This window comes from Papaver somniferum, chromosome 6, assembly GCF_003573695.1.
Source record: "Papaver somniferum cultivar HN1 chromosome 6, ASM357369v1, whole genome shotgun sequence".
NCBI lineage: Eukaryota > Viridiplantae > Streptophyta > Magnoliopsida > Ranunculales > Papaveraceae > Papaver > Papaver somniferum.
Window position 1 is genome coordinate 104,803,969 of NC_039363.1, and position 72,089 is coordinate 104,876,057.

Here is a 72,089-nt window from a genome sequence, read left to right on the forward strand (position 1 = left end):
ATTGACCAAATGCTAGAACGTGTGTCTGGACACAGTCACTACTGTTTTCTAGATGGCTTTTCCGGTTATAACCAAATTCACATTGCACCAGAAGATCAGGAAAAAACTACATTCACGTGTCCCTTTGGGACATTTGCTTATAGACGCATGCCCTTTGGGTTGTGTAATGCACCTGCTACTTTTCAGCGTGCATGATGAGCATTTTTTCTGACATGATAGATAGTTTTCTCGAGATCTTTATGGATGATTTCTCTGTGTTCGGTTCCTCGTTTGATAATGTTTAAGACATCTTACCCTTGTGCTGTCCAGATGTAAGAAAAGAACCTTGTTCTAAATTGGGAAAAGTGCCATTTTATGGTGAATTCAGGAATAGTTCTAGGACACATCATCTCGGAAAAAGGAATTGAAGTAGATAAAGCTAAAGTAGACCTCATCACATTACCAAACCCCGCTCTGTGAGGGAAATCGATCATTTTAGGTCATGCTGGTTTTTACCGGCGATTCATCAAAGATTTAGCAAAATCTCAACCTCTGTGTAGTCTCTCGCCAAAGATGTTACCTTCAATTTCGATGATGCTTGTGTGAAGCTGGGAGGAATTAAAAACCTTCTCACCACGCCGCTCCTATAGTCCGACCACCCATGGAACTACCGTTTGAACTCATGTGTGATGCCTCTGATTATGCTGTTGGTGCTGTTTTAGGACAGCGTGTTGATAGACTACCATACGTGATATACTATGCTAGCAAAACCCTTAATGATACTCAACTCAATTACAACTACCGAGAAGGAATTGCTTGGTCGTTTTCGCATTAGACAAGTTTAGATCTTATCTCATAGGATCTAAGATCATCATATACACTGACCATGCGGCTTTGAAGTATCTTCTTTCCAAGAAGGATGCTAAAGCTCGCCTTATTCGATGGATACTCTTATTACAGGAATTCGATCTCGAAATCCGTGATAAGAAAGGTTGTGAGAATGTGGTTGCTGATCATTTGTCTAGATTAACTTGAGTCTATTGATGAGTCCATGCTATCAGAGAATCATTCCCATGAATTGATGTCGTATCAGACCTTCCTTGGTTTGCTGACATTGTTAACTACCTCGCTACAGGTAGGATGCCCTCACGTTGGTCGAGACAAGACCGCTATAAGTTCTTGGCTGAAGTTAAACATTTCCTTTGGGATGACCCATATTTGTTTAAGTACTGCCCGGACCAAATCATTAGGAGATGTGTCCCCAACACTGAACAGAAAGATGTGATATCTTTCTGTCATGACCAAGCATGTGGAGGCCATTTCAGTGCCAAGAAAACCGCTGCAAAGATCTTGCAGTGTGGATTCTATTGGCCATCATTGTTCAAGGATTGCCATGATTATTGTGTTGCTTGTGAACGCTGTCAAAAGCTAGGAAGCATTTCGAGGAGAAACATGATGCCATTGAACCCCATTTTGATTGTGGAGATTTTTGATGTTTGGGGGATCGACTTCATGGGTCCATTCCCTATTTCTGACGGTAGATTGTACATCCTAGTCGCAGTTGATTACGTTTCTAAGTGGGTAGAAGCCATAGCAACCAGAACAAATGACCACAAGGTGGTACTTTCATTTCTAAAGGAAAACATATTTGCACGTTTTGGTACCCCTAGAGCTATCATCAGTGACGGCGGTTCACATTTTCGTAACAAGTACTTTGAGTCTTTAGTACGCAAGTATGGCATAACTCACAAGGTTGCTACTCCGTACCACCCTCAGACTAGTGGACAAGTAGAAGTTTCTAATAGGGAAATTAAGCACATTCTGGAGAAGACGGTCAACCCGTCAGGAAAGATTGGTCATTGATTGAATGATGCTTTGTGGGCCTATAGAACAGCTTATAAGACACCAATTGGCATGTCCCCCTATCGTCTAGTGTATGGAAAGCCGTGCCATCTACCTGTGGAATTAGAACATCGTGCCTACTGGGCAATCAAAGAGCTGAACTTCTCTCTGGACGAAGCTGGAATTCAAAGGAAACTTCAACTCAACGAGTTGGAAGAATTGAGAAATGAGGCTTATGATAGTGCCAAGTTATATAAGCAGAAGATGAAGATGTTTCATGATAAGCGTATTCTGCGCAAATCCTTCACTCCTGGTCAGAAAGTTTGCTGTATGACTCCCGATTACATCTTTTTCCGGGAAAACTGCGTTCCAGATGGAAGGGTCCGTACCTAGTACGCACAGTTTTTCCTCATGGAGCTGTAGAGCTGGAGATGTCTCCAACAAGAACGTTTTCAAAGTCAACGGGCAGAGATTAAAGCCATTCCTTGAACCATTCCCACCCGACATTGAAACAACCAACCTGGAGGACCCGGTCTATGTGGACTAAACTGGTCCACTCTTTCCCTAAATAACCAAAAAGTTTTCCAAATGTTTCCCTAAAAACCAAAATTTTTCTTTTTCCCATCAAAACCAAATGTCTCCCGACAAAACCAAATTTTTCCCAAAAAGTCCAATCCCATTAAAAACCAAATTTTCTTGTAGATAATGTGTTAGTTAAATTTCCTTTTGTATATATTTTGTGCTCATCCATTGTGACTCCTAATATGATGGATTTTTGCCTTGAATAACGGAGTTTTAATCGAGCTTTCGCCGTACAATCGGGTATTCTCTCTCCTTTTACTCTACTCAGCATGTTCCTCTTCATATATTGTTTTATAATTCTTTCCATATTTTGAAACATTGAGGACAATGTTTAGTTTAGGTTTGGGGGTATAGAGTAGATACCACGATAATATGCCATAATTGAAAACAAAACTCCATCTTTTTGAAAAAAACTTGAAAAATCAAAATAAAAAATTAAAAAAATTAAAAAATCATAAAAATGGAGCTCATTTACCTTGAAATGTTGACTCTTGTGCAAATATGTAATTATTAGGAGTCTTAGTCTAGATATTTAGGCACCCTGATTCTAGCACAATTCACATAGTGATAAGAAATTTGCACGCGCACGATCTACCAATACATGTATGGCCTCGATCTTCAAGGTGTTTGATAGGAAGTCACGATTGCCAATCACTTTAGAATACTGAACGAAACTTGACTAGCTTGTTCTTTGGTTGGTTGGGATAGAAGGTGGAGGTTACATTAAGAAAGACAACCATCGAATTTAACTGGGTGCATCAAAAAGGGCTACCTCTTGCAAAGTGTCATGTAATTTTTGTTTCCTTTTGTATGTATCAAAAGTGTTTCTTTTCAAAAAAAAAAAAAAAAAAAAAACGATGTATATATTCAGAAAAAAAAAAATATCAGAAAAATACAAAAAATCAAGTATTTATCAATTCCATCTCTCTTGTTCCAAAAATAAAAGAGAGTAGTCAATGTAAATAAGAGTCATGTAAATAGTCATTTTGTTGTTTCATTGTAATAAGCAAGGAGGGTGTATGCCATTGATGTACAACGCGAGTAATTGTGAAATACCTCCAACTCATTCACAATTCTCGTAAAGTCCGGACAGCTAGCTAGATTTCGACCTTGGTTCTTAGCCTGAGAAACTATCTCTTGGTGATTAGTAGTCATAACATCGATCTTTCTTTACACATGTGTAGATACACTTTACACTCTTATCACATGTCTTTTTGTTATCAGTGCTAGGATTGTGCCTTCGATAGCTAGATTGACATCTCCATTTTGCTGTGAGCTTAAACTGACTTGCACATGTCACATTTGATGGAATCTGAGCTTATATTTTGACCTAGAACTTTGTAGGTACGTTCTAAGCAAACCTTCACGAGACTTCAACTCGTCCACTAGGGACACTTAGTGGTTTAAAAGGCTTAGTGCATACGCTAAATGCATTCGAGAGACCAGCGACAGTGGTATAGGTAGGATTTCCTTAGTTTTGTTTTACTTGAGGACAAGTAAAATTCAGGTTTGGGGGTATTTGATGAGTGCCAAAATGATATTTATATATTTTTGTTGGCATTTAACTCATCTTTTGTGCATTAATTCTACATTTTATCCCATATTCTGTATTTTCATTGTTTTCAAGAATAAATATTTTTCTTACTTAATTTTGCATTTTTAGGTAATAAATAAAGTTGGATGATTGCGGAGCGGAAAAGAGCAGAAGTAGTGAAAAGCCGGGAGAATTACGCAAGGAAGCCGCGAAGAAGTGTGCACAAACCAAAAGGCTAGAATGGGCTTGAAGAAGAAGAATTGTCCTTAAAGAAGATATGGGCTTGGCATACCCAAGGCCCAAAACCCTTACTCAAACACATTTCCACTATCCAAGCCCGTCTCGGATTTCAGCCGTCAGATCGAAGCATCTCAGCATCCTACGGTCGCTCCATCATCGCACATCAAACTCCGAAGCCCCCGCTTTACATCGCAACGCCCATCTCCATCTTGGGTCGTCCGTTTTGCTACATCCCTTCATCCGACGGTCGCTCCACGCTTACCTCCGTATCGCCGTTGGATCCACCTACCATCTTCACATCCGACGGATCTCCTCGCTGCGCATCAACTTCAGATGATTCCGCTCAACACCTTAGCCATCAAACCCATCGACCAAAACAAACACCCACCTTCTTCTTCCCCAAAACTCACTTCCCCAAATTTCTCCTCTTCCCCCGACCATGGCAGACACTGCCATGTCTGCTCCGCCGTCTCCATCTCCACCACGACCACAAGGACACCACCACCATCACCTACCTCTTCCCTAGTCGTGTCTGTCTTGTTCTTAGCATTAATTTTTGATGCTACCAAGAAGACAAACATAGCTAGGGTTTCACAGTGGAGAGAAGAAGGAAATTGGAGCAGCGTTCGAGTAGAGGATTAGAGGAGGAGAAGTACAAGAATGGGTCGAGTCTATTTGCATCAGGGTGAGTTAATTTTATTATTTCTCGAAACCCTAATCCTGCTGATTTGGGGATTTTCCAATTAGGGTTTGTAGAAATCTAGGGTTTTGTAAAAACTATAAATTGATGTTATGGGTGTTGTAGAAATCATCTCTGGACTAGCCAGTAGACATTTTGAAGAAATTCTCTTTACAATTTCAAATTCAGTTCCTTTATCACAGTTGTTTCTTTTTGAATGTTGTGTGTGGTTGAATTATTTTGTATGATGAATGTGTGTGTGGTAACATGTTTAGCATGAGCTAAACTGCATTAGGCTGAGGCTCAGTGAAGCCTTGTGCACTGTCAAATGATAAGTTGCTAGGATAGTTAACTCCTTGCCCTGTTTTGCTTGAGCATTGGGAAGAGATTAATGCTCATAGTGCCTGTGATTGATTGTTCTGTCAAAAGACAGTCAATGCTAGGGGAAAACTAGGGAGCAAATTAGTTTTCCTCCCATTCTAGATGTATGCATAGGATTTTCAACTCAACCTACAAATATGCTGTTTGATTAGGACACAAGGTGGATCCTAAGCCTTAGCTTAGCCACAAATCCTTTGCAGTCACTTAAATTCAGTTCTATTTTGCTCCTTGTTCAGTTTATCTCCTTGCCTGTTTTGCCTGTTTTTCTTGCATTTTGAAGTTGTTGTGCACTGAAATCAGTGCACAAACTCCCCCTGCCCTTGGCTTACAGCCTTGGTTCCCTGCTATTGTTATTTTACATCCTATACCATTTAATCTTTGCTGTGCTGCCTTCTTGTGTTAATTGCTTTGCTTTGCTAACTGTTTTAGTGCTATTCACTGCCTTCATCCATCACTGCTCACTGCCATAGTGCCTTGTCTCCATTGCTAGCTTAGGAAAACTTCTTGTATGCTCCCACTCCCTGTGGACAAACCCCTACTCATCCCTATACTATAAAACTTGGCCTTGTATACTTGCAAGTTTTGTGTGCAACCCCATTTTCACACCAGCCACGCTAAACCGCGCCAAGGCATGCCATGCCACATGTGCCAATGGAATGCCAACCACCTTGCCGCGCCATACCATGCTGGCCTTCCCCATGCGGCTACCAAAACGAAGGCGTGCGACGATCAACGACCACCCTTCCACCCTAGATGCAAATCCTAGCCGTCCAAGGTCGCCAAACAATGCATGGTAAACTTTGGCCCAAAACCGTAGTTTTGGCCACGCCAAACCGCGCCAAGGCATTCCATGCCACATGTGCCAATGGCATGCCAACCACCTTGTCACGCCATACCATGCCATCCTTCCCTATGCGGTTACCAAAACGAAGTCCTGCATCAATCAACGACCACTTTTTCATCTAAGATGCAGATCTTAGCCGTCCAAGGTTACCAGCTAACATATGACAACCTTTGTCTCTAGTTTGGTCGCGCCTAAACAAAGCCAAAACCCTAACTTTTGGCCGCGCCTAAACTGGGCCATATTAAAGCCATACTGATCATACTTTCATGCCACTGGCTACAAAACGAAAGGTTGCAATAATCGACGGCTACCTTCCTCTTAAGATGCAAAATCTTGACCGTTGAAGGTCACCACCGAGCCGACAAGTCTCCCAAGCTCAACTTGCCAGACAACAACAATATGCTACATGTTTTCCACGAAAACACTCGAGACATCAACACATGTCACAAACTGGGGGATGCTCATTGGGTATTGGTTTGGAGGTTTACAACGTGCGGCGTACACTACGCTCATTTTAAGAAAGTGTCATAAGGATGAGACGGTTAGTAAATACACGGAGTAATGGTGAAACACTTTCTTTTATGGAACATCAATTCCAAGCGTTACCGGTTACCACCTCCTCCCATTTGCTCACCCGTTTTCCATTTCTTAATGAGACCAGAGTACGTTTCGCTCCGACTTGTATAAATAGGCATTACTTATTTCCACCGAACAACAAGTTCTGGTCAGAAGCATACAACACTCAGAAACGTTTGCTAGCTTTCCCATCTGTTAGCTTCCCACTTTCTAATACAAGTCAGAAAACAACTACTCTTCCAGAATCAACTATTATGGTCTCAACACTCTCTTCGCTTCACTCCCCAAAACCAACCTTTCTCCTCCTCTTTGTGACCGAAGCAAGTCTGGAACGGCCATTTCTTGGTTTAAGCCGGATTTGTACAGATTGATCTCTCGAATCTAAAGTACTTTCTTGGAGTACATTGTTTAGGGTTTAGACTCGTTTCTCACCCACACACCCGAAATTACCAAAATGAGCAGAAACGTTTTCACCCTCAAACACTAGTCTGGTGACATCTTTGGAGTTAATGATAATATCTATAATGGTTTATGTTTTTCCTTTTGCAAGTTTGCAATCACTTTTGGTGTTAATACTAACCTCTGTATTAGTTTATGTTTTGGTTTCTCATGTTATGGTGTTAAAGGCTTCTAAGGATGTTGCATTGAGTTCAATAAAGCTGAGCGATGTAACACTGATGTCAAACATATGAAACTTAAAGTGGTTTTCTCATTTGCTTCAGGACATCTCAATGCACCATCACATCTTCCCATGTAACATTTCATTGGTATGTAGAAATTAAGAACTCAATGTAAACATTTCAATCAGGTGTAGGCATTTTGTAGAAGATAATTCCCATAATGTAGTCATGCACTTGATCTGCAAGGCTACTAATTTATTCTATTTGAATTAGTTGTTTGTAACCAAATTAGTCATATACCTATACAGGACTCACCCAATCAGTTTAAGGTGTTACTTGCTGTTGTATCCAGAATGCTTGGAAATTGTAATTATATGTTTGTTGTTTCAATAATAGATACACAAAGCATAAACATTTTTGGAGTCTTGACATCCCCTTTTCATGAATGAATGAGGCGACTTGCTCCAAGATACATTCATTGGCATATTAGTTTATTGTTCAATTTCTGAAAAAAGGTTGCACAACTTGTTATGCAGTTCAGGAAATGGTTACATAACATGTTATGCAACTATTATTGTAGGTGCATGACGAGTTATGCAGCTTTTTTTTTGTGTGTGCATAACTTGTTATGCAGTCCAGAGAATGGTTGCATAACACGTTATGCAACTATTTTCTTGTTAGTGTTGAAACCAACAAAAAAAAGGGTGCATAACTTGTCATGCACCTACGATAATATCTGCATAGCAAGTTATGCAGTTTAGAAAATGGATGCATAAATCATTATGCAACCATATTTTTGTAAGCACTGAATTAAAAAAATTGATGCATAATCTTTTATGCATCGAAAGAAATAGATGCATAACATGTTATGTACAAATTAATAGATGCATGAACCAAAATATGGTTGCGCAACATTTTATGCATCTTTTGTTGTGTCTGCATAATGTGTTATGCATCGTTTTTCGTGACTTCATAATGGTTATGTACCGAATCCCTAAAAGAACAATCCCTCTGTTTTTTCACAAAAAACTTAAATTTGGTATTATTATTTGTACTCGTTGCATAGCTCTCTTTAAAAGCTTTCCAACGATATAAAATTTGTTAAATTACAAGGCGCGGTTTTTTAAATATGTTATATCCAAGTTCCCCGAAAAAATAATGTGCATAACCCGTCATGCGAATGCATAAACCATCATGCAGATATTTTTGATAATTTCAGATAATTATGAGTGTCACGGTATCTAAAATTAATTGTGGGCCTGATAATGAGAATATTTTTTTTTTGGGTTTGCGCTTAAGTTTCTCGTATATAATCTAGGGCGAATCATGACAGACTAAACACTGCCCGTACCTCGTTAATTAATCTAAACTTGACACAAACTGGGCCTGCAGTTGTCCAATTTTGTTTTGCTTGTAGGCAACGAAAGACCGAAAGCAATTTGAACGTAACCTCAAGTGGACAATAGTATAAATGGCGTGAAAGGAGTGCAATGATAAAGAAAATCAACCCACAGAGTAACTTTACCGGAAATGGAAGAGCACGTAGATTACAAGATATGAAACTCTACTCAAAGTAGGGTAATCTTAGAAGTGGGACCTACCTAATAGTCTGCTATAAACAATAGCTAGCCGGCCTACTCAACCTCTTCGTTATGACGCATAGAACAATAAGTAACTTTGCTTCGAGATGTTGTGTAAATCAAAGCAAGAATGTTCTATTTTTCATCGGACATTCCCTGAGAAATACTAGTGTTACAGGTCACAGTTGACGTGTGTTGGATTCCAAGGTTGGGCACAAAAAAGTATCAAAAAATAAGAGTATAAGAAATGGTTGCATTTGAGGATCATGAATATATAATACAACATGGATCAACAGAGGAAGGATAAATAGCGAGAGAAATGACAAAGGGTGGAATATTAACAAAGCATATCCACACCAGTCCACTAGTTCTGATTAAAGGCATTTTGGCCGAAAGTCTACTGAAAACTTCGCCACAATCATTTGCTCCTGTCGGCACCGCGATCGGTACAGAAGATAACAATGTTGCATTATTTTTATACGTAAAAGATAAAGTAAATAAAGGGATTTGTAATTTGCATGCCATGTCGTCTTACTTATATTATTATTTCGTTAATTATTTATGAGCTAGCAGCCCACCATTTTGGAAGTTGGAGTGTGTAATCAACTAAAATTGAATTGGAGTGTACTCCAGCAGAAATACAAAATTCTCATTTCAGATGCATAAATTTGCATGCCGAGAATTTCCCATAACAAGCAACGCCTAGCAGTCTTCGCTATTATCTCACTGACAACACTATCGTATCTCATTAACTGCAGGAATCAATCTATGGTTTAAAATCTCAAGAAGGCTTCACTCTATTGGTACCATTAATTAGTTGTATAACTACTCCTAATTTGGTAGTAGTAGTTGAGCAAGAATATATAACCATTTAGTGGGTAGTGGATACGCTGCACATGGAGTATATGGTTTGCTCTATGAGCTAAGGTTAGGAGAAGTACGTACCTGCCCACAGCAATATAATCGTGTATATACGTGCATCATATGCTGGATATAGTAGGTGCGTACATGACTCTTGGTCTTAATTGTCACTCTCATGTGTACTTGTTTGGAATACAAGTACAAACTCGGATACTGAATTTGCTGTGTTTTGGCCTAACTATTGCATTTCAAAGTCATATTGTATCATGACATCCTAATACTTTTTTCTTTTTCTTTTTGAACTATATGATATTTCATCAACTAACCAATTGATTAATATAAAGCTAAATTAACGAGGACTACTGGAACGCATGTAGCAATCCATGTATAGGAGTGACTTTAATCCTTATGTAAAGTTTTCGCATAAATTTTGAACTTACTACCAACTGAAACTTGCAAAACATATGCATGTGCCGATCACAATCCCAGATCTGCTTCTGGTACAGATGGTGTGATTTTGCAACCAGAAAATGTTGATGTGCTTAAGCGTACGTCTTACTTTGGAACGGTATGTGAATGTGAGAATAGAATATTGATTACATGACAAAGAGATGAGGTTCATACGGAAATAGACAAAAATTCAAGTTATTATATGTTCACATTTTTGGATATGATATCTTGATAAGATCTCTCCTTCTGTTGTGGTTCTGGCTCTCCATTAGCATTATGTAGACAAGAACCAGAATAATTGATTTCAGCTCCCGTGGAACTCTAAATGAATAGTAAAAGAAAAAAAATTGTTCAAGATAGATACGTGAACTTTTCAGCAAGAAAATCTGGACCAATACGGAATACCCTTACCTTGATGAGTACATATATCCGCAGTCAGGGGTTGTGGATGACTTGACGAAATGAAAAACTGTTGTCGCTTGTCATAGTGTTATAGCTGTAAAATGTAACATGCAAAAGCTTAGCGTTACTTTGTAAATGGAGTGTAATAGTAGACGCTTCTTTTGGAGCAAGGGCAACGGGTAAAGTAGAGTAGTGGTAGTGGGGTGAGTAGTACTTCCCACTACGGGATAAAGTAAAACAAAAATACACATTATGTGTTTTTTTTTTTTCTTTTTGAATCCGGGGCTTGAGAATTTTGGTTTTGAGACCGATTCCTACGAGCATATCGAACTAACCATTTTGCTAGGTTTACACCCAGCATCGGTCTAGCAAACCAGTAAATTAACCTGGTTAAGCATGGCATTAGTCTCTACTAAGCAGTGGAGTCTCGACCGCTCGGTTGACAGTAGACCAACAATGAAAACTACATCGTCCAATATATATTATCCGACGGCCATAATTCCATCAACCTGTAAATACCTAATTTTAATTTCATTTCAACTCATATTTATCACTCCAATTTTCATTCTTTCACTCTACGAATTCAATATGGCAGTTTGGGGTCGTAAGTTTACCTTAGCTGAAAATGAATACTTTTGCAAGAATTATGTTTTTGTTGCATTAGATGATATCAATGGTGCACAACAACAACAACTCACTTTTTGGGGAAACATATTTCAGAGATTTCAAGAAGAAACATTGAACCTCAATAACCGAGATGCAAATAAATTGTGCGGTCGCTTCCAACAAATCAATAAGGATGTAAACTTGTATGTTGCTGCGCTTATGCAAGGCAATCGAAGCCGCAAAAGTGGTGAAAACGAATTGATGTGGAGCGAATGTGTCAGACGGAATGACGCCACAAATACGGAAAAGATTTTCGATTTGAAAGTTGTTATCAAATCTTGAAAGTGATGCCCAAATATGAAGCATATAATTAAGTTAAATTTAATTCCAATTTAAGATATCATTATGTTAACTGATAAATTAAAAATAGTTATTAAATGTCAAAGTTACTTCTCATAATTCTGGTTTTCAAATTAATTTACGTTAACGAGCCTTTCATAACAAGATATAAACTAGACAATCATAATTTAAAATAAAGATTTTAAAAATAAAAATCAGGGACAATGTTCTTCATCTTGTTTATCTTCTTCATTTCACATACCTTCCAATCGACGCGCTCATAAACAAAATTTTCTTTGTTTTTGTGACTACTACTTTTATTAACTTTCACATTTGCTTTGCCTTGATTTTCTTTATCTTGAACTTTTTGTTTGCCTTTTCTTAGTTGTAGGTTTGATTTCGTGGATATCTAAAACTTGTGGATTTCTCTGTTTTTTACCTATATCTTTATAATTGTCATATATCTTGCTAACAACGGCTTCAAGTACTACTCCTGAAAGTTAAGTTGGGTTTCAAGCTCATTTTAGGGTCTTGTACTACGGTCACAAGACTTAGGCATAAGCCTCACCTAGGGCACATGCCTCTTTTTCAGCTTCTCGAACACGCTTCCGACTAGCAAATCGAGGTTTAATTCTACATGTTTATCCAAAAACTTGAATAATATCCCTGGAGCTCCACGCGCCCATCTGAGGGACCCATAAACAAGTATTTGACTTTCACAAGTCATATGTGGCCGGCCACACAAAGGTGAGCTCAACCTCAGATTTTTTCGTGTTCAACACACGATTTTCAAGGCATTCTTTGCACAACACATGACTCATACTAGTCATACTCATAAATCAGGGAATGTTCGTCTATCTTGACTCATGTCAGCTACAGAAAATGTCATACCTTGTCAAACACGTCATCGAAAAGTCTATTTCAATCATAAACAAATGGGGTGGCATGGGGTGGGATGAGGGTGGAGGTGGGGGGTCAATTAGGGTTTTGGTATGGCGGTCTACGGTACTTATGAGAAATATCAAAATATTTCCTCATCACATGAAAGAGAGCAAAGTCGGTCAAAGGAATCTAAGATAAGGACAATCTTGTTTATCCTTAGTTATTCTTGAAAATATGATTAGAGTGCTTCACACTACAAGCAAACCCTATTTTCACTGAATAGAGATCAGAGAATTCAGTTATAAATAGGTCCTCTATTTCTCCAATCTGAGCAACTTTCTCTCAACAACTTAGAGCAATTCTGCAAAACCTAGAATACTCTGACTCTCTCTCTCTCTCTCTCTTCAACTTCCCTACCTAAGGCCATCCTTACCTCCTCCTGTGACTGAAGCAGCCTTTGAACGACCATTGTGCATGGTTTCGAAGACTGTTCGTGCTTCACCTCCCGAAACTCATACTCAAAAACCCTAAAATACCACTTATACCATCTCACCATTTTAGGTCACTACAGTTAGGTTACCCAACCGTATAACATGATTACAACTAGTTTCCAAAATTTATCTAGACGCCCTCGATGAGAAATTCAGTTTTATTCAACTTCTATCCAGAATCGTACACAACACGTCACTCGTAGTGATTAGTGCATCGATTCATAGCCCATCTTGGAAATATATGAATCATATGTGATCTGGGGACATATTTGACTAGCTTTATTAGTCCTCTTTAACTTTGTTCTATATAATTATTACTCTTTGCGTTTCAGGAAAATTTAATACTTTTATTTTTTCGATTAGACCAATTCCTAGGCAAAAATGAAAAGACAAAAAAATATAACTTTTATTAAAACAGAGGTGGTGTTAATTTCAGATACAATGATACTTTTTTTTTAATAGAAAAATTTAGACCAAAAAGGGCCTAAGGTAGGTACATGAGATTGGGAAGACTGTTGCCACTAGTCATGCCAACATTGTTCTTACAAGAAAGAGCAATATTAAAAGTTTCCAAATTTCGAAGTCTATGGATAATTTTGAGATTAATTAAAATATAAGTAACTGGGTTGGTTTTGGTGGTATTGTCTTCTTCTTCATAGCTCATGATTTCATTTCAGGTGAAATATTCCTTTGACAACATTGTGGTACAACAACTTGAAACGGACCAGGATTTCCATGGATTCAGCATGTATTTCCACATTTGTGTGTTGCATTTGTTTGGCCCATCTGAAGGCTAAATATGCTCCTACTGTTGCTCCCCAAGCTCCAGAGTGGCCTAAATGTTCAAGTGTTCCAATGGGATTACCTGCAAAATCTATGATAGTTAGAGCAGGAAAAAAAAAGTTAGGCTCTCAGGATCTTGGAGGGTGCATATCTTGATGATAATGCCAAAATCCACTCTAGGATAATGGTTCAGAGTGTATGGAGTAATGTTGTTTTCTCCAGATGATTCATGTTCTTCAGAAGTTAGAGAGAAAGTTCATAATGTGGCTTGGAAGTTTATGCATTCTGTTATGGTTGCATAAGTGTTGCCTGATGCAGTTTGAGGTTTGTCTGGTATTTGGCTGGATATGTTTGAAAATCAGGTCACACCTGGCCTTCTAGATAAACCAGCATGGAGTAGCATATAGGTTGCAGTTTTTATTTCCATCTCCAGGCAGATACCAGGAGTTCAGCCAATCTATGAAGATAGTTGTGGTATCTCCAGGCAGATACCGGGAGTATGACCAATAATTTCCTGCCAAACAGAGGTGTCAGCAGGGCAATTTAGGAATATATATGTCATTGTTTCCTCCCCAATTTTGTATATTTGGCATAAAGGATCAATGTAGTGCAGAATGCTGGCTGTTTTAGCATTAGTGGACAGGATTTCATGAGCACATTTCCAAATGAATATCTTAATAACTTGAGCAACGTCCTTACATATTGCTCCCAAATTTCTTGTTGTAGTATCATTTCTGTAGAGATTATCCATCTTGCCCTTGTAGAGGGATTTGACAGAGAACTTTCCCGTGTCATTTAGATTCCATTGAATCTTGTCTTCCTCGCCTGGATGAGTATCCAGAGCAAGAATTGCCTGAGCAGTATGAGGGTTGAAGTAAGTTTCGATCAGGATATTATCCCAGTTTCCATTAGGTGGATGAATATTTGAAACCGTCTCAATGAAATGTGGACAGTTTGTAGATTTGATAAGTTTTGATGGGATACTTGGAATCCAAATATCATCCCAAATTTTGATCTTCTTCTCATTACCAATTCTCCAAACACAATGTTGTTGAATGTTGCTAATGCCTTCTAACATACAACGAGTCACCTGTTAGAAAAAAACAAACAATAAACCTTGACAATCATGCAAGAGACTGCAATCGACTTTAGCAGTGTCCAAACAACGTTGGGAGACGTAGGGTACACTTAATCTCCCTTGGCGCTGTGAGCTAGCTGCCACTGCATCATTACAAGAGTACTCTACTCGTGTACCATGTTTTAAAGCACGGAAAAGATGCTACGTCCATGTCTGTACGTGAGCCGGTAATTGTATGGCTTGGCTTAAGATTGGGATATTCAGAGATGTCGTTAACTGAAAGAAAACGGTACCGGTTATGCGCCACCCCAAACTTATCTCTAAAAACTTTTAACTTACTATTATTATTATTATTGTTCCTACTACTACTAACAACAGTACAACCACTATATACTCTATTCTCCCTCTTTCTCTTCAATTAGGTTTACTGGCAGCAGGTCTGATCGTGACGACACAAGGAATCTCCATTGGAATTGGTGGTGTGATCACCTTCATTTTTCTTACAATAACTTATAATAAAGAAAGACAAACACAATTGAGAGGTATGGAATATATTTAGATCTGAGTCTTAAATCTGGCGGGAAACCGATTATTAAGGATTAATTCTTGGTGCGACTGTTTTGGTTTTTCTTTTTTCATTTCACTGGAATTCAATCAATTACATATAGTTCTCTGAAAAGTAGTGATTTTTTTTTGTAGGACGGAGAAAGAATTTTTATTGATTTTGAAGAGAAGTTGGTGAAATTAGAGATAATTGTAATAGATCTTTGTTCAAGAAATTTTATTTTAGATAAGTGATTTTGAAGAGAAATTGGTCTCGGGATTATAAGAAAAAGAGAGGCAAGATTTAGACGATGTAGGACTTGGGGTTCGTCATTGAAATTCAGAGATTTTATGTAAAAGAGGAAACCTTTTGAAGAAGAGCTGTTCAATTAAGTCGATTTGTTCAGCAATTTTCTGCTGTTTTTACTACACAAAGGTAAATCTTTTCTAAATTTTCTTCCTTTTTCATTGTCTCAGTTTATGAATTTTTTTTAACTGATATTTTCTGGGTTTTCAATTTTTTAAATATTGAAGCTGATCATGTAAATTATGATTTAATTTAATACAGGGTTTAGTTAATCATTAGTTAATGTGAATGACATTCTTTTGCTCTTTTGATCCTTTCTTTTTTCCTGCCAGTTATTCAGGAAATAATGAAGTTTTAATGAAATGCCTTTTTTTCATCTTCAGTAATTGATATATCATAATTGGTATCATTCATTTATGAGACCACTAATTCTTATTTTAGATGTTTTTTATGAATTAGCTGATGGTTCATCTTAAATAGTGGTGTTTGAGAATTTTTTTTTTTTTAATCAATTGTGTCTTCTGAATCTTGGGACTGATTCCACTTTTTCATTGTTCATCAAGGAGATTGATTCATTGTTTTTTGCATGATGATTGACGAGAAGGAGGTTTTGTTAGTTGTTTATATGATAGTTTTTCTTTTTGCAGTAATGAAGATCATGTATAAGTGCTTTTTGGTAATGATTTGATGGAATTTCTGTATTTTGCAGATAATATGGCTACTTATGTCGACCCCCCAAACGGAACCGGCTCTCCGGGAAAGCATTATTACTCAATGTGGCAAACGGTGTTTGAGATTGATACAAAGTATGTACCTATTAAACCAATTGGGAGAGGAGCTTATGGTATAGTTTGTTCTTCAGTAAATAGGGAAACAAATGATAAAGTGGCAATTAAGAAGATCCAGAATGCCTTTGAAAATCGTATTGATGCCCTCAGAACATTACGGGAATTAAAGCTACTTCGGCATCTGCGACACGAAAATGTGATTGCTTTGAGAGATGTAATGATGCCTACCCATAGGAGAAGCTTCAAGGATGTTTATTTGGTGTATGAACTAATGGATACGGATTTGCATCAAATTGTCAAATCCTCTCAACCCCTGTCCAATGACCACTGCCAGTATTTCTTATTCCAGGTATGCACATTTTGTTATGAGGCTTTTGCTGGGTTCTTGTGAAAATCCTATGTGATGCAATTAGAGAAAACGTTATTCCCAGCCTTTTGCCTTTTTATTGTTGTCTTAGTTGCATTTACAGTTAAAAATCAGCAAAACTTCTGTACAAAAGAAAACACATTTTCCACATTTGGATGTCTAATTATTGCATAATGGAAAATGGGAGTCTTGTTAGTGTCCTTAAAATCTAATTGTGCAATCTTAAGGAATGTCTCGTAAACCTTTCTGCCATGGATGATCACGTTTCCTTCAATTTTATATATTCTTAATTTAGGACTTATCTTATATGAGGAGGTAGTACTAATGTCTGTTTGTGTTAAGAGCTTCTCAATGTTGCTAAAAAGTTTGGCTAATGGGTATGTAACACTGAACTTGGTAGAGCAGGGGAAAAAGTTAGTTTTTTGGGATATGATATTCCTTTCTGTAAATGATCGAATGGGGTTCTGTTAGTGGACATGATGACACTGAAAAAGACAAAATTTGTTGGAGTTTACCTTGTTCAAGTTCAAACCTTATCCAGATATGGATCCTTATTTAAATCACAGAACACCTTAAATTTGTAAACTCTGTTGTTTTATTGGATATAGCACGGAAACAAGATGGATGGATTTAGTTCCTTCTCGTACGCCATTTATGTTGGAAAGTGATGTGAACTAACTTATTGGGGATTCTATCTTGGTTTTTTTTTTGGCACACATCCCGGAAATATATGACGGGATGCTTATTTCATTGGTCATCCGGATTTTACCAACACATGATAGGTCAGACACTAAATTGATACTTTGGAATTTTTACCATGAAATACTTCTTGTTGGGGAACTGTATGGAACCTGTGAATATCTGCTAGCTTCTTTGAACTTACCATTGTACTCACTTTAGCAATCAAATTCATAAATATGATAGCTACACTGCTCTGGGAGTTTTCTTTATCCCTTCAAAAAAAAAAAAAACTTGCACTGTACGCTGTAGTAGTGTCTCTTTCTTTATTCAGTGCATCCTCTTAAATGCATTCATTTTGCTGCACACTTTCCGTGTAAGCTTCATTTCATATCTCATTTTAAGGAATATGTTTTGGTGTCAACTGTTATGCAATGTTGAAGCTCTAAGATTATTAAGCCTTTGCCCACCTCTTGCATAGTCTGTACTATAGTAGGAGACTCAGTCTGATATTATCTAAAATGATGATATGCTTTTAATCAAGCAATCTAAGAAATATTATGTGATTACTTTTTGTGCATTAACAAAACACCTGTTCTAAAACAACTCAAACGTATTTACATGTTTGGCTTGTAGTTGCTACGAGGGCTGAAATATCTCCACTCTGCAAATATCCTACATCGGGATCTCAAGCCTGGGAACCTTCTCGTCAATGCTAACTGTGACCTGAAGATCTGTGATTTCGGATTGGCTCGCACCAGCAGCGGCAAGGGCCAATTCATGACCGAATATGTTGTCACTCGTTGGTATCGAGCCCCTGAGCTCCTCCTTTGCTGCGACAATTATGGTACGTCTATTGATGTCTGGTCCGTTGGATGCATCTTTGCTGAGCTTCTAGGGCGAAAACCCATATTCCCTGGCACTGAATGCCTCAACCAGCTCAAACTGATAATCAATGTCCTCGGCAGCCAAAGTGAGGCCGATCTCGAGTTCATTGACAACCCAAAGGCCAGGAAGTATATCAAATCTCTCCCTTACTCACCTAAGACCCCTTTTGCACGTATCTACCCGAACGCCAGCCCGTTGGCTATTGACTTGTTGCAGAAAATGCTCGTCTTTGATCCATCAAAAAGAATTAGTGTGACTGAAGCACTTCAACACCCTTACATGTCGCCACTGTACGACCCAAACGCCAACCCTCCTGCACAGGTCCCAGTCGATCTCGACATAGATGAAGAAGATCTAGGAGAAGAGATGATAAGGGAAATGATGTGGACTGAAATGCTACATTATCACCCAGAAGCTGTGTCATCCAATTCATAGGCAAATAAGGGTAATTATGATCTTGTTCTCGCTCTTTATCCTTGTTTCACTGAGAAGTCTATGCGATGCTTGTTGTTTTGTGCAACTAGGACTCTTTCTTTTCCTTTTTTATCATCCTCATGCTGTTATAATTATATGCATGAGATTCCAAAGATTTTGCGTAAAGAGTTGGAACTCGTCACTACAAGATAGGGTTGGCTAATTTAAGTTTGTATATAGGTGTGATTGTTTTGTACCACTGTTTAATGTTTATCTTGGACTTCAATCTCTCTTCCATTTCTGTATACTTACAATGAATGTATGACTGACTATTTTGTATCCTTTTGGGGACGAGGGTGATAATATTAATGACAAGATAAGACATGTATTCAATGTATGCTTAGCTTCTTTATCGTGACATTTAGCATCTCCAGTTTTATTCTGATGAATAATTTCCAGTAACGAGTATACTTCACTGGCAGTGTCTCTTAAGTTATCTTTTCGTTTTATTTCTTTTCATAATCAATAAAGATGAAGATTGTTCATTACAGGTAGGTTATGTAGCCGTAGACGAGTCTGTCAGATCAAACTTAGCTACATCCCTGCTTCCACCAAGTAGAAGTGGGTCACTTAGTTTGAGTCTTAGATAAAAAAGACATACACCGCGCCTGCCAACCGATCAAAAAAAAAAGAATCAATATCAAGCATGCCAATGATATATACAGTACCTCTGTTACGATTTGGCCAAAACCGTGCTATGACTAAAAACTAGGTCCATAATCTCCTGGTATCTTACGATGTATATGAGGTTCTTCTCGGTACTGATGAGGATCCATTCAACTTCAGGTTTACATTTTATCATTTTCTGTTCAGTAATGATTCAAACTTGCCATGAGTTTTCAACTAGTGCCATGTTAAGCCTGCCCGATCGTCAAGGATATGCAGTTGCTGTGATAAATATCTCGACTTGCCCATTGTATTATGATATCAATCATGTTACTCCCATTAGACACACAAATGTCGATCATATTTTGTGCACACTTCTACCTCACTATCTCATGTCGTTGAATAACAACTAAAATTATATCAAAGAAGACAATTGAGATATCACATGATTCATTGATGAGTGTGCAAGCATTCGGAATCCCCAGACATCTTGACACAGTACTATCTTGGTTACATAGTGTGCCGACTGATGTTCTCAACCTTTCCAGCACGCGTAAGTGTTACAGTCTCGGCCATTACTTTTGTTAGGCAATACTGTTTAGAATATAGGATCGCACTCACTCTTTCAGTTGTCTAGCAGTTACTGGGCCGTACTAATTGGAAATGGTGCAGAACTGTTGGAAACATCAGAAAGGTCCATACACTTGATGGCTAAGACTTGAGTGCCAAGGCCCCAATGCCGACTCTCCCTCTCTCTTCTTTTACTAAAATAAACCTAGAGTAACTAGAAGCTGCTAAACTCCGAGCCAAATAGCTTAGCTAGAGTGTATAAAGAATGTAAAGGGGTTAAAGACACCCTTAAGCTTATAAAATCACCTCATTGCCCTTACCTTTGGCCACTTGCTATAGGCATTAGCATTTATCCCACATTTACCTGGCCAGGTGGATGGGTAAATGTGCTTGTCCAATATGGAAAAAGATACCGGTGGTAGTTTCAACCGAGAAGTAGAGGCTGAGCCGAGCGGACGTGTTCACACCATAAATGGCATACTTAGCCGTCGGTAGCTAAGAGCTAGCCTCTTTTCTATACCGCTAATGGCTATATTCTATTATATGTCTCACTTCACTCTCACTTAACTCACACCTCTTTACACAAAATCATAATTATCAATCTATTTCTCCAGTTTACTTATTTTTTATGTTTTTTACATAATTAATAGATTATTTTGATGAAGAGATGCAGTTAAATATCATGATGAAGAACAACAAAATATTCAAATATTGCAACTATTGAATGATGAGTCTGACGATGATAAACAACTGACAAACACTATGATGCAAATTAGATTTAGGGACATATATATATCTAAAAACAAGTGTTCAAAAGAAGATATACGTTTTGAGGACGAGAATTTTACCACAAGAAGTTGATGCACCATTATTTTGTACAGAATTATGTGTATTATGATCAATTTTCCATGGTCAGTTCCACAAATTCCATGTCACTTGGGGATAAAGATTATTTATCATCCTTGTTAGGTACAAAAACTATTGGTTTATCACTATGATGCACGAAATATCAGAGGTCATAATCATGAATAAAAGGTTACCGTAATCCAAAATATTCTAGGGTATGGGTGTCCAGTGCATTCCACTAATAAGTACCTTCGTATACTTAAAAAAACCGCATATAAATATCTTTCTTTGTTTTACTAAATAATAATTAATTACACTAGTGGAGAATGAGATTTTAACCACTTTCTGGGCTTTGAAAAAACGACTTCCATGGGCCAGGGTAATTATATGATCTGTGAGACCCAGTTGTTTTTACAAGAAAATGGAAAACTTGTTTCTTTCACAGTCGTATTACGGGCGCGTATTTCCATAATAATGCAGCCTTTCCATGACCTTGACAAACCACTGTGAGAGGCTGAATTTTCTATGAGAAAAAAATTGTGAAGGAAATTTCCCCATCTCTTTTAATTCACTCGGACTTCACAGCTACCGCATCTTCTTCTTCTTATCCATTCACTCACCACATCGATCTCTTTCAATCTCTCAGAAAAATCCTGAATCTCAAATCCAGTTCATTTGTTCACCTTTCACTTTCACCAGAAATTTCTTGACATCATTCGATCTGAGAATAAAATTGACAAACCCTAGCCATCAACTAAAACCTAGTAAACCAAATGAATCACTCTCCATCCCCACCTCTCTCTCAATCTCTCTTATAATCTGTCTAATTAAACAACAAAAATAGCTCGAAGATGTTACAGAAAAATAATTAGAGGATGTTGATGAAGACAGAGAAATCGTAAGGGATGATTTTACTATCTTATGGTTAGGGTTCCTTTCTTCTTTCAATTTTTTTACAATCCTTAGAGTTCTGATCGAGAAAAGATGATGACCACAAGTATAGTGATCTTGTGAAATAATGAAAACGGTAAGACTAACTATTAATCTCTATTTAGGTTTGAACTCCGAACATTGAATTTAGAACTCGTTATCTTGGTTAAATTTAATTTTGACAATCTGGATTTATTTGATTTCAATTTAATTTGATTTCAACTGGAATTAACATTGGGTTTGTTATATATGTTTACATAAGTTATGGTGCGAATATTGTAGTAAGTCATGGAAGAACCTGTTCTGCAACTTGGTCATAGTCTTCGAGAGTGATGAGAATCTCAATCTCACCGATTTGTGAGTTTTTCTAGCAAGGTAAATGTTGATTCGTATATCTGTGATTTAATTTGAAATTTGTTGCCATAAGCATCAGCATCAAGGTTTTAGTGTTTGATTTTTATTATCTCATGTGATGTGTAGGATCGAAGGCTAGATGAAAGGAATTTCGCCGATCCATCAACCTTAATTCAATTTGATGTGGTATGTGCAGGAAGCAACAAAAAAACTAAAGGTTAAATTATATATGTTCAATTTAAGGTTACAAAATTGCAATTTTATTTGAGTTGAATCTCTTAGTGTTTTTGGTTTAAATGGAGAAATTTATCGATTGAGTTTGATAAATTTGAGCTGAATCTGTTATTATGTAGGAAGTTACTGAATCTAGAGCAGAGTTTTGCTAGGATTCATGGGTTAAAACAGGTTATCGTTGGATAATATTCTGTTTTTCATTTCTTAAATTCATTTGGTTTGTTGTATTGCTACTTCATCTTCTAGGAGAAAAATCAAAAATGCATACATATAAACTGACCATTACATGTTTGTGAAAATGCCTGAAAAATAAAACATTGATTTGAAGTAATGATACTTCTTGGTTTTACGTGTTTGTAAACTGACTCAGTGAGCCAGTTGTTTGCCCAGAGAGTTGCTTATTGAATTGATTGGATTCAGATAATATGACCAAGGAAAATTGTCTGATTAGGTTACTTTGAGTCTTTGAGCCTTCGTTTTTTTTTCCGCTGTTGATTCATATTTTAGTTTTGAGAGCCTTACAAAAATTCTTGCCAAGAGGATGAACGAAGAAGGAAAAAACATGGATCTCTACATACCTAGGAAATGGTTCAAATTTTTTTATTTTTTCCTTCTTTTTCTTTGATTAGATGATCTGGTTACCTTCAGGGTTATGGTGATGTTAGTCAGAATTGTGTGTTTGGATAATTCACAGTTCAGCTACAAATAGAATTATTACTGCAAAAGACCATGTGAATTCAGTTCAGTTTAACATTGGTCATATTGCCAGTGTTTCCCTAAGTGGTTACATTCGTGCCCAGGTATATGCTCGTTATAATTATCTCTTTCAGATTGTTGCGCGCAGTTTAATGCTTATTGAATTACTCTTTATTAGACTTTGATTGAGCTAGTTATGGTGAATTTTTCAAATGTGCATTGTGAGATTTGGTCATTTTGATTGAGCTAGTTTTGACTACCAATCAGAATCATTTTGCTAAATTAGGGTGCTAGTGAGTTTCCTACCTTAGGTTGTAGGTTCAAATAATATTGATCTTTACCATGGTTAGTGAGATCGTCTGTTATCAGGCAACCAATGATGTTTAGTACATTGGCTTAATTTAGTTTAGCATTAGAACATTAGAATAGTAACACAAGTTGAAAGATATTAAAGGGGATTATTTTTGTTTTTGAAATTATTTTACTTAGCCGAAGAGTTCCTTATTATTGTTTCTGTTTATTGATGGGGAGTGTTGTTTGTTGTTTTGGATGATGAGTAGCTTTTTCTGTCCAGCCTGGCTTGGGGAAAGGAGGTTTACGAATGGCTCCTGTGAGTGAAGATTTGGAAGAGATGCTGCAGGTTGGTTTGTTGCTCATTAAGAATCTCAGATTTTTAGTAGGAACATATATTTTCATTGAGAATTTACAGAACTGACCGTGTTTTTTTTATCATTGTTATTGTTGTGGCCGTATCCATTAGAAATAGATAGGGTGTCAGGTGTTGAATTCAATTTGTTTCATTCTTTTCCGTTGTTTCTGATTGTGTATTAAATTTGCAAAATTTTGAAATAAATGGAGTCATGCCTTCTTCTAAGCTGCAACAAGTTACATATATCATCCCTGGGATTGAAAATTTCAACTACGAGAGATATCAAGATTCATTCAAAAAGCTGAGTGGAACTTGGTAGGTTACGTGTGCTTGATTTTACACTAGTGTAAATCTAAAGCGACTTCTCTTTCGTTTTTACTTTATTTTTTCAGAGCTTTACTACAAGGAAGATTTATCACTCGTCGGATGTGAATCCCATTTCCTCTTTTCTTATTCCATTATTAATTTTTATTTACTATGCTAACAGTCACATGTACATTAGCAGAAGTCATTTTTTCTCCTTTTTTTGCATTGTATTTGTAAAATTGAATAAGATTGGGTTTGTTTTTCTAAGGATAATTTGTGTTTCTTATTATTTTTAGCTAGAGAGCCTGCCTACACTGGTTAATGGGTATGGTCGAAGGATAAATCTTTGCAGTTGGATTCTCTTCACAGTTCAGAAAATTACTCTTCATTCTGTGTTTTAGGGGTGTTTTTGTTGTGCTGTTGTATTTTTCTTGCACCGGAGATCTTATTTCTGGCCTCTGAATTGTTCATTAGAGAGAAGCCCTCTAATTGATGAAGTGGGGACTTTACACAAGTCTAGTTCCTAGTTTTGTTTAGAATCTTCGGAGAGAGGACTTTCCACAACTTCAGGTGAATACTTACTCTTAAAGTGAGTTGGTTTTTCCCCTTCTTTATAGTGAAACATTGTGGCTTTTGCGCTTGTTTTGTATGCACTAATTTTTCATGATTTTGATTGTTGAATAGTTTGAGGTGGCCTAGTATCTTGTGAACATGTTGACTAAGAACCATAAAAAAGTATCAAGAAAGAAGCTTGCTAGACTATCTCAAACATTACTGCCGGAAAGAAAAGTCTGTTTGAATGCAAGCCTTTCGTGAAATAAGCTTGCTGGACTGTCTCAAACATTACCGCCTGAAACAAGGACCAGATTCAGGTAGTGTTTATTATGTTTTTAAGGTGGATTCTAATTAGAATCGATGTATCTGTCCTTCCTGCAATTTCTGACGATTGCTATAACATGATATGCTTTCATTTCAATTTTTCTGTAGTCGGTTATAGCGGCTGATATTATTGGACCTATAATTGATCTGCTTCAAACTGCTGTATTTAATATAAAAAAGGAGGCTGCTTGGGAAAATCTCAAATGCAACTTCTAGAGGATCCATGAGCAGATCAAGTACGTATTCATTCAATTTTTCTTGGGTTCAGTAGGTTTTTGCTCTGGTTTAGTTCTTACTTGATGAGTTTAATTGAATCTTGAATCTTAATGCGTGATAGGTACTTCGTGGCTCAAGGCTGTGTCCAACCTCTGTAATCTGATCTGCCCCGACTCCAGGATTATTACTAGTTTGTCAGAAAATGGAGGCGTAGATGGTGAAGTCTTACCTTCAACTTAGTGTCGAAACTTTATGGTTTTTAAGCTTGTAATAGGAATATATCTTAAGTTTTCCAAGTTAGTCTTAGAAGCTTTTCACACTTGGAACTTACAGTATTTTAAATAGTTGAAATTGTGAACTGAATACACTTTTCAATACAAATTGAGTTTGTTTAAAAGTCATAATCAATTTAATTTTGTTAAATTCAGTTTTGAAGTCATTATTAATTTAATTGTGATTCAGGGTTTTTGATTCAGTTGAATCAACTTTGGATTCAGCAATATCAATTTTTTTTTTATTTTTTTTGAGAATACCCACAGCAAAAACTACTGTTTCCATCAGTATTTAACGATTTACTGTTGAAGAAAGTGGTTCTTTTAAAGAATTAAACCTTTGTCAGACACAGTCGTTTCGGAAAGAACCACTTCTAAATTCTAACTGATGGACACAGTCGTTTTTAGTGAGATTACTTCTTGTCCCGACAGTGGTTCAACTTCCATTTTCCACTAGTGTTAACTCGGCCCAGCATTTTTACGAAAACCAACCAGGCATATGTTAGAGAAATACTAGTGCAAAACGAGGGAAACAACTCTCCAAGTGTGCTAGATGGTCTTGATTGTATGAATCGGGTGAGTCAGGTATATAAGACATGTTGATACCCACATCGATCCATTACATTTTGGACTCATTATTAACAATGTGTTAGCACTAGAGTCAGTAAGAAACTTACTATTTATCAATTAAAGATGCATAGAAAACAATAATGACAACCACACTGGGATTTTATTATCATAAAATTACTCAATTAAAAGGTTGTGTAACCTCTTAAATATGGACTCATCTCTTTGGAGTATTATTTCAACAAGATAGAGAAAAAAACTATTGTCTTCTGAAACATTAGATATTTAACCTTAAGTTTGTAGGTAAACAATTAATCAAATGATACTCAGATTTCCACCAAATCACTTTCTGAGACATAAGAGCTCAAAAACAAGAGTATTTTGGTATTAACAGATCACGACATCAAGCATATAACATAAAGCTTACTCAAGTTTACAAACATACATTTTTTAGAAGAGTCCAATCATGAATCCTACGGCTTTACCAGATATTCAATATTTTAGCCAACAAAATATGTGCGCCCTATTTCTTGTGCCTCCCTCACCATGTTTCAAACCAGGGTCTTTCTTGGTGAGGGTGCACTTTAAACACAATCAAGTTGTGTTATGGAGAACATTTTTTATTTCATCTTAGGTAGTTGAGACAAAGTCACTTAAGGTCTCTAAGAATTTTACAACTTCTTTGAAACTTTTAACAATTTTCTCGTACGTCATTAAGATGTTGACCCTTGTCGTGCTTTTCTCTTGGGAGATTCTTATTATTCACACTTGTTTCTTTATTGATCTTCTTTGGTACCCATTTCTGAGTGACTTTAGGAGCAACGGTTTTTTTTCCTCCCTAATGTTACGAAACTTTCTTGGGGAAACTCTGGGAAAACTGATATTATGTAAATCAGTTTTCCCAGAGTCAAGTGACCTGGTTTTCCACAATAATTCTTTTTTTTAGTAGAATGAGAAAAGTGATGCTTGTTTTTACATGGATGTGTATGTTCTTCCTTTGGATCTTTATAGAATTTTCTCTTTTCGTCATTAACATGTGGTGGAGATACTTAGTTCATGTCATCACTAGGATCTTTTGGTTGAGAAGAATCTTCAACCTTGACAAATGTTACCTCTTTGCAAATACAAGGAGAGTTTATTCCTTTATAACCTATTCCCCGCGTATCACGATGACTTCTACATTCTCCCAATATCGAGGTTAATTTACCAGAGTTACTATTGAGAGACAAGTTTTTTTTTTAAGTTCATATTTTCTTCTTTCAACCTTTTAATCTTTTGAAGTATATTAACTAGATCGTTCTTAGATGATTCAAAGATCTTCTTATTCTGAATCAAACAACAAGTTTATCTCAACGTTCTCATAATTATTTAATATTTCTTGAAGTACTATCTCTTGATCACTTCCTTTTGAGATTTTTTCTTTAAGACCTCGTATCTGTTTGAAATAATCGCTTCTACCAGTAGAATCAAGTTGGTCTTGCAAGTCTTTATTCTCACTGTAGAGTCTGTAACATTGAATTTTCTCATTGAGCAAGGAGGATTCAGCTTCGAAAATTTTCTGATGATATTCCTTAAAAAGTTTATTAGCAACTGGATCTTCATAGAACACTTTTTCGTCAGAGTCAAAATTTGTGGCCGAAAAAATTCTAGTAGCATAAGAAACCTCAATTGTATTACACTCTTGATAATTATCATCAGGCATATCATCGGGAGTTCTAGTATATGCAAGTTGTTTGTGATCTCTTCCAGGACAGACAGATGACAAATGTCAGAGTCCACGACAAAGTATAAAAGGCTAGAATATAATCATAAGCATGAAACTTGTCTAAGTATTTGGTGCACTTGCGAGTAGCTGTAGCTTTGATAGCTTGACCTGGAGCGAAGTTACGAGTTCTAGCACTTGTAAAAGGTGAGACACCTGTGACATCAGAACAAACATCTTTCCCATTCTCCCAATTGTGAACCAAAATATCCACAAATTTTAAGGCCTTGTCATTATAAGATAGAAATCCCAATGAAATTTCATTTATTGCAGTAACGCCATCTTTATAACACATGTCGTGGCGGAACTTGAGAGCCACTTTGCTGGCATAATGTATGGCGTGATCGGTATATATGTCCATTGGTCTATTGCAACTGGAACACCAACTACCCTCCTCGAAGAATGGTATATATAACTTATATTTGGGGACCGCACTGAATTTTCTGGTCCCGACTGCCTGGTTCAGCCCAGTTACAGGAATTTCCTTAAGGAAATCCAAAGAATCTTCTTTTTTGTCACATTGCCAAATGATGGACTCCCGCTCATTCAAGACAATGCTAGTGGGTAATTTATACTTAAAAACACCAAAGTATAAGACTACCAATGACTTCATGAAATGAGGGGAAGTTTCGTTGATGTTGAAGGTGGAAGTAGATAGATCACAAGCGTTTGTAAATAGTTAAAGAGCATGTTCATATCTCAGACTCAAATCAGATGAAGGTGTGAACTGAAGGAATGTATTTTGCAGATGTAAATTCTGAGTGGAAGAAGCTAAGTAGATATACTTACTTATATCTGCCATGGTGTATATATGCGCAGACCGCCATATTTGATTGGCAAAGTAGCCATGCACTATTGAGCCAACCAAAACCCTGCACCATCACTAACAACTAATTGCCGCAAATATTGCATAAGATGCATATCATAGAGGGAGGTTGCATCCTGCAATGCCATGGGGCTGGTAGTGCAAAGTGTAAAATAGAGTCTAGAAACCCCAACGCAGTTATGCAAGAGCAGTAACTCACTCTGTGGGTCTTGTAACTGCCGAATCTTTTGCATTGGCTACATAGTTTTACCAACCCTGTCGAGAAAAATATCATGATAGAATTGGATAACATAGCTGACTGGTACACCAAGCAGCTTCACCCCAATGGTAGGCTGCCTATATTCGCGGGGAAAACACCATCCATATTGCACCCAGGGACCGTGGATGGGCAGAAGATTCCAGTCTTCGTTATACTCAAGTGTAAACCCCTCTTAAGACTTTCTACTTGGATAATCTTCAAGGCCTTGGCTACTTCCAGCGTATCACCTGCTATAGTATTTGTTATTCCTTTTCAAAGGACTTTCTCTTTCAACCAAACTCTTTTGATTTTTCACATGTTATCATATATTGCTCCATGAACGATAAAGCAAGTGGTCCAACAACCATTATGTCTCTTGACCATGAGAAATATTAAAACAATATTATTTTTAATATTTGTAATGGTTGGTCTTTCAACCAAAATTAAGAGTTTCATCTAACCTCAGATTCTTCATAAAAGGACCATCAGATAATACTGAAATTCTCAGAATTGGTCCGTGAACAACATAGTAGCACGAGCATGCCACCATGACCGGTCATGGTCGGCTCTTTGGATTTCAAAGGCCGATCCCACCTACGGTTTATATTTGGTTCAAACTCTCTCTAATAACTTGGAAGATGATCCATATACCATCAGATGGTCCCAAGACCATCATGGGCCGGCTTCTACACCCCTTGGTCGGTCCCTCTTTCTTCCATAATTAGGTTTTACTACCTGATGCTCAGTCAAATTCTATTTTCATAATGAATAAACAACAATTAATCATCCTTTCACCAACTGCTCTGCAAAGGGATTTGGTAAATGCTCAGTTGAGCACCTAGAAACTACATGGTCGGTCTATCACCTCATGTATCCGGTCCCTCTCTCATCCATTGGTTGATTCTTAGTTGATCATCCATTGATCAAGATTAAGGTTTTAAACCTAATGCTCTGTCTAGCATAATTCTGAACAGATTCAAACACCAACAATTTTTATGTTGATCCAGCAATCAATATTTTAGTTAATAATTTAATATTCGGTCCGCTAATGATATTTTGATAATATTTTATTGATTCAACTATCAATTCCTCTTCAAAGCAATATTTCTCATGTTGATTCAACTGTTAACATTTGAAAATTTCATGCTGATCCAGCTATCAGTATTTCGTTGGTTCATCAACCAACATTTGGTTCGTCAGTCGACCATTATTTTGAACATTATATTCTCTCCTTGTCATTCGGCTGAGTCACGGCACATGGATCGAGATGAACCATCTATGATCATTCAACAATGATTATTTACATACGAGATCCTTTCAAGTGCTCAATGCACCAATATGACAGTTTATGATCGATCCAGCAATCTCATTAACCCATGCTCATTAATCCAAGTCATGTAACTCTCATTAATACCGCTTCAGCTAGCATAATGATATGCCACGGTCATCAGTGGCCTAATTCAATGTCCATGGTTCACAGAGCATGTTGTTGTTCCAGCAAGCACTTCATGCTTCATCCGTCATGACCTTGAACTTTGAACTATTCAGTTCATCTATTAAGACTCATAATTTTAGGTCAAAGATTGACCGAACATAAAAATACATCTGGAAAGAAGACTTATACATGAGGCATCAATTCATGTCACATGGGGGAATATCACTAGGGTTTTGGTTTAGCAGCCTACAACACATGTGATGTGAGTCACATCCGCGATGAGAAATGTAAGTAAGTCGTTCTGACAGTTAAAGAGTAAATGAAATAGTGGATCATAAATCAACTAAGTCTTCCATGCAAAGTGGAAGTGGTTTTTGCACGTTCTCCCACTTCCCCATTCTTCCTTCAATTGTCGCCAGTTACAGGAGATCGATGTGCTGCAATAAATAAGTTTCTCAACTTATGGTTTGATAACATAACTTAACGATGACATTCGAGTAAGACTCTTCATCGTCAATTATCAAACACTTACAGAGCATTCCTCTCATCTGTACAGAGAATTACTCTTCAAAGCACTTCAACACATCACATCATTAATCGATCGATCTTCATTAATCTCCACACATTCTCAACTTCCCTCCCTACAGACCGACCCTTCTCCTTCTCTAGTGACGGAACTGAACTTAGAACGACCATTATCTTGGTTTAGGCCAGGTTTCTACAGATTAGTCTCTCGAACTCAAAGTACTCCCGCACAGTACATTTGTTTAAAGATTCAGACGATTTGCTTCATCGAGGAATTGCCTCCTCCACCTCTTTTTATCAGAAAACCAGCATGTTGTTTTTTTTCCCGCAAACACATGTATAGTAGAACCCCTATAAATTAATCCGTAATAAATTAATTAAAAAAATATCGGTCCCGAGTCGGGACCAACGTGCTAAATTAATAATTCGCTAAATTTATAAAATATTAAAAAAAAATAGCTTTCTGTAGGTCCTTTCGAATATATATAGATATATACATACATACATACATTTATGCTAATTTGGTAAAAAATGATTCAATTTTGAATTGGTTTTTATTAGAATTGATGTCACATTGAATTTCATCTTGGATTTTTCTTAACATTAGAAGGGTTTTGGTGTTGTCGTTTCCTGATGCAATAAAAACCTGTTCAATATCTTTGCAGCTTTGATAGCTTTTTTACGGGAAGGTGGCTTTATGAAGACACTTTCATCTCCGATTTCCACATAATCACTTTCGTTTTTTCTCATGATACTCTCAATTATTCTCAATTATTTCTTCGTCAGTCAGTAAATCTGAAATAATATCCTCTTAAGGGTAGTTTAAAACAAACTCAACATCCATTCCACTGTGATAATTCAATCCAGTGATTAAATTTTTCAATTCTCTAGTTCCTTCATTATCATTATCTAATATTTCATTGGGATTCTCTGATGCGGTTTCATCTATTGAACAAATCTTACAACGATGAAAACAATTTGCACGAGCATCTATAGTTCAAGCTGAAACGGCGGGTTCATTGCATATAAAACATTAATCTTCTGTGTATTGATTGTTTTTCTTTAGAATTAAAAAATATTTTGATAAATTAATATATTATTAATTAATATATAATTTAATAATTATTAATTTATACGATTATTTAATATCGCGATAAAATGATAAATTTTACTGGTCCCGACGCTATTTTATTATAGGGGTTATACTGTACACCATAAATTTTTGTTAACAAGGAGGCTATAACCTTGTATAAAAACTCCGAGACTTAGACCAGTTTAAACACACACTAATTTTAAGTTGTTACATCAATTACCTACTACCCGATTCTAGACTAGATGTAATATCTGCTTCAGTTGTATTCGTGCATATGTAGAACTCCTAGTAAAACACCAATTCTCTTTAAGAATACACTTGTAAATCTTCTAGTAGAATATAAATTCTCTTTAGAAGATACTCTTGAAAATCTACTAGCAGAACGTTAATTCTCTTTGGAAGATGTTTCTCAACAATTAGGGTTTACGTGTTCCGTGACCTAATTTATTCTCCCTCACAAGATCACTTAGAAATAATCTAGAGATATCTTGATCTATCAAATATAGGATTTACGAAAAAACACCTCGAAACTGATTCTGTAACTATCAAAGAATATAGATCACCCATAGTTTACGATCCCCCAAGTAAAGTCTTTTGGAATCTCGCTCTTGTTCGTGAAGAACAAAGATATGGAAACTAAACTTATATAACATACACACAATTTTCCAACGGATAGGTTTTTTGGTTACATGAAACCTCTATTTATAGTGAAATATCAAGGCTAGGTTGCTTGGAAACAAAGTTACCTTGTCTATAAAAGGAAACACCAAGTATTTGACCAAAAAGTCCATTTAGTCACGTATTTCCTGTTTAAGTTCACGAACTGTTGCCAAATGTTCATGTACAAATTTCATCTTTGAATTTTTATTCTCATTCACTGCAACATGAGGACTTTTACAAGGAAAAAAAGGTCATTCTTATAGAAGTCTCACTCAAATATCCTCTAATGCATACAAAAATGTATGAATTGTTTCATAGGGTGAGCACTTGTTTCGATAGATATAGAGGTAGAGTAAACAAGAAAATCAAGTGTTTGTTACTAAACTATAATGAAGTTTTCCAAGATGTCTTATTGTAGTCTTCAATCTCCATTTTTCAAGGATATACTTGATTCTATTCTTTACTTCTTAAACCTATTCTAGTCCGAAACTGACTTTAGTAACTAAATCAATAATGCATTTTGGCATCTAAAGTTGACAACCGACTTGACACGCTAACGCCAATGGATTCAACCAACCAATGTTATAACAATAATGGCCAAGTCACCAATACTACGGTTATAACAATAATGTCCAAGTCATCAATGTTATAGTTATAACAACAGTTATTTACGTGCTTTAGGCATGCCATGCTTTCAACCGTGTTGTGATATATTATGTTTTTGGCCGCATATTGTGTTGTGCCGTACCAATGTGTTTAGTAGTCTGGTACAACACATCACACGAAGCCAACATATTGTGCTCGTACCTTGCTCGAATTTTAGCTTGTTGTGTCGTGCTAGCACAACCCATTTTACACCATTAGCCACACTTACTAATTGCAACAAGCCCCCTCCTATTTTTTTTTTTTTGAGAAATGAGAAAAAACTAGAAATAAAAGAAACGGATAATAGCACGATATAAAAAACCAAAATAAAACCAATGGCCTGATTGGGATAACGACAGTATCTAAATCAAACACCAAACCTAATTAAGGACGTTGGAAAGGATATGCTCCTCCATCATAGAAAGAAGTGAAAGGATATGCTCCTACCTTATTTCGTAAAACAAATTTACTCCTATCAGAGAAGATTGAAATCATGATCGCTCATATTAGCATAAATCTAAGTATCTTATTAGTCTATTTTGATTTGAGTGGATTATTGATATCAAAAGTGGTTCATAGCTTTTGTTTTTTTATTTATCTTTAAAACGAAGGTTTTTGTTTTGTTAGTATTATGTCAATTTCGCCTAAATGGTTGAATTATATCATAGTGACAGATTAATTGTACTTAGCCGTTGTCCAGGAATTAAGCTTTCTGTTCATCACTTTCATCACCTAATTTAGCATTATTTTTTAGAAATCATGTTCATATAAGAGTTTGAGATAACAAAAGACTATTCATGTGTTGAATTCCTAAAGAAACTCCAAATAGGCACATGCATCTTCTGCATCCATCAATAACTAACTAGGGAACACGTTAGGGGGACTGCACTTAGAAATCATGAGCCAAACTTGGTCTTAGAACAGGTAGGGCATAGAGTGAAGTATGCGAAAGAAACCGGTGCGTACGAGTTTCAGACTGAAACTATTATTATCATCACCTGACAATTTTATCACTGGTTGGTAAAGGTTATTTTCTGTGTGTTGGTATGCATAAGATGTTATGCAGTATGCATAAGATGTTATGCAGTCAATATTGGATCTGCATAAGATGTTATGCAGTTAACTAAAACAGATTAAAGAAGAAACATAGTTTAACGTGGTTCGGCTATAGCCTACGTCCACGGGAGAAGAATGATTAGGGTTTCTTATTATCAATGGAGGTTTTACAAGAAGTGTATATATATATCCTATACATGCCACATATTCGTATAGATAACAACATATCTAGAAAATATTTTCTTGCAGTGTAAGCCAATCATAAATAGAGAAACCAAATATTCTCCTTTGTTCCAATACCGTGTCCCCAATATTTGACTCTCACTAAATAATTTGAAGTCCATTTTCTTTGTAGGTTCGTCCTTCCTTAACTAGGAAGCAATGAAGAGTAGTTAAGCAATGCGAAAACAACATGTAACATGCATGCAGGAACATATATACCTATAGCATAGTTCCGCTTTATCTTTTGGACCCACGGTAATAACACGAAAGATCTCGTATCACTGTTTGGTGCTGATTAGTGGAAGTCTTTATCAGATGCATGTACAGATTTTAGATCAGTTTTAGGTCTCCGCATATCACATAGGGCAGGTAGGCCTTCTTTCACATCCTATCCTAGTCGCTCAAACAGGTAAAAAATTTATGAGTGGAGTTCTCTTTTTAACTTTACAGTTAATCTTAATTTGTCCCTCATTTTCAGAAAATGGATCAGGAGGCGAACCCAACCACATTTGATATCTCAAAAATGCATATATCCAATCGGAGCACAAGTGGATGAATGGTTTTGACCGGCACACAGATTAGGAAGGACATGTGATCTTGGCTCAATAATGGATGGGCAATAGCAAGCAGTAATGGGACACCACACCACCACATGATCTGGACAGCACTGAATAAATTGAACTGTCCAAATTGTACGAACGTTACGTACTCTCACTCTGCCCCTTTTCCTTTCCACCCACGTTAAACTTTTTAGTAAAGACATACCAAGTACTCTCTGAACTGCCCAACTCTTTCTCCGGTCCCCCCGCCCATGTTGGTCCTTTCATCACAACAAGCACTTCAGTGGTTACAAAATGAGCTCACATTTATTTACTTTATAACAGCAAGGTGAATTCAGGTAAGGTGCAATGTAGTCGATCTCGGATTCCGGTTTGTCTCGGTCCCGAGTGAGACACTGGTACAACGTTGTCTCGGGAAGATTCCGTTTCCAAATCTCGATGTAATCTCGGTTCCAACTTTTATATATATAATTTCTACATATGTTATGATATAATGAAATATGATCAATCCAACAAAAAACGAACAAAAAAAAAACACAAAAATGGAAACACTTCAAACTTAACTAATTAATCCAGAACATATCTAAAATGTTACTTAAAAGAGAAATTAGTACAACTTCAGTTCATGGTCTAAAATGTTACTTAAACAACATCATTACAGTGCTAATCAACATAATTTGAATAATCATAGATATCATCATCTTGAGTAACTTCGTCATTCTCAGCAACAACGAGTAGCCCTTTTTCAGTGTCCAACATCAATTCATGGTATCATATCCATCATACTCCGAGTCGGTTGGAAAAGTATACTTGCTTCGAGAACTAGAAGCACCTCCACTACCAACTGTCTCACGTTATAAAACAATTAAACCAAAAGTAATAAAAGATTACTGAGAGCACTATATACCTTTCCCATATTCACCAATTGCATATATCATTTCTTGGAAATTTGGACAACGAACAATATTAAAAGATATGGAATTCTCAGTCATCCAAGCTGAAATGCTTTTCCATGCATCTTTCAGTAACTTCTCTTTCACTGAACTTTTTCTTTCAAGAGTGGCTTGTTGAGTTTTACGGTGGTCTGTCTGCATGAGTGAATCTATTGGACCCCTACAATTACTCTGTCTCTTGAATTTTCTCTTCCTCTGACTCTGAACAACTTCTTGACTACCACTAGCACTGCCCACATTGGAAACCTTTTCAACTTCTTGCACATCAAGGTCCTCATCATCAGTATCAGCATCAGACTTCTCATCAGATTTTGTACGCCGATACATATCATCAATATCATCCCTGTGAGATTTCTTTAACTTCTTTATATTGTCAGCTAGTCTAATTTCATTTATAACTTCAGCCGATACTTTCAAACATGAAGAAACATTCCCCCTGATTTGTGTGATATGCTCCTTAAGCCTAGTAATTCCACCACCACGCATTTCTTTGTTACAAAGTACACAACTTAGTTTCTTCGGAAATGCAGGGTTTTTCAATTTAGCCCATTTCCATGCTGGATCTTTATTTTGAGTCTGAGTAAAGGACTGCGGCAGCATTGATCCACATGCAGTGTTTGAGGTGTTCGAATTGGATGCATTGGAAGAATCCATAACCACCACCTTGCCCAACTCCTTCCGCATTGGCGTCACAAGACTCACAATCATCTACCAACTACTGATAATGATTAATCTGTATCTTGGTGGATTCCTCTTCCAACTACTGATAATGTCAAATTCAGTATCTCTATCTATTTATTTGAAGTTTGAATGAAAATATTGGAAATATAACAAGGACAATGATTTTTCTAAACACAATCAGAAACAAAAATTGGTATCATACTATCATATATTAAGCATCTTGACTAAATTGATTTTTCTAAACACAATCAGATATAACAACATCTTGTCTCTGACTTACATGATGAAATCCAGAAAACAACAACATCCTAATTCTGAACAACAATTCCCAATTTCAGATAAATCCTAATTATATAAACCCTAAATTTAAGAACATCAATCATCTCAACTTCGATTATAATCAATAAAAACATCATGCAACAGTCTATTTTAACAAAAATAAAGAAAGGGTTTGGATTACTTACTTGTTTTCTGATTGAAAACCTAATCTTCCCTGATTGAAAACCTAATCTTCCTGAAACTCTTTGTCTCTAGCACCCGACCAAGTCACCAAACTCTCTAGTCTCTATATCGATCTATATCTACTTCTCTCGCTGGAAATCTTGCTCTCTCGATCTAACTCCCTCTTTTTTTTCTTCTCTCGGTCTCTTTCTGGTTTTTTTTCTTTCTCTGACGGTCAGAGAAAGTGATGTTAAGTTATTGACTCGAACCAATTTTTCGAACAACTTTGTTTTCTTTCTGTGTATTTTCTCGCCCAGAATTCCGGTTTATTATGTCCAATCTCGGCCGGAATTTCGGTTACATCCCGGGCAGTTTCCGTTTCGGCGGAAAGTTGCATTTCGTGTTACGTTGGTCCGGAAATGGAATTTCCGGCGGAATTCCGGCCGAGATGGCTGAAATTGACTACATTGGTCAGGTGAGCCTTCATATGTCAAAAGCCAATAATACCCCTCAAAAGAAATAGTAATACCACCGTCGTCCCCTCGGATTAGAGACCCTAGAAATGTGTTGAAATATTACTGCACGAATGGTATAAAACAAAAAGGTATAAGAAAAAGAAGAGAATCATTGATGAGATTTTGTTGCTCAGCAGCTGGGAGAAGAAAAATGGACGGTCCTCAGAAATTTCGTGATCTTCCCCACCACCACATGTTTCATCACTGCTCTTCCCCACAACCTTTTTTTTTTTCTCTCATCAGGTCAGAGGAGATTCCAAAGTTCCCCCCTCTCTCTCTCCAAGTAATTAATATCTTTATCTTTCTTTTTTTAATTGTTTTTTTCAGTATCTTCTGCCTTTTTTGGTTCTATATATTTCCGCCTTCTTCTCACTTAGAAGCCTCTTCCAATTCTCTTCTATTTTACAATCTTAATTTTCTTGCTCTCTCTGTGATTTTCTTCTTCTGGGTTTTTGTTTCAAGATTAAGAATTTTATCTTAAACACTTCAATTTTCTTTGTTCATCATCTGGTTTTTTCAGTTTTATTTCTAAATTGGAAGTGTTTCTTTTAATGTTTAATAAGTTGTTCTTAATGTTTCAGATTAATGTCTCCAATCCTCAGTGAAATCCTTCTTTCCGGGTTTATGATAAACTCAACACTTAGACGCAGGACCCATTTAGTTCAATCTTTCTCTTGTTTCTTCCTCTACTGGTTTTATGTTTTCTCATGATTTATATCTCCTGAATCTGATCTTCATCCTTTAAAACTCTCTTCTTTCCTTTTTTTCTTATTACTAGTAATTAGATTTTTAAGAAGAAATACTAGTATTGATTAATTTTCAAATTCAGGGTCCTGCGTCTTTAATTTTCTATTTATTATTCTATTACTTTGAAATGGCTTCTTCAAGTACTACTACTGGGAGTGGAACTTCATCAGGAGGATCTCTAGATACTACTCTTCATAAGTCGGGTTCAGAACGGGATCTTCAACAACATGTTGAAATGGATCAGAGGAAGAGGAAGAGAATGCTATCAAACAGAGAATCTGCAAGGAGATCAAGGATGAGAAAACAGAAGCATTTGGATGAACTCATGGATCAAGTAACTCAAATTAGAAAGGAAAATAATCAGATCTTAACAAGTGTCAATCTCACTACTCAACACTACTTGAACATTGAATCTGAGAATTCAATTTTAAGAGCTCAGATGGATGAATTGAACAACAGATTACAGTCTTTGACTGAGATCAGCCACTACCTAACTGCAAACAACAATAATAACAACAGCCTTAATAATAATATTGGTAATATTGGGTTTGATTATCAGACTGATTTTATGAACCCTAATTATCAAAATTATTATAATCAACAACAACCCATTATGGTCAACACTATTCATGACATGAATCCATGGAATATGCCTTCTTCTTATATGAGTCAACCCATTATGGCGTCAGCTGATATGTTTCAATATTGATGCATAAAAATATTTTTTATGGGTTTGGAAATGGGGACGGGTGCGGGTTTTCACGGGACGGGCCAACCCGCGGGTTCTGGCTTGGTTTGCCAGCTCTAGTTTTGGGTTTGTTTGTTGGTTTAGGTAATGATGTGTTCAAGTTTGTGTTTTGTTTGTTAATTGAGAGAGTGGAGTTTGGTTTAGTGGAAAACTTGGGAATTATTAAGAACTGGTTTTTCTCTCTTAATGATTAGGTTATATTTTACTAGTTTGTTTAGGGAGTATATTATGATGTAATAATTCTCCATTTAAATAAATGATATATATAACTTCTATTATTGTTGTTCATCTTTCATTTTCTCTAATCATAGTATTATGTTAATCTTTTGCTTTATTTATTCTTTACTTTGAATTATTGCTTATTTTTTCTAATTTTTCTGTACAAAAGTGGTTGATTTTTGTGACGTTATCAATAAACTATTGTGTAATTTTGATATGGATGTATGATTGTAATCTTTCTTTTTGTTTCGTCCAAAACAACATCAAGGAAATAAAATTAAAATATACATCAATTTTCATTTTCACTTTATTAAACCATGAAAAAAAGGTATTATATCTCTTCATTTTTCATAAAAAATTAAACAAAAAAGAATATTTTTTAATCAACCCACACACCTATCATACCCGATCTATTAAAAGTAAAAATGGTGTTCTTAATTTTCTTCAGAGACATAAATATTGTTTTTGATGATAATATCGTTGAATTAATAAATATAACCGTACAGGTATAGTTTTTAAATTTTAGCTCTGTTTCAAATATTTCAATGAAGGTGCTAATGTTTTATTTTAAAAGAAAATATTTTAATTATTTTTATGGAAAGAACATCAATAATTTTATTAGAAAACAACTAAAAGTGGCTTTTCAAGCAGTTGTTAAGTTTCAAAAAAGATTAAATTTAAGCGATGCATAACTTCTAGGTACTAAATTAGCATATATATATGTGTGTGTGCACTCAGCATCTAAGAATAGTATAAACATTGGGGTTTTCGTGTATTAATTCCATAATTGTTAGCACATCTTCAATCGATGTTTGGAGTATGGACTAATGCACATCAACGGATTATCATATTTCCTTGAACAATAGATAAATAAAAATAAATACTTGAAACATATTACCTACAACATAACCCTCTCTTTAATTTTACTTTAAAACTAACTTGAACGCTAAACAACAATTATTATTTTTTTTTGAAGGGAGCAGAAGATGCTTTTCAATTGGCAATACAATGGAGTGGTCACAACATCATTTTCCAAAGTGATTTTGAGCCTATTCTCAGGTTGTTGGTGGGAATTTATGCGAAAGCTAGAGAAGATAAATTCAAGATTATTGTGAGGATTTTGACTCTAATACCAACAATTGCATAAACTTTAAAATGCAAGGTTTCATATTGAAAAATAGATCTGTAATAGTTCAAGCAGCTCATATCTCTACCTATTGAGATAGATTTGGTATCACCAAGTATTGGACATGGAAAATCTTAGAACCCTTTTAAACAATATGGGATTCCAATTCCGGAATGCAACTGTAACCAACTCTCTTCCTCATTACAACGGGGTAGCAGAGGTCTTATGGAACGTATAGGTTTATTAATAAAAAAAACAAAAACAAAAAAACATTTTTTTCTTTTCTGATTCCATGTTATAAGTTATAACTTCTCTCAGTTTGAAATGGAGGGGATTAAATCTCCTCAATGTCAGGCAACATCAACCTCAAGTCAAAGCTTTAGTGCAGTAAAAATCTTTGCACAACTCTGAAATAAATTTTTTCAAGATGATTTTTCGGTTTTGATTCTTTTGAATCTAGTTCTTCTCATGATGAATAGTAAGAGAAGTTTGTGGAGTCTCATGATGAAGTTGATATATAATCCAGTTTTAAATGAATCGAATGATTCAAGGAGCATAAAAGTGTGGTGGATACTCAGATTCTTGCTAGTTCTTTGATGATTACAATTGGGTGTAACTCAAACTCTAAGGATTGGAGATCTCTACTTTTGCTTCCAAAAGCGGTAACTCCACAACCTTCAACGAAATTCACCCGACAGTGGATGTCAACGAAAATGGAGTAGCTGAATCTCATACTGAAAACTTTCATTCTTTGATGTTCAACTTGCTGTGACAAAATAAGGAAAGCTAATGAAGTAGGTAAGCATTGAGATTTATGGTGAATGTGCATCTATCTTCGAATTTTCTGATGAGGATGATCATCGACAAGCTCCGGAAATTGGTACGTTGCTTATCTTTAGCAAGATTTATACCTCGAGACCTTGGAATCATTTGTTTAAAAATCAATTGCTGGTATCTAGGGGTTATTTATGAAGGTCCTTTTCATATGTGGAACACTATTGATCTTAGTTTAAAAGCTAGCTATTTAGGAAAACCATTGTTAGAAGATGAGTGCAGAATTAAGAAAAAACGATTACCATATATTAGGATTTGCATTGAAATATATATATATATATATATATATATATAGATTTTTCTTACCGTAAATCCATTCCTTTGTTAATTGATGAGAAGATAACTTTTAATCATCCTGTTGAATATCAATGGGCGCCATCCAAATGTTAGACATGTATAGTATTTGGGCATGTTGTAAATAATTTTCCAATGAAAATGAAGACATGTATAGTATTATAAATGTCTAATCAGAGTTGAGCGCAGGGAATTCGAATGAAGCAAACAGTGGAAAATCTCCGGAATCAACAAATGTTTCTTGAAGATCACTGTTGCAGCTCTAACTAGTGGGGGTGATGATAAAATGTGTATAGCTGGTGATGACAAAATTGAGATAGTAAATGAAATGGTTCCAACTTGTACAATCAATATTAATACAGATTTAGCTCCAAAAGATAATAAAACTGCATATAATAGCAAAGTAGAAGAGGGATGAAAGATAATGGAATTGCTGGAGTAGTAAAGTTGCATGGGATATATAGAGGATAACTGATAGGATTAGTAAATCCTCGGCTATAAATGATGAATCTTTCAAGCAAAAAGCTTTAGTTACAAATCAAATTGGTGTAGTCTCGAAGGAAATTAATGGTGAGGGGACTTAAATGTTTCAGAAGCTTCGCAGGGAGGCTGGACCGCTGTTAAAGGAAAAACTCCTAACAAGGTTGTTAAGTAGGCGAGCGCTCCAAAAAATATTGTTAAGCTAGTGATCTCTCCAAAAAAGATCCCTTTTTGGTGCTAAATGACTTTAAAGAAGGAATCACATTTCCGTAGAAACAAAATTGAGGTTCTTATGAAAGTAATTGAAGACAAAGAAACTATTGGAGAATTAGAGGAGGACATTGATGACGATGAAGATGATGAATTTAAGAAAAACCTCAAGTACTTGTCTTGTGAGGACAAGACTTCAAAAAGAAAAGATACAAAGTCTAATATACTGAATCGGAATCGAAAACATGGGAACTCTAACAAGGATAACTTAGGGTGAGGGAAAAGATCTCAAACTGAGAGTAATTATATACTTAATCTTTGAGAGTTTTTTCTTCTAGTTCTTGTTTTTCTTTCTTATTTGGCTAGTTTTAGGAGTTTGAAAATACATTCCTCTCAAGGTATTTGTATTTTATTTGTCTTTGATCTTGCAAGTTTGTTGTCCGGAGGTTGGTTTCTTCAACCTCTCATTTATACCGTTTATGCGTTTCTTTTCTTTTTGCTCGTAATGGGAAATTTTAATCTTTCTCCTCAATTAAAAAAAAAATCCTCTCTAAATCTCAAATAATAACAAAAAATATTATTTTGCAAAAACTTAATTCCAATTCGAATTAAAATATGCCGAAGCCCTATTCACTCTTTATAGTTAGTCCTTTTTCCTTCAAGAACTAGAAAGAATACGAGTATCCACCACACTTCTTCCCTTTAGTTTCGATCCAAGTTATTTGCACATACAAGTATTCTCATTTCTTAATTGTTGTTTTCCCTGAAGTTTTTTTTTTTTTTTTGAGAAAAATCAGAAGTTAAAACTAAATAATCTCTTCAAAACCTAAAAATACGAAAATAAAAATAAATAAACAACTATTCAGATACCAGATAGATAGAATAGTTTGGAACCAATAAATTAATATATCTTGATAGGTTCTATCAGTTAGTTCCAATTTTTATACTCAAAAACGAATTCGGCGTTTAGTTTAGTTCCTAAAATCGTTATCCATTGATAAACTTAATCCACGTCAATCCATAAAAATACTTATTCATATAATTGTGCATTTATATTTGTTTTTTTTTTTGTTTTTTTTGTGGGTTTCTTATTTTTTCAAGATTTTTTTCTTCTATAACATCTTCTTTTTTTAATCAATACTATATATTAGGGTATTTATGTTAATTAACCAAATCAACAAGATTAACCATTTTTTTCTTCTTGTTAATTAACCAAGATTAGGGCATTGTCCACTATTTGGTCTCAATAAACCTATCAAATCATAAATAGAAGCATCTATGTTGTACAATCATCTTGCTTTAAAAGAAAGGGAATACCTACTTTTAGTTATTAAACTCTAACTCTAAAGATTAACTAGGTACATGTAATGTGAGGATAGTGCACGGTGCACCATAAATATTATCTTTCTGTCGCACCCATAAATATAATGTACCCATATTAACATTTGAATAGTAACTACTCCATGAATCAGTAATCAATTTTTGAGATCTTATATACCATGTCTTGTCTATTTATGTTCAGTGAATCTCCCTAGAGATTTGTGAAATTTTCATTTTTTAACCCAAACTAAGCAACAGAAGTTAATGAAACTCATAATTAAGTACTTAGACAAAATAGTTTCAGTCGTGACTTGATTAAAAAACAACAACTTACATGTGTCTCAAACAACTAAAAGAATTCATTTAAAGAATCTCATTACTACTTTAATTTCACGTTCATCCAGGGAACATAGCTAATGGGTTCTGCCTGATTTGTACTTAAAATTCAAACAAAACAGCTTTACTTTTCATTGAATCCCCCTAATACACTTGCTCTTAGTAACTAAACTAAATCTTAAATACATAAGCAAACAGCTAAAGATTCTCGTCACTGATTGTTTAATGCTCTTCCTCTGGAGTCGTCAATGTTTTCGCTTAATAATAGAGCAAATAAATAATTAGACAAAGCCCATATATTTAAATCACAGAACTTGTATAAGCAAAACGAGCGGCTTAGAGGCTGCCAAATAATTAGGAATGTAACTCAAATTATCTTGCATGTGTTTGCCTGTTTGGTGAGCTGATACTACTATGCGTTTGGTTATTGCCGTTGAATATATATGTACGTCCGCTTAATTGATCATTGATCAATACAATTTATCGCGAAATATTGCACAATAAATCAACAGAAATGTATCAATTAATAATGCAGAAGAAAAATCTTTAAATTAAGAAAAAAACTGTGGTGTCTGACAGTTCGGTAACTATTTGCAATATGGTGGACAGTTCGCTTAGAAAGAAATAAACATCAAATTATATATATGATTAGACGAATATTAGGAGGGAAAAGATAGTCGCTGTAATAGCACCGGTGCGCTAATAGACCCACCAATATATCTGAAGAAAGGGGCACACATATGTGGTGAGATAAGTTGTCATGTCTTTACATGTCTAGACTGATTTGAAGTATATTAAAGAAAGGGTTAATGATGGTTAATCAGGGATTAGCTGATGAAAGCGTGGTAGAAGAGCGAGACCCTTTTATTATTTAAAGGAAAAAAGAAAAACAATGGCGTGTGGAGGGTTAAAGTGATTTTAGAAAATGGGTATCTGATTAATTAAGGTGGTGATGTTAGCAAAGAAAGTGATTTAGACTCTAGAGACTTTGATTAACAGTTGAATGACATCAAAATAGCTGAGGTTAGACTAGAGTAATGAAGTTATAAATATACTTGGTGGGTGAGATGAAGAATGAGACTTTTAATATCTTAACTTAATTAGAGTATTAGCTAGGATTAGACACTAAGCATCATTTACAAGTTATATATACTACTCTATATGGCTTGCACTATAGCTGAGTGAGGAGTCTGGTTTTGTGCGCACTCTTAGTCTCAACTGGCATCCACAACAATACAACCTAAAAGGCAAACTATCTTAGCATTTGGGTTTCAAATTTGACCGCGAAGCATCATAGGGAGTGCTCAGTGCTGCGTCTAGATTTGAAATTGCTAAATTTTGTGAGTACCAGTTCCATTTTTGCAAACAAGCCAACTTGAAAGGATTGCTGGGTAGGGTTTGTGAAAATGTGTACAGTCTCACACTCAATGTCTTGCACGATCTCAACTTGGAAATAGATGCCATCCATACTCAGTTTAAGAAAGAGTTTTATGCACGCAGAATTTAGAATTGAGTTTAATCTCGGACTTCTATTTCAAACTTAGCTTGAGACTTAAGTATCCCAATGAAAACAGTTTAAAGATGCATATGGCCATTGCAAAACCCAAACGTTAAAATGAAAAGATAAAATATTATTATTCAATATACAGCAGCATAAGCTTATGATGTACTCCTGCAACTCGAGTAAGTTTCTTTCTTTATTCATTCAAAAAAAACAAAAAAAAAGTTTATAATGTAGTAAGTGTCACTGAGTCACTTAACTTGACTAGTGATATAATTTCTTCTTTTACGTCTTTCTTGTTCTAATAAACTCTTCTTCATTGTAGTAAGTTTAGAATGTCCAACAAATATTTCCATCAAGAAGAAGCATATAAGTATATTTGCAGAAATATGCCATTCTCCTTAAGTGTTTTCTTTACATATTAATTATGGGTGGATGAAGAGATGCTCTTCAATCTTCATTGGTACTCAGTCAGATTTATATACATTGGAGCGAATTATTTCTTTTGTATGGGCGCTTACTATAGGTTGTAATTCGCTTGCTTAAGATAGGAATCAAGAAAAGGTTTGAAAAAGAAAGGCTGATGCGTCATGTAAATAGATATAGATTAAGGATATTATAATCTAAAGCTATATTATTAGGTTATCAATATTATGTAAGATATAATGCATCAGTCAAATTATAATGCTGCAAATTGGGGTTAGCTTTTCACCAATTTATGCAAACATAAAAGCAAAAAGAAAGAGAAGGAGAGGATGTCACCAATGCAGGCCTGATTTGCTGCTTGAAAGAAGTAACCATGATTTTATTCTATACTTTGAGAACAAAAGAAGAGAATCAAAAAAGAAAAAGATGAAATGTCATGTCTTTAAGCATAATTTAGTTTAAAATAGAGATTGCATATTGAAAATCTGAGTCTAAAGTTTGGCTCTGAATTATATAATCTCTTCGTTAAAAAAGATTTGCACCGCATTTTAATTAACGGGCGGGAAAGAGGTTTGATTGTCAGCCAGCCTAATTTGGGCTCCTTAGGTCACTTTGTCCCTTATATTAGGCCATTAGTTCGTTGGTCTTGGGATCGGGCACTTTTGAAGGTTATGATGTCCAAGTTGGGGTACTAAAAGTACGGATAGGACATTGCTGGGAGCTTTTTCTTTGAAACAGAAATTTGCCTAAATTGCATTATGGTTGACCACACGGCGACTGACTGTATATCTGTATTATGCATGATACGCAAAAACTGAAAAGCATGCAACAAAGGCCACAAAACAACCGCATCAAGGATAAGGCAAGGCTGCAACCCAAACCGTGAGTTCAAACTTGAAACTTTTGAAAGTTCTACGCTAAGTATATTACTCATAAGTCCTAGTAGGATTGTAAGATAGTCCACGCCATGATATCGAAAATCATCCGTATCTTAATTTTCCTGACAAAAATATAGAAAGAACTGTTTTAGTTTTACATCACTCAGATGCGTACAAGAGTTAGGTGGTCTATGCATGATGAATTCCTGATACCACCTCTTGGAAACTCTAAAATTCTAATCACTATTCTTTTCTTTTATAAGTTAATGGTTCAGGAGAAGAGGATGGAGGATAAGGATATACCCAAAGATTCAAGTGGATATTATTATTCTTAAAGATGGTGCACGCGTAAGCAGAATCTCCTACTTGCTACAAATGGAACCTCCCTTCATTAATCAAGACTATAAAATTTGTCATTTACTATCCATCTTGAGCTCCATGGTTCTCAGGAGGATGTTATCTGATTCTGTCATACTTATTGTGGACCATTTCTATATTAAAAAAGAAATAAAAGATGGCATCCCTGAAGTACTGCTGCGGCTGCGCCCATGATTGATTTCGTTCACAAAACTCTATATGACCGAGTACGGGAGATTCCTGCGTCCAGATTTTAAGCACAAAGATACTATTATCTGATGGTTGGACTACTTTTCTTGACGTTTTCTTCTGTTTATATGCCGTCAAGTGTTTGATTGGATAGGAGTAGGAAGAGTGTTTCGGTTTGTTTGACTCCTTGTCAAGCACGAACGAGATAGTCAAACAAGGTCTTAAGACGGGTTGGTATAATTTGTATCGCACAAATGCCGGATAATGGTTTAATGTGTTAGGGAATGAACAATGTTACAGTTTGTGATTTCACTGCTGACTATTCCCAAAGGGTTCATAAAATGTTACCATATCAAGAAATGCAAAAAAAATTATCACTTTTTTCGTGCATGGCAAAATATCATAACCATGTTTCCTAGAGTCTATGGATACGAATGTAGTCGATTTCGGATTCCGGTTTGTCTCGGTCCCGAGCGAGACACTGGTACAACGTTGTATCGGAGAGATTCCGTTTCCAAATCTCGATGTAATTTCGGTACAACTCCAAAGAAAGAAATTTTGTAAAACAGGATTATTGGCTCCATTGTTCTCGAAATGTTCTAATATCTGGAATTCCGGCCGAGATACCCGGAATTCCGGCCGAGATGCCCGAAATTTCCGATTCCTTTCCGTCTCGGCGTAATCTTGTGTTTCGTTTTGTGGTGATCCGAAAACAGAAATTCCGCCGGAATTCTGGCCGAAATGTCCGAAATTGACTACATAGATGGATACACTGGTGGTACAGTTTGTTTGCATACTGAGTGTTTGATCTAATCCAATCGAGCTTGTATGCTCAGATATACACCTCAATGCCAAATACCATATTTTTGCTCACTGGAAAGAAAAATGAACTATAGAGAATTTTGTCCAGACTTCCTGGAAAAACAATGAAACAAATTTCTAGTACTAGGACTAGGATCAATTCTAAAACAAATTCAAACTAAAGGAAAACAAGTAAATGCTATATAAATTATAAAAACCTAGCAGTTTCCGCCCAATGAATCAGTGAATTCTATACATTTTTCTGCAACACGGCCATGAACAAGTCATTCCATATATCGATAGGTCCAGGTAAACACCAATGCAGACAATCATGGTGGTTCTGACCATATTGATCTTTCCAATTAGGCCCTGGATGTCCATCCGGTCTCATCATCATGGCCCTAGTTATATCTAAAATCTCTACTCTTTTCCCTTCTGCTGTGTTTTTATACTTCTCAAACGCATTCACTTGACTACTCCTCAGTTCCCATTCAGAACTCGCAAAATTAACCTGTTCCTCAGTGTAAGGACTTGTTCTGTTGCAAACCCCTCCGCCATGCCAATATCCATTCTCAAAATGTGCAGGCGCAAATGTTCGTACCAGAGTAACCAAATCCTCATTACAGTCGTTACAGTCGTTAATATATTTAACCACATATTCAAAGACTTTGCCTACAGCAAATGGAATTCCTAAATCAGGAACATTCGGTTCGTTGCAATATGTGCAACCTATTAGTTGACCTCCTTCATATAAGTAATTCTTTCGGAAGTACCAGTGAGCAATAGAAATGACAGCATAGTCTACACCAGGTAGTTTCTGAGCCCAGTTAGCGTCAATCTTGTCAAGGTGTATATGAAACACATTTGTAGTCGAACCGTTTATGATTCCTTTATCTTCCCCAACGACCAAGAAACTTGTCCAGAAGACCGTGAGAGTAAAATCATGTGCAGGAAAGTAAAAGATTCGAAATCGATCTTCATAATCCTTATAGATATCTTTCGGAATTTCTCCCTACAAATATCATGTTTGCATCCAAATTGTAAGTGCAATTTAGAAAAATAGGAGACAAGTAATGCACCTTTTATCAAATGTACGCAAGGGGTTTGTACTTTGCAATGTGTAGCAAATTATAAGTACAATTGCAAACGGTTGACACGAAGTGGAAGCAGTACTACTTACTTGTGATAGTAGACAAAGGAGTGATTCCATTTGGTTTCGAGCAACAGAGTCACCAATGAAGGCTAGCTTTTTACCTCGAACTATCGATAAAAACTTCTTTGCATCAAATCTCTGGAGTTCACAATCATCTGGTTTCCATTTCCAATTCATATAGTCTACATCTTTCCTTCCATTTAGCTGACAATTCTTGGATTCTGGTATCGTGGAACAGCTCCAATTTGTGTATAATGGTCCGTTGAGCTCGGGAATCCATCGACCCTTAAACAGGTCACACTTCTCATAATCACTCTCTACACCATAGGTAAACAAAACATGGAATTAGTCACAGCACAAACAAGACCATAAAAACAATATGATTCCAAATTAAACATGCATAGCAAATCATACAATGACAATATGCATGGTTCATGTGCATACCCTTTTCGGGGTAAACGGCAGTAGTTTGATCGATATCGTTCGGATACGGAACTGTATTATTCCTCAACTCCAGTTCATCATTATAAGTAATGTTCTTCGTCAAAGAATACTTCTGCTTAGACTTGACCTTATTAAAAGGGTTTGGATTACCAAAAATGAAAACAGTAAAAGCCCAAGTAAGAGCAATTACCCACACCAAAAGTAACCCTAATCTCCATGCATTCACACCGTTACCTCTCTTAGTACTGTAGTAAGGAAGATTTTCAAATGCAGAAGACTTCATTGTCTCTGACTCTAGACAATGGAGGAGAGTAAGAAAGAAATTGTAGAGATGTAAGAGTTAGAATGTTGGGATTTATGTGGGTGACTGGTCAGACATTTTTTACTGATTTAAGTCTGCGCACCAGCTAAGTTAACGATCCTGAATTAGCGGGAGCTTCAGAGAAGTTATAAAACTCACCTACAACTACATGGGGGTATGTGATCTGATCTACCCAATGGGCAGATACAAATCACACCCAGATTTTCATTGTTCAGAGATGTGATTATTTTTATGTGAAGATAGAATGATATAAATGGCTTTAATTGTTTGGTAGCTTATTAACCGGCATAATCTCATTCAAAATCTTGATTAGTGGAAAGGATCCGTTTATTTTGGTCTACAATTCAACGTCCATGTGAAAAATGTGTACTTTTACGGAGGTCTGTTATATGGTTATTTTGAGTTATCTTTTTCATTCAAATTTCTTCGTGTTTCGTGAAGTATCGCAAAAAATCTATCAATCCAGAACCCAAGAAGTCAAGAAGGGAACATGGATCATCGTATATGGTAGGATATACTTTAGCTAAGGAGGCAATTTTTTTTTGAGTGTATTGTGAATTGGAATACAATTTTCCCTATCTGTATTTCTTTACAACTTTCGATAGATAAATCTAATTAGAAATGTATTAATCTGCCATATTCACTACACGAAATCAAGAAATTTGTAATGTTGAATTAACGTTACAATGTATTTATTGTAACGTCAAAAAATATTGGAAATACAACCTCATTATTAGTGTTGTAAACAATTTATTAACAGTTAAGACGTTACAACAAAATTTTATTAAATAACGGTTTCATTTGTCGGAATAAATAAACCAGCGGTTGTCTAGTCAACATAAGATTGGCTTGCTGTCATTTTGTTGTAACAGGTAACCATTACTTTCTCATATTGTAACTATTAGCCAATAACAGTTCGGCGTAACGATGAGCTGTCATTCTTTATAATTGTTTAAGCAACGATTAAAAGTGTTGTTTAGTTCGTTGTAACAGTTCTGTGTAACATCTATCATAACGAATCTATCCGTAACAGCTCAGTAAAATGGTTGTCGTTTGCCACGTGTCAATCGGTTATAACATATAAATAACGGCTTCAGACGTTGAGGATTGATTGTAACATTTCAGATATAGCAGTAATCTTAATGATTCGATTCGTAACAGCTGACTGTAATGGATGTCGGTTGCCACATGTCAATCGGTTGTAATATTGTAGAACCTGTAAGGATGAATGCAATACGGAGATTGCAGAAGATACAAAGAGAAAAAAAAGATACGAATAAGAAGAATTAAAACAGAACAAAAAGAAAATTAGCAGAAAACAAGTAGGGTGTTTAATAACTCTTAATTGATAATAATAATGTGTTTGTAACAGAACTACAATCCTGAATATAAATAAGCTAAACGTATACTAGGAATAGAATTAAGATTCCTAAACTAAATAAACTCTAAAAAGAGAAAACTAGGAAAAGGAAATAACAGGACTTGTCACGCAAGTCATAAACAGTTGGAAAAAGAAAAACAGAAGAAAATAAAAGATTAATTAGCAGATATGTTCTACATCAATCCACCCATCTTGAAAATAACTTGTCCTCGAGTTGTCCACAAAGAAAAGATCATTGTCTCCATCAAAAGTGAATAGTTCCTGCACATTAAAAATGTTGGATATATTCCAATTAGAATGAAGCTCAATCACATAAGCATTATCACCTATCTTCTTCAGAACTTTGAAAGGACCATATTTCATCATCTTTGTTTTGTTATAAGTTCCAACAGGAAAACGTTCATTTCGTAGATGTACCATAACTAGTTCTCCTTCTTCGAATGTCTTCAGCCGCTTGTATTTATCAGCTCTTCTTTGTACCGAACATTAGTCTTCTAGTTTGGTTTTGACTTCCTTATGAAGTTATGAAGCTTTATCTACCAGCTGGCCAGCTTTCAGATTGGATTTTGAAATTTTTGGAAGAACTACCAAATCAAGATTATGATTAGGTAACTTTGAATATACAATCTCAAAAGGTATTTTTCCAGTAGAACGATTAACTGAAGTATTGAAAGCAAACTCCATATGAGAAAGAAAAATAACCCACTGCTTTTCTTTATTATCAACAATCTTTGCTCTTATAAGATTCCATAAAGATCGATTAACCACTTCTGTTTGTCCATCAGTTTGAGGACGTACAATGGTACTATATTGTAACTTAGTACCTATTCTCATCCAAAGAGATTTCCTGAAATAACTTAGAAACTTAACGTCACGATCAGAAGTGATGGATTTAGGAATCCCATGCAAACAAAAAATCAATTAGGAATCCCATGCAAACAAACTATCTCTTTGAAGAATAAGTAAGAAACATTAGAAGCATATGTTGTCTTTTCACAAGAAACAAAATGTGCCATCATTATAGAATCATTTACCTTAGAAGTGCGCGGTAAACCCAAGATAAATCCATACTCACATCAACCCAAGGAGATTCAGGAACAGGTAATAGAGTGTAAAGTCATGTATTTTGAATAGTCCCACTTTTGAAAAAACTTATGCACATCTCTTTTCAAAGAAGGCCAGTAATAAGGCTCTTCAACTAAACCAATAGTTTTATCACGACCAAAATCTCCACCAAGACCACTACCATGTAGTTCATGAATTAAGTGGAGTCGTATAGATCCCCGTGGAATGCAAAGTCGATTTCCTTTGGGGTAAAAACCCATCTTGAATCAAAAACTCACTGTCTCCTCTAGTCATATGTCCACAAGTATTCCAAATAGTCTTAAAATCATCATCACTAGCATATAAATACCCGATGTAATCAAAAGCTATGATTTCATTGCAAAGACTGACAAGAAAATGTACACGTCTACTCAAAGCATCAACAACTTGATTCATATTTCCACTTTTATATCTAATAGAAAAAGTATATGGGCTGATAGTAGATAAACATATATCATGCATTTTATTGACTTTAGCTGAAGTTTGAAGAAATTTGAGAGCTTTATTATCAGTATTGACTATAAACTCTCGATGAACCAAATATGGGTGCCATTATTTCAAATCTTGAACAAGAGCAATCAACTCTAGTTTATATGTAAACCTTTTGTTTTTAGTTTCAGACTTCTTTTCGCTGTGAAATGCTACTGGATGACCATCTTGAGAAAGAACAGTGCCAATACCAATAACATAAGCATATATCACAATCTATTTCAAATGGTTTGTCAAAATCTGGCATAACAATAACTGGAGAAGTGCACAATTTTTTTTAAGCATATGGAATATCTTTTCGACTTCTTCAGTCCAACAAAAGGTATCTTGCTTCAAACAATATGTTAAACCAGTTGCAATTGAACTAAAATTCCGAAGAAAACGTCTGTAAAAGGATGCCAACCGATGAAAACATCTCACTTCACGAATACAATTTGGTATTAGCCATTTAGAAACAACTTTGATTTTGGAACTTTTAATTGCAACCCGATCACCAGAAATTATGTAACCCAAAAAAGTGACTTTTTTGGACAAGAAAGTACACTTCCTTAAATTAACAAATAGAGCATTATCATGAAGAACTTGAAATACTTGATACATGTGGAAAAGATGTTCTTCTTCACTACGACTGTAAATCAAAATATCGTCAAAATAAACAATAACAAATTTACTAAGAAAAGGTTGGAGAACCTAATTCATGAGTCGCATAAAGGTACTGGGTGTATTAGATAAAGAAAATGGCATTACAAGCTATTCATTTAAGCCTTTCCTTGTTTTGAAAGTTGTTTTCCATTCATCTCCTTCGCGAATACGAATTTGTTGATTATCGATGCGCATATCCAGTTTAGTAAAAAAATTTGAACCAAATGGGATAATAATTTGATTCAATTGCTCTGCAGTTAATACACATCCTTCATCCCTTGACTTTTTTCTCAACCAAGAATGTTGTACTAGCACAAGGACTCTTGCTTAGTCTAATTAAACCCTTTGCCAACAAATCATCAACTTGTCCCTGTAAAATTTCATGTTCTTTTGGACTCAAACGATGTTAAGCATAACTAGGAATATATGCTCTAAGGATAAGACAATTTGATCTTGTAGATCATGTAAAGGTGGTAGTCCATTAGGTAACTCGTCAGGAAATAAACTATGAAACTGCTAGAGTAAAGGTTGAAAATTGTTTGGAATATCAATCGTAGGTTTATAAACTTCATAAGAGTTGAGAGTACGACTACGAGTTTGTACCCGTTTCACGATGAAAGCTACCAAAGCACTACTTCTTTGATTAATGTGTTATTTATAAACTGCATAAATTTTGGAGGGAAGTGGAGTTTTCCTCTTGTTATCATAGAAAAAGGTATATGTGTTCTCAAAACAATCGTGAACCGCTCTAATATTATTCTGCCATAGTCTACCTAGAATTAGATGTTAACAATCATGTTGATAACATAACACATAACATAATCTCATATCCAGGAAACGAGAAACTAACCAGGTATTGATGTGTAATATCCTGTGAAACTGAGCCATTAACCCATCTAACTGAGTAAGGTGTAGGATGTGGAGTAACCAGAAGTCCCAATTTCTATACCACATGGATAGAAACATAGTTATCTACACTTCCACTGTCGATAATTAGATCGTATACTTTTTATCCAATAAAACACTTAGACTTAAAATTGTTATTACATTAGGAGAACGAAGGTTGAGTCAACAACATAGGATGAATCATCCCTAAAAAGTTGTCACTTTAAACCTCAGCAATATCAACATTATCATATGGATCAGTTTCCAAACCATCGACTTCTGAATTCTCATTATCATTATGAGTTTCTGTAACAAGACCATGGTACTTATATAACTTGTCTTGGTTGTCACTAATGAAATCATTGAATTTACGACATTTTGTAGAAGTATAGCCAAACTGCTAGCATTTGTTACATTTATCACCATAGAGTTTAAAATATGGGTTTTGAGGTTTAATTTTGTTTGTGGTGCAAATTATTGTTGGTTTCTCAGAGGAAAACGATTATTAATTCGATTATTTGGACGAGTAGGTACGGATTGTGGTTGATGACTCAGTGAGGAATCTGTAACATTAGGTAGAATAGGAGATGATATTTAAGGTGTAGGTGATTGATTGAAAGAAAAATTGGGTGCTTGTTGTTGTGAAAGAAAAGAAGAGTAATTTCTGTCTTCAGAATAATAATGAGAATCGTTATTATAATTATTGTAAGATTGGTCTGTAATTACCTTGAAAACCATTACTTTGTTTAGCTTGTTAAGTTTTTGAAGAACGAAAAAAGCGAAATTCCATTTTGAGAGATTGTTGAATAGCTTTAACCAGTAAATAGATTGAGTCATGCCATGTTGAATTAATTTATTCAATCCTTCAATAAATCTAACTACTATTTTTCCTTCAGTTTCATGTAATTGATTGCGTGCAACTAAGTTATAAAAATCTGATACATAATCTTCAACCAACCTTGCTCCTTGTTGACAAGCTTGTAATTTCACAAACGACTGTTGTTTGTAATCTCTTGGAAAAAAACTTGTCTCTGAGGAGTTTTCTCATTCTTTCCCAAGTACGTATAGGTGGTTTGTCATATTTGTAACGATATTCACATAAATTCTCCCACAAAGAAGCGTAGCACCTCGATTCATTGAGCTTATAAGCAACAAGTTTCACCTTAGAATGATGTGGCACTTCGATAAACTCAAAAAAAGCCTCAACTTCATAAAACCAATCTAACAAGTCTTCAATCTTACAACTTTCATTGAAATTTAGGATATCAACATTCAACTTATATTCTGGAAGAGTTCCATAAGGACTTTGACCTAATTTGAGAGGTTTATCCTTTGTCCATCTCTTTTCTTGTTCATCTTCAAGAGTATCATCATCATCACTATCAAGATGAAAAACTGATATCTTTTTCCTAGGATTATTGAGAAAGCTTTCATGTTGTTTCTTGTTCTTTAATTGTTGTAGAATTTCTCCAGGGATAGAATCATCATGAAGAAAATAAAACTTGTTTTTCCCCTTGTATTTAGTGTTTTTACTAGAGGATTTCTCTTTTGCTTCAGAAGTAGGTTCTTCTTCAATTGTAAGGTGTTTTATAATTTTCACACAAGACTTTTTAGTTGTTCATGTTTCTTACTAGACTGTTCAATTTTTTTTTATCAAATTGTTCTGATAAATATTTTGTAAATTTAACAAAATCTTATCTTGTACCTTGATCTCCCACTGTGAAAAAATAAAAAAAACTCTTTCATAAAAGAAAATTAGGGTTGCGGAAGCTAAATAACCAAGAACCGAATCCTAGATGAAAATCTAAAATTTGTGGTATCTGATACCAACTAATGTAGAACTTGTAAGGATGAATGCAATACTAAGATCGCAGAAGATACGAAGAGAAGAAAGAGATACGAATAATAAATTAAAACAAAACAAGAGGAGAATTTGCAGAGAACAAGTAGGGTGTTTAATAACTCTTAATGATAATAAATGTGTTCGTAACAGAACTACAATTCTGAATAATCCATCTAAATAAACTAGGAATAGAATTAAGATCCCTAAACTAAATAAACTCTAATAGGCTAAACATATACTAGGAATAGAATTAAGATTCCAAACATATCCTGAATAATCCATCTAATGGGCCAAACATATACTAGGAATAGAATTAAGATTCCTAAACTAAATAAACTCTAAAAGGAGAAAAACTACAAAAAGGAAATAACATGACATGTCATGCAAGTTAAACAACAAGAAAAAAGAAAAGAGAAGAAAAGGAAAGATTAGCATAGATGTTCTACATCATGTAACATGTAGACTAATGGCTTTAGATGTTGACGATTGATTATAAAAGTTAGGAATTTACCCGGTGTCCTAAATTGCTAATAGATTTTGTAACGTCGATTCGACATTGATAAAAAATAAATATAGTAAATAAAAAAATTGTTACAACTAAGCTCTTGTATTTGGCCCCTGCAATGCAATTCAATCTGAAGCTGCATTGCAATATTCATTTCTTAACTTGCAATGAAATTCATTTCTGAGCTTACAATGCTGAATCTAAAACTCATAATTCATTATCATTTCAAAATATATATATACATTCTCATTCTAGCAATACAATTAATTCATTCTCATCAATTCAGCAATACATACATTCTCATTCTAGCAACATAATTCGTCCATTCTGGAGTTCATAGAAGAACCAATTGAACCAAAATTTGTTCCATCATTCATTAACATACCTAAGTATATGTGAGTGTAGTTTTTGCATTGAAAGAACTGCTTAATTAAGGCAAGAAAAATACATGGTTCCCTATGGTTATTATCAAATGGCAGGGGTTGTGTTTTTCAACAGTTTCTAAATATAAGCAAGTGTTGTTGTGCATTATAACTTGACTCAAAAAGAAGTTTTTCATCTGCCAAAAGAAGTCGTCAATTGACATCAGAGTAACCTTAACCAGCCCTTGACATCGGTTATTCCCATCAATTCCAGTATCCTGACAAAACAAAAACAATGAAAGTGAAACTCAAATTAGAAATAAATATTGTAGGAAAGAAAAAGATTCATTAAATAATTTCGGAAATTCATTTACATGTTCATTCTCATTCCGGAATGCATACATTCTCATTGTTTATATTTAAACATGGCAACCTAGATATCAAAAGTTTATATTTGGAAGAATTGTCACTGGCAATTGATATGCATGGTTTCATATGTTAAATGAAGATGACAACAAACAATAAAAAGATATATTAATAGTTAACTCACCCATTAATACAAGTAGAGAAAATAATGTGTTACTTATCGTTTTTTCTACTTTTGAAGCTTCGCAGGACGAACACTGTCTCACATCTTTTAACTTGTGCATATATGTCAGTGTATTGCTGCACATTCACAGGTCTCATATTTCTCTATCAAGGACATGTAACGCTATACAAAGGAAGGGATGAACTTAATTCAATAAACTTTATATTGGTTACAAGTTCATTTCCTGGCTTGATATAGCTTTTCAAGGCCAATACTGTCTCGCATGTTTATCCAGCTTCATAATTGACCGCCATACAATGGGATTTATCCATCTTCAGGTGTTTGCATCAATGAATTCTCGAAAAACAAAGATAATGGTAGTATCAGTCAACCAAATTTTCAGTAAGTATGCAAGAAACTCTAATGTATCAAGAGTTTACTCACCAACTGGAAATATGGTGATAAGTTGTACATGTTAGAGCATTGTTCGGTCAAACTCACAAGTGTTTCTATCTCAAGATTGTTGTCAAATTTAGGTGTCAAAACTGTATCTTGATTTCTAGTCTACAATTATTTAAGTCACGGATTAGGATAGGCGATGTAGTTGAGAAACGGACATCACGGAAGTCGTCATTGCGTTCTACCAGTTGAAGGAGAAGATCAACTGAAGCTTTTGGAGAACTTCTTCAACAAAAGTTAAGTGAAGACTGAACCACTTATATCTCAAGTTATATTCATCCTTCTATCTATGAGACATTATCGCGTAACTAATTAGATTATCTTAAGCATATCAAGAATTTCGAGTCAAGTTTATCTTGATAATAACTTCTCAAAATATATGACCAAGCTTAATGAACATCTGTTCATACTTGATGAATTTCAGTTAAGAACAAGTTCACAATCTAAATAATGATTCAAAAATTATCATTCGAATATAGCCTGGAATAGTGACATGTGTCATTGATGTTATTTGAGAAATATAAAACTACTGAAAATTCAGATACAAGACAGTATACCTCATTCTTACAAATTGAGAAAACTATTATAGGTCTGAAGCCATGATACATGTATTCATCACACGTAACAGAGTAGATATATGTCGACAAACAGATTTTTGGTACGCACTCCGTATGCGCACCTCAAAAAGTCTGTAAACTCGTGAACCCTAATCGGTACGCAAACCAGTACACGTACTAGAAAAGAACTATTACTCCCGGAACTGGTTTGGTATCCATACTGGTACACGTACCAGAAAAGTTCTGTGAACTCCGAAGCTGGTTATTGTCTTAAGGTATCCATACCAGTACACGTACCGAAAAAATTCTGTGAACTCCGGAACTCGGTCATGTATTAATGTATACATACCGGTATATGTACTTTGACTTAATTGTTTACGAACAGGTTGTGTATTTGTACCTTATACATCTACTTACCATGTCGATTAAATTCATATGCACATAAGATTATTTCTCCGAGATAATTAGCATTTGAATAATCTTTAAAGGCACTATAGACATATTTGATCACATAACTGTGATTCAATTAAAAGTATTAAGTGTTTATGAAAATGATCAAGCTTATAGTTCAGTTGGCTAGTTTCGGCTAACCAATCATGAACTTGTCTTTGTACACTATTCGGTTACGGTTCATCCTACTCAAAGTATATATCTTTTTATGTTAATCAGATTCATCTAACAATGGATATTGTTTTCTTGGTTCCAAAGCTATCTTAGCTTAAACCTAAAGCAACCTATGCTTTGAAAGTCTATAAAATGGAAACCTCAAACAACTTGGATCTTTGAATCCCGACACTACTTCTTTGTGTAATCTAGTTGTAAAACTAGATTCGTCCTCTTTTTAAAACCCTTCTAAGGTTTAGCGACTATCAAGACTTCATAGGGATTCGTGAATCCAAGTCTAGTTATCTTTGATAACTTGTGTATCCTTCATTGATTGTTGAGTTACTCACTTGATCAAGATAGATATAAATCATCAAATTTCTCTTTTTCTCAAACTTTGATTGATTCCATAGTTTTGATACTTGTGAGGTGAATAATAATCTAGGATGCTCTTCGGGAAGCATAAGTCTGGATTTTGAGGTTAGCTAGACTTTGTCTATTGCTATCGATTTCCATTCTCTCTTTGGTTTATGATTAAAAAGGAAATGACACGTATAGGATGTTATGTGGGAGGAAGATTGGTTTAAAGTCTTCAAATGAGTTGAAGAAACTCTTAGTTGGTGTGACGTCAGCTAAGGGAATCATTTTCTCAGAGTTCTGCTTGGATTCAAGAGACGTAAGGAACGTGACTGTAACTGAATTGGTGTGGGGGTTTAATTCGGTCTCAACTACATTCCAGTCCGAAGTTAATTGGTAGTAGTCTAGTGTATGTAGCGGCTAAAACAATTTGGTGTTCAATCTGGACTAGGTCCCGAGGTTTTTCTGCATTTGCAGTTTCCTCGTTAACAAAACTTCTGGTGTCTGTGTTTTTTCTTTTTCCGCATTATATTGTTTGTCTTTATAATTAAAATATCACAGGTTGTAAATAAATCAATCTAAGTAGATGCATCCATCCTTGTTTGTTGGATACGACTTGATTGATTACTTGGGAAATTGATCTTTGGAATCACCCAAGTACTCTCACATGTAAATCAGGTTCACGGACCAGTTTTTGTAAACTTTCTGATTTTAAGAGAAAGAGATATAACTTTGAATATTATTCCTCGATTGAGATTCATTAAGTTGAACTCTCAGAATTATATTTAGGTTTTGTACATTCAGATAGCCTAAGAAAAATTTGATGGTGTATTTTGGTACCCCCAGTATTTTCAGTACCTTTTGGCACGAATTGTGTACCATACTTGAAGAGATCATAATAGGTAACAAAACAAACCTGAGAATAAAGTGATTTATCAACTTTATCCGTAGTAAGTAAGTGTATCAACCAAAATAAACAAATGATAACAAGGGAAACTAATAACGGAATTAGAGAGAAGAATGTATCAATATATTCTCGCTTAAGGACTTTGAACCAGTGAATCCTCACAAAACTAACAGAGAATAGTAGTAAGTAAGTGTATCAACCAAAATAAACAAATGATAACAAGGGAAACTAATAACGGAATTAGAGAGAAGAATGTATTGGTAGTTAGGTAGATGCATCAATCTCCTTCATTTATGGAAAACCTAACGACCAATACATCTTCACTCTGAAAACTTTATGGTGGTATGTTATACCTTTTGGCAGGAATGATGTAAAACACATATTTGAAGAGATCATAATAAGTAATGAAACAAACCTAAAATTAAAATAACTTGCCAACTTTCTCCGTAATAGGTAATTTCCATGAAATCTCTCAAAATAAAAACAATGGTAGTAAGAATCAACCAAACTTAAATAAATGATTATTGGTCATATGCATGGCAATTGAATAAGCAAATGGCATACTTGAAGAGATCATAATAGGCATGGGTAACAAGCCTGGAATTAAAAAGGCGATCTGCAGTATCCCATGATCATGGGAATTGTATACATGAATGAAACACAACTAATAAACTTGTGTGTACTAACCTAGGCATTTTTCAAAAAAAACTTGGTATGGCTCTCTTTTGATTGGCTGAACTGTTCATCTGGTCAGTCAATCTTGGTTGTAAAAATTCAAATTTCAACCTACATTAAACCTTCAAGTTCTAATACGAGATGCATTACGAGCTGAAGATTCACTTTCCTGACATCTATCGCTTGAATCACAATAATTTAAAAAGAAAAAAAAATTCTTCACTTTTTTTCTTTTTCTTCTTCTTCTTCTTCTTCAATAAATCCCAGCTACAGTCGAACTTTGATAAAGGAATGTTCGATAAGTTAATAACCTCGTTAAATGAATAATTTTTTCCGGTCCCGACTTGGGCCAAGGTGATAAATGAATAACCTCGCTTTCTGCATTAGTGAATTAAAAAAATTCAATCCTTAAAGGACCCTATGAAAATATAAACGAATAATCACTAAATTATATGTATAAAATATGTATATAAGAATAAACCAAAATACATAATCAGTAAATCTTACATAAAAAAATATATACAAATAAACTCAAAAAAATTCATCTATGATTGATTGTCCTTTTCTTCCACCCAAACCAAAATGCAGCGCATCCTTAATTTTATCCAATTCTTGCACAATTTCTGGAATATTTTGCTCATGTTGTAGCAACTATATTTTTAAAGTGACCATCGCTTGAAAGGCATCTTTAGATGACACATTTGGTACCACGCTACTATCATCTGGTTCAGGATCATTCTCATCAGTCATTATTGACTTATTAATTTATTTGTCTGTTGGGGATTCCATAGCTGCATCATTCTCGTTAGAATAGTAAATTAGAAATGACACCAGTTAATCCTTAGATATCTTCTTCTAATTGACCTTATGGTTCGGGAACATCAATATCTTTAGGCCGAATTTTACAATGGCGAAAACAAGTTGTAATTGTTTCGTCGTCACATCAAATCTCCAAGCCATAGTAGCAAAATTAATAGTATCCAATATGTTAATATTTTTAATATTTTGGTGGATCAACATCAAGGCTTTGCAAGATGCTAGAATAAAAACAACGCCTATATGAACTTTGAATGCTCGAATAATCTCAGCATCACATGGTTGAATTTTAGAAGTTATATTAGGGGGAAAGAATTTTCACCAATACCCTCGAGGTACTTTTTGTACACCTTCTCTTATACAATTGTACTTCCTAATTAAGAAAATGTTGTCTAAATGAATAAAAATAAATAATCCCGGTAAAAGAATATTTCCCAAGACATTAATTTATCGAGGTTAGACTGTATATCTCGAATATTTTCTCTTTTTTATTTTGATAGAAAACGAGATTATATTAACTAGCAAATATAGTACAAAAGATTTACAAGGTCAGTTTTTTCAAAAACATTAGATATATAAGATGCTAGCTTTTTGAACTTTTTGAGTTAACTGAGTCGACATTTGATGGAGTTTTTTAACTCTTGCTTCCTTGGCGATGAAGTCTTCTGCAAAACTATACTTCCTGGCAATAAAGTTGACTCGAGCTTGGGGGAGATCCTTCAAAATTGTCTTAACTTCCTGCATTGAGTTTTCTGTTGTCCAAGAGATATCCGCGCTAACCTTATTAAATGAGTCCGTCAGAGTCTTACAGTCGGTGACTATTGAGACACTAGATAGGATATTTTTCTTTAGCCATGAAACCTCCTTTAGCAAAGATTTTGTTTCTGCATGTAGGGATGAGGCAGCCCATTCTGTTCCCGCTGATAGGTGCATGAAGGCCTCATGGTCCACTGAGTACAGGATAAAAGCATAGACCATCCATAAATCCTCTTTTTTGAAAGAGGCATCTATGAAGATTATACAGTCTGTGTTTATCTTTCACCATGTTTTACTTGAGCAATTGGTCTTCTGAGTAGATGAAATCTTGAGAGGAGGTGCTGAAGGGGTAGATTCTAGGAATCTATTAATTTGACCAATTAAAGTCTTCGACTCTTGTTTGATTTTCTCAAATACCACTGAGCATCAACCATAGAATAGTAGATATTTTCCCTGTTAAAATTGTGAGCTCGTTATCCGTGATCCACCATTTAACCCCAAGAAGCGATCCAGTCTGACGTGCAACTCCAATTTAGGTTTACAAGGGAAAACCCAAACCAAATGGCCCTAGCAAAAGGACACTCTCTAAAAAGATGATGCTCCATTTCTTGTTCTTGATTATTACACATCTGGCAAATTGTTTCAATATCTGGATTCTGAGCTCCTAGTCTAGAAGAAGTTGGAAGGGCTTTTTGGACCAGTTTCCAGATGAAAAGTTTAATCCGAGGAATTGTTGGGATTTTTCCGATTTTTTCCCAAGGAAAGTATATTTGGGAGTAAGTATCAATGTATTGCTTCGCCAAAAAATTATAGATATTCTTGGAAGAAAAATTTCCCGAATGATGATGTTTCCATTTAATGGTATCCTGTTCTTGGCTTCTTGGAGTTATTGCAAGTATCTTTTTTCTATCCTCCGGGTCGAAAAAATTGTCCAATTTTTCCTGGTCCCAAGTGTTATCCTCCTTAATTAATTCTTGAACCATAGACGGAATTGGAATTGGTGGGTTGGAGAGTTTAGGAACCAAGTCGGTATCTAAAATCCATCTGTCTTCCCATATTTTTACCGATTTTCAGTTTTTGATTTTCCACACGAAATTCCTTTTGATCAGGTCTAATCTTTTTTGGATGCTTGTCCAGATCCAAGACAAATTAGATTTTTTGGAAGCTTCTGATGGATGTGAATTGGGTAGTATTTGTCTTTAAGAAGCTTGACCCATAATTGATCATGTTCGGCTATCAGTCAACTGGCGATCTTAGTGAGGAGGGCTATATTAAATTTATGTGGGATTTTGATTCCTCAATCTCCTTGGTGAATGGGTTTGAAAATAATTTTCCAAGCTCTAATGAAACCTTTGCTGTTCCCACGGAGGGGACAATAAACCAGTCAATGGAAAGGGGAATGTTTAAAAAAAGAATCCATTCGAGACAAGGGATCTTTTGTCTCGGCTAAAAAGACTATGTCGGATTTGTAGTATTGGCAGAGGAAGTTGAAGTGGTCTTTGGTGATAAGGGTTCCAATGCCCTGGACATTCCAGGATAAAAGTTTCATAGTGCTAGGACTAAGGGTTACCTAACAGAAGAACTGAGAGAGAGAGAGAGAGTTCTAAATGACTGACCAAGGGTAGAAAAGGAGTGATAAAAACGGGTTAAAAAACAATCAGAGGAATACCTCAGCCAGAAAAAATTACTTTGACTAATTACAGATCAAAACTAGTCATAAAAATCCAAGGTGACCAAACTTGTGGTACAAAAACCCCACTCAAATGTTGGGATTCATTAAAACTCCATCTTAAACTAAACTGATACAAAAACCCCCAAATTTCAAAATTGGTTTCATTAAATTTTATGATGAAACCAAAAATTGGTTTCGTCAAATTCGATGAGGTTTCATCAAATTTTATGATGAATGTTTTTTGAGGTTTTTGTGTTACTTTTGTTTTGGCGGGTTTTTTGTGGATGGATAGTGACACCTTTGGGGTTATAACTCGCGGACCGTTTACATATAGACATAAAAGGAAATAAAAACAGAAATTAGATAAAGATAAAAAATAAACCAAGAGGATTACGCCTCATAGTCTCCGATGGCATCAATAAACAACAAAGTTTCATAGATCTACTGCTTCTTTTGGAGATGTCCTGTACTAATTATGGTTGGAGTTTCCACCAAGGTTATGATCAATGCTCTTCTATTCAACTGGAACTTCTGACTGGACCTTTGTAGGATGGAAATGATGCACAAGTACAAGGATGATTGCACCTTCTGTTGGATTTCATTTTAAATTAACACTTATCACCACCATCTGTTTGTTGTTTAGCGAAGGCAAAATGATGTACCCAACTATCTTATGCTCAATCAATCCATGGATATCACAAAGATTGTAATGAAAGATATGTAATTCAAGTTCACCCCAAAATCTGACCTAAACCAATTCCAACAAATAAAAATACAAAACCGATAGGAAATTAAATCTGAATTTGGCTTGGAAGAAGGAAATTCTACTTTTTAAATGCCTAAATTTGGTTAGGAAGAACAAGTGCTAATCAGAAACTTGTTTGGGAATGTGACCAAGGATAAAAGACAAAAACATCGCCACAGAAGGACTCCAATGTAAGAGATTAACAAAAAGCTCACACTTAAACAATAAGAATCTCCAAAACTCTCATATTTCATAGGAATGGATCATGTGTATCTTAAGAGCAACCCAAAACCTAATAAGGAACCTCAAGATAGGAAAAAAAAACAATAGAAATTTTCTCCTTGAACCTACACTTTTAACTCAAAAAGCAATTCTACTCTCATGAGACATAAGAAGGATCTCATCTAGAAGTAGTTGAAAACTACTACTCAAGTTCAAGGTGTTTGAGGAGAAATAAACAGAGATACATCACCCTGCTAACCAACAACAAGGTGATACAAAATCCATGATGCCAAGCTACAAAAAAGAGAATTTTTTCCGGAGGTTTTAAAGTACCGAAGAAGCAAGAGATGCACAACAATAAATCACAAAGTTTAAACTTAGAAACTTGGGATTCAATTTTCAAAATAAAAACTCCAGCAAAGGATTCCATGAGCATAATTATCAATGATGATGATTAGTAAAAGGAAGGAAATACCAAATTTTAGGCATGGGTTTACTGGGCAGTCCTTCTAAATAACTCCAAAAGGAAGAAACAAACGAAAACTCACAGGAATTTGAATTGATGGATAGAAAAACAAGTAAACAGATTTATATTGGGGTGAATTGAATTAACATAAATTGATATCTCATGATTAAGGATTACCTGAAATCCGTGGATTACCTAACAAATCTTCATTAGTTAGGGTTTGTTGTGTACTTGGGTTTGAGGTGAAACCGGGATCGAGGATTTCTTCCAACTCCATATACTTTTAATTCATATCTCCTAATTTATTTTTGCAGTAGAACTAGAAACTTGTTGGACGACCCAAGGGAGTCCTTCTATGTGATCAAAATGGAGGCTAAAAAATGCAATTGGATGTAACGTTTTTTTTTCTTTCATTTCTTATTGATTCAATTGAACATGAATTGATCGCTTTTTTTCCAAAATTGATTTGATAATCAAAGAGTTATAATACCCAACTACTAATAAGCACCATCAAATCGATCAAAACGCGAGTTGGTTGTTAATTATTTCGACCTAAAATCCTTGAAAAAACCGTGTTCCTAATCTAATTTTCCACAGTTTTATACAATTTCATTCAATTCGACCAAAATGGATCGAAATCTATCGTCATTTTCCAAAATTGGTTTGATAATTCATGACTTGGGGTCCCCATTTATATTTCAACTCCAACAAATCGAATGAAACCGACCAATTTTACCTTCAATTGCTTCAAATTAAACCAAAAAGTTGAAAAAGTGTGGTGCACAAAAAATGTGATATAAGACAAAAACAATTAGTAATGCATATATGTGTTCCTAATTAGATTTTCTGTTGCAAAGTAAAAGAATTCAGTAAAAATTAACTCTAAAAGAATTTTGATCGAATCTTCGGTCGACCCCCTATCGTGCGTGGTAATCTAGTTTATGATTTATCCATCAGAGGCTATGAAAAGGAATTAGCCACTCGTGGCTAAAAGTAGGGAAGATAAAAATTAGGATAATAAAAACTGGATATGAACAATGAAATTGAAAAGATTGGGGATTAAGATGAGGAGATTTAAGTAAGAAGAGAACCTCGATTGATGTTTTTATGAGAAATTTATGGACATGCAGACGATCAGATTGAGAAATTTTTTGAGTCGGTGAGAATTCTTGGTCGACTCAATATTGCCCGATCCTCAGAGCCCTCTAGAGAGGATTACATTTAGTTTTTTTCTGATGAATATTTTCTTTTTAAAAACCGACACTGACACTAATCATTAAATTGACCACTAAATCATCAATATTAACACGAATCAAATAAGGATAAAATTGTCATTAAAAAAAATTAATGGATATGGAGCTACGTCATTTTACTATTTCATGACTCTAATTTTAGAAGTATTGGATATATCCCGACTCCCGAAACACGGTTCTTGTGGACGGATTGGTTGCGAAAGGGATGAAGTTCCCACCCGCTGCTCGGGCCTAATTCCTAGCAACCAGGAAAAGGGAAAGAAATAAAAACTGAAGAAATCCTATGTCATTACAAAAATGAAATCTACAAATAACCCTGTCACAGGGATGAACCCTTCCTTCTTTGCAGCACAGCCATCAGCAAATCATTCCATAAGTCAATAGGCCCCGGCAAACACCAATGAACACAATCGGTGAAAGACTTGCCATCGGAATATTGATCTTTCCAATGATGCCCAGGATGTCCATCTGGTCTCATTATCATCGCACTAGTTATATCCAAAATCTCAAACATCTTCCCTTTTGTTGTGTTCTTAATTTTCTCAAATTCTTTCACTTGACGTCTGTTTATTTCCCGCTCCCATTCTGCATTAACCTGTTCTTCAGTGTATGGACGCGTTCTATTGCATTTCCCTCCACTATTCCAAGACCCGTACTCAAAATGCACAGGCGAAAATGTACGAAAGACAGTAACTAAGCCCTTACTACACTCCTTACATTCACTAATGTATCCGAGCGCAGTTCGGATGGCTTTTGAAATAGCGAATTGAGTTCCTAGATCAGGGATGTTTGGGTTGTTGCACTCGGTACATCCTATCAGTCTACCACCTTCATATAAGTGATTCATTCGGAGGAACCAGTGAGCAACAGAAATAATAGCATAATCCAGATTGGGGAATTTATCAGCCCAGTTAACATCAAGCTTGTCCAGGTGCAAATCAAACACGTTTGTCCTTGAACCATTTACAATTCCTTTATCTTCTGCTGCAACCAAGAATTTTGTCCAGTAGACCATGAGAGTGAAATCATGAGATGCAAAGTAAAATGTTCGGAACCGATCTTCAGAGTCCTTGTAGATATCTTTCGGAGTTTCTCCCTACACATTTCATATTTCATCTTATAAAAGGGTTTATATAAGCAAAATAGAATTACTAAAAGCATTTGATTAATCGCAACAATGCCAAAGACAAGAAAATAAATATATGTAATTGAAGTTGAACTTACTTGAGATAGGAGACAAAGGAGCGACTCCATTTGATTCCTAGCAAGGGAATCGCCAATAAACGCTAACTTTTTACCACGAACTAAAGATAAAAATGCCTTTGGATTAAATCTTGGGAGCTCACATTCATCTGGTTTCCATCTCCAATTTATAAAATTTACATCTTTCCTTCCAAATTTTCCGCAGTTCTTCGTGTCCGGTATCGTAGGACAGCTCCATTTTGTGTACAATGATCCATTATGTTCTGGTACCCATTGACCCTTAAACAAGTCACAGTACTTCTCTACCCCATAAACAAACCAAAAACTTAATCAGAACAAAACTTAGACTACAAAAAAAATACTGATAAAATTAACACGTATAGTACCGTGTACATACCCTTTTTGGGGTTGATATTCATGGCAGGAGTTTGATTGAGAGCCTTGTGAGGAACAGCATTGTTATTAACGAAAGGGAGCTTCTGCTTAGAGCTGAACTGGCTAAAGGGATTTGGAGAATCGAGAACAAAGACAGCGAAAAGCCAAGAAATACCTATTACCCACGAGAAAAATAACAATAATCTCCATGCGTTTGCAGTATTACACATTTCCCGCTTCTCATTGTTGTTTGGAAGAATTTCAAAAGTTGCAGACTTCATGGTCTTTGGTTACGGATCAGAGGCTAGAGTTAGAGATCTAATCTTAGTTGAATATTCTTTTGGTTGGGTGTTCAAAACTAAAATATACAATACTAGTCCAGAAATCCAGTCCAGTAATAGCGGGCATGGAAATTAATTCTTTATGAATAACATTTGGCTTTGGAAACTGAGCACTGAACAGTTTTTTACATCTTGCTTTTGTCTACCGACACATAGCAAATTCCTGTTGAGTGAGAAGTGAGGGAACTATGAAAAGATGCATACACGAAGTTTAACATCATTTTTTCAGTATGAAGTTTGAAGGTGGGGTGGAAAAACAGATACATTAGCAATGAAATATTCAACGAACCCAAAAAAAGAAAAAAAAGAAAGAGTAAATCGGAAAGTTACATATGAAGCAAAAGCAGGTTTTGCTGATTGCTTCAAACGTAGCTTCATGACAACAAGTTTATATACTGATTGCTTGCTTGGAATCAACTGTTATTAAAGGAAGCTCAGTGTCGCTTAATTCAAGGTCTGTCGTTTGTAAGTGGGCTCTTTTTCTAAACAACTATTCTACACCCATCGAAGCTGTACACCGTGATTTCCACCGAGAGGGAATCGAACGGATACACAGGAAATCGTTCTGCGCATCGGGATTGGGATGGGGCAGAAATGGGTCCCACCTCCTTCTCACACGGTACTGTTTCAGTGGATAAAGCATTTCTGTTTTCTAAATATCTTTAAGAGACCCCAAAAATGACACATGGCATCGCTACAGTCATTTTGATTCGTGGTTAAGCCATACCATCATCGTTATCCATCTCATTAATAAGTCATAATACCCTTTTACACTCTTATATGAGCTTCATAGGAAAAGACACAATTTAAATGTTCAAAACTACGTTCAAGAGACCCATAGTATATACATGAAAAATCATGCATCTATGTAAGTATTATATAAATAGTTCGTCAAGCTTAGCGTGAAAAGACGCAACCTATATCTTCTCCCTTAAAGGCTTTGACAAAATAAGCTTTCATGTTGAACGGTGATGAAACCCTCGCTTTCTACTGGCTGAAAAAGGCTTTTTCTAATGTAGAAGTTATGGTGAAGACACTTGACATAACTCTATTGGTCGGAACATTAAAAATTGGTTACACTTTGTTTACATCAAGTATTTAAGCGTTCGTTATTAACAGCGTCGATAAAAAACTAGGTGGAAAACACTTCTGTTAGAGTTCTAACCTAATTATTTTTATTACACATATTTAACAGTACAGTATTAACACCGTCTTAGGTGGACAGTACTTCCAGAGAAATTCTTCACTTTCCTGACATCTATTGCTTGAATCACAATAATTTAAAAAGGAAAAAAAATTCTTCACTTTTTCTTCTTCTTCTTCTTCTTCTTCTTCTTTAATAAATCCCAGCTACAGTCGAACTTCGATAAACGAATGTTCGATAAGTTAATAACCTCGTTAAATGAATAATTTTTTCCGGTCCCGACTTGGGCCAAGGTGATAAATGAATAACCTCGCTTTCTGCATTAGTGAATAAAAAAATTCAATCCTTAAAGGACCCTATGAAAATATAAACGAATAATCACTAAATTATATGTATAAAATATGTATATAAGAATAAACCAAAATACATAATCAGTAAATCTTACATAAAAAAATATGTACAAATAAACTCAAAAAAATCCATCTATGATTGATTGTCCTTTTCTTCCACCCAAATCAAAATGCAGCGCATCCTTAATTTTATTCAATTCTTGCACAATTCCTGGAATATTTTGCTCATGTTGTAGCAACTATATTCTTAAAGTGACCATCGCTTGAAAGGCATCTTTAGATGACACATTTGGTACGACGCTACTATCATCTGGTTCAAGATCATTCTCATCAGTCATTATTGACTTATTAATTTATTTGTCTGTTGGGGATTCAATAGCTGCATCATTCTCGTTAGAATAGTAAATTAGAAATGACACCAGTTAATCCTTAGATATCTTCTTCTAATTGACCTTATGGTTCGGGAACATCAATATCTTTAGGCCGAATTTTACAATGGCGAAAACAAGTTTTAATTGTTTCGTCGTCACATCAAATCTCCAAGCCATAGTAGCAAAATTAATAGTATCCAATATGTTAATCTTTTTAATATTTTGGTGGATCAACTTCAAGGCTTTGCAAGATGCTAGAATAAAAACAACGCCTATATGAACTTTGAATGCTCGAATAATCTCAGCATCACATGGTTGAATTTTAGAAGTTATATTAGGGGGAAAGAATTTTCACCAATACCCTCGAGGTACTTTTTGTACACCTTCTCTTATACAATTGTACTTCCTAATTAAGAAAATGTTGTCTAAATGAATAAATATTCCTTTATCGATAAATGAATAAAAATAAATAATCCCGGTAAAAGAATATTTCCCAAGGCATTCATTTATCGAGGTTAGACTGTATATCTCGAATATTTTCTCTTTTTTTTTGATAGAAAACGAGATTATATTAACTAGCAAATATAGTACAAAAGATTTACAAGGTCAGTTTTTTCAAAAACATTAGATAAGATGCTAGCTTTTTGAACTTTTTGAGTTAACTGAGTCGACATTTGATGGAGTTTTTTAATTCTTGCTTCCTTGGCGATGAAGTCTTCTGCAAAACCCTATACTTCCTGGAAATAAAGTTGACTCGAGCTTGAGGGAGATCCTTCAAAATTGTCTTAACTTCCTGCATTGAGTTTTCTGTTGTCCAAGAGATATCCTCGCTAACCTTATTAAATGAGTCCGTCAGAGTCTTACAGTCGGTGACTATTGATGTACTAGATAGGATATTTTTCTTTAGCCATGAAACCGCCTTTAGCAAAGATTTTGTTTCTGCATGTAGGGATGAGGCAGCCCATTCTGTTCCCGCTGATAGGTGCATGAAGGCCTCATGGTCCACTGAGTACAGGATAAAAGCATAGACCATCCATAAATCCTCTTTTTTGAAAGAGGCATCTATGAAGATTATACAGTCTGTGTTTATCTTTCACCATGTTTTACTTGAGCAATTGGTCTTCTGAGTAGATGAAATCTTGAGAGGAGGTGCTGGAGGGG

At 35.4% G+C, this 72,089-nt stretch overlaps 4 protein-coding genes across 4 annotated transcripts; 2 read left to right on the plus strand and 2 right to left on the minus strand.

Moving 5' to 3' along the window:
• Positions 1-15,107: 15,107 nt before the first annotated feature.
• LOC113288693 (mitogen-activated protein kinase homolog NTF3) lies at positions 15,108-19,152 on the plus strand. Its single transcript, XM_026537812.1, has 4 exons — positions 15,108-15,291; positions 15,449-15,728; positions 16,309-16,736; positions 18,069-19,152. Exons 3-4 carry the CDS (start codon positions 16,314-16,316, stop codon positions 18,753-18,755), a joined length of 1,110 nt encoding a protein of 369 aa, XP_026393597.1. The 5' UTR covers positions 15,108-15,291; positions 15,449-15,728; positions 16,309-16,313; the 3' UTR covers positions 18,756-19,152.
• Positions 19,153-37,896: 18,744 nt separating this feature from the next.
• On the plus strand, positions 37,897-39,314 carry LOC113288694 (bZIP transcription factor 11-like). Its single transcript, XM_026537813.1, has one exon. It carries the CDS (start codon positions 38,406-38,408, stop codon positions 38,985-38,987), a length of 582 nt encoding a protein of 193 aa, XP_026393598.1. The 5' UTR covers positions 37,897-38,405; the 3' UTR covers positions 38,988-39,314.
• Positions 39,315-48,117: 8,803 nt separating this feature from the next.
• LOC113285998 (protein ALTERED XYLOGLUCAN 4-like) lies at positions 48,118-50,116 on the minus strand. The gene is made up of 3 exons (XM_026534727.1): positions 49,595-50,116; positions 49,178-49,467; positions 48,118-49,009 (listed from the first exon to the last, which is right to left on the minus strand). The coding sequence occupies exons 1-3, from the start codon at positions 49,875-49,877 to the stop codon at positions 48,248-48,250; spliced, it is 1,335 nt and encodes a 444-aa protein (XP_026390512.1). The 5' UTR covers positions 49,878-50,116; the 3' UTR covers positions 48,118-48,247.
• Positions 50,117-67,307: 17,191 nt separating this feature from the next.
• On the minus strand, positions 67,308-69,003 carry LOC113291239 (protein ALTERED XYLOGLUCAN 4-like). The gene is made up of 3 exons (XM_026540797.1): positions 68,745-69,003; positions 68,369-68,649; positions 67,308-68,240 (listed from the first exon to the last, which is right to left on the minus strand). The coding sequence occupies exons 1-3, from the start codon at positions 69,001-69,003 to the stop codon at positions 67,464-67,466; spliced, it is 1,317 nt and encodes a 438-aa protein (XP_026396582.1). The 3' UTR covers positions 67,308-67,463.
• Between the last annotated feature and the right edge of the window lie 3,086 nt (positions 69,004-72,089).

What these genes read in the sequence shown, in the direction of transcription:
- LOC113291239 (XM_026540797.1), bottom strand. Translation starts at nt 69,003, where the DNA reads ATGAAGTCTGCAACTTTTGAAATTCTTCCAAACAACAATGAGAAGCGG. An exon ending in GAATATCAACCCCAAAAAGG is followed by an intron (nt 68,650 to 68,744) that starts GTATGTACACGG and finishes TTTATGGGGTAG; the next exon opens with AGAAGTACTGTGACTTGTTT. An exon ending in TCCTTTGTCTCCTATCTCAA is followed by an intron (nt 68,241 to 68,368) that starts GTAAGTTCAACT and finishes TGAAATGTGTAG; the next exon opens with GGAGAAACTCCGAAAGATAT.
- LOC113285998 (XM_026534727.1), bottom strand. Translation starts at nt 49,877, where the DNA reads ATGAAGTCTTCTGCATTTGAAAATCTTCCTTACTACAGTACTAAGAGA. An exon ending in TGCCGTTTACCCCGAAAAGG is followed by an intron (nt 49,468 to 49,594) that starts GTATGCACATGA and finishes CCTATGGTGTAG; the next exon opens with AGAGTGATTATGAGAAGTGT. An exon ending in TCCTTTGTCTACTATCACAA is followed by an intron (nt 49,010 to 49,177) that starts GTAAGTAGTACT and finishes TGATATTTGTAG; the next exon opens with GGAGAAATTCCGAAAGATAT.
- LOC113288693 (XM_026537812.1), top strand. Translation starts at nt 16,314, where the DNA reads ATGGCTACTTATGTCGACCCCCCAAACGGAACCGGCTCTCCGGGAAAG. An exon ending in GCCAGTATTTCTTATTCCAG is followed by an intron (nt 16,737 to 18,068) that starts GTATGCACATTT and finishes TTTGGCTTGTAG; the next exon opens with TTGCTACGAGGGCTGAAATA.
- LOC113288694 (XM_026537813.1), top strand. Translation starts at nt 38,406, where the DNA reads ATGGCTTCTTCAAGTACTACTACTGGGAGTGGAACTTCATCAGGAGGA.